A 72,089-nucleotide genomic window follows, 5' to 3' on the forward strand; every position below is an offset into this window, starting at 1 on the left:
GTAAGTAATTTTAGCATTTGAATACAACTCTGGAGAATCAGACACAATTCCCCACTCAGCCATTAAAAACTACTCAGTAACCTACAGAAAACCTATTCAAGCAGAGGAATTTAGACAAGTGATGGTTTACCATTTAGCGGTTGGTTCAAGACATTTAGCGCATATGAAAGTTGCAAATGGAGTTAAGCCACATTGATCAATTGGAAACAAATATATGTAGGATTACAATCTGACCTGGAAATTATAGTCTGCCCTTGTAACCACTACTTCATGGATTTAACCAACCATGTTTTGGATATCATCATCATCACCATCACCATCATCATCATCTTAAAATGCAATAAATGATTTTGCAATTTTATATAAGGAATAATATTATAATTCACTATTCATATAATGAGGCTTGAGCATCCATGGATTTTGGTATCCACGAGGATCCTCAAACTGAACCCGATTGAAATCAGTGGAATCTCATTCCATATGTGGGGTTGCACTGGAATTTTGTGAGAATTTTCTTCCAAGGCTGCATCATATATTGACATTCAAAAACATAGAGCGATTCATCATAAGACCAATTCATTATCTGAAAGACAACAATAGAACTCCTGAAGGAAAAGAAAGATAAATTATCCTTGGTCTCTTCTGAAGTTGTGAAGATCGTTATGACAAAGTTGCCAAAGGGGGAAAAAGAACCTTAATGGATTTGCAAACTGAGCCCCCAGAGTGGACAAAAAGTGCTCTCTTTAGATTGAAAAAAATTGTCGCCTTTTCTAGTTTTGTTTAGTGTCTGATAGTGTGCACAGAAAAGGAGAAAGCAAGAAAGGCTCATGCCTCAGTAAACAGAATTGAAAATGTGCACTTGTGAAAGATTGTAAACTCCCTCTTCCTCTTCCCTGATGAAATCAAAACACCAGTACTCCATTCAAAACCCTACTCCCCCAATTTTTCTTCTTAGGTAAACAACTTTGTCCACATTGAAGCAAAATATTTTTAAAAAATTGGTAAAGAACTGACCTGCATTTGTGCTTTGCAAGAACTTCTTTTCAATCCACCTGAATGAAGGTGGGATGCATGATTTCTCCAGGTGGTGTCAGGCTTTATTTTTACATTTACAAATAGTTCTCCATCAAAGAAAACACCAAGATGTATCCAGATGTACACTTATATTTTAAATGAGGTCCCATTGCTCAGAGATAGTGTGTGTGCTTTACAAGTTCAGTAGGAAGATTGATTCAACTAAGGCCCCTTCCACACCACTGTATAAAATCCCACATTATCTGCTTTGAACTGGGTTATATGGCAGTGTAGACTCAGAAAACCCAGTTCAAAGCAGATATTGTGGATTCTCTGCCTTATCTGTCAGATCACTGATATGTTTAGCGCAAAAAGTCACTTCTGGGGATATAATTCTTCACAATGTTTCTTCTTGAAAGTAGCAATGAGTAATTTCAGGGAGATAGGGCAGTCTATAAATATAGTTATATTATTAATAATATTATTATTTATTTGTTTCAGTAGTTTATTTTCCTGATGCAAAAAAGTCTTTGAATACAGGACAATTCACAATTTGGGATGTTTTTGCACAAAATTTGGACATGGTTGTTTTATGCAAAAACAGCATTGAAAGTGCGTAAAGTTAAAGTGCTGTCAAACTGCAATAATTCTGCAATGTGGATGCAACCTATGATGGATGCAATAGCATTAGGATTTGACCACGACTCTACTTTCATTAGCCCACTTCAGTGTTGAAAATATACTCTTGGTGTGTGTTCCAGCACTCTGGAGCAGATTTTGGAAGAGTCCGTGGAGCTGAGTGCCCTTCCACACAGACCTTATATCTTAGGAACTGATCCCAGGTTTTCTGCTTTAAGATGGATTATATGAGTCCCCACTGCCAGATAATCTGGGATAAACAGAAAACCTGAGATCAGATCCTGGGACATAGGGCCTATCTGGAAAGGCCCTGAGTGAACCAAGAAATGATTTTCTCATCCCACTAACACTGAATTTATTACTTGAAAAAGTAGAATTTCTACTGCAACCCAGGCAAAGATATAGATAAGAGATGTCCATTCATAGGATAGAGATAACGTTCAGATGGAATCTCCTTTCCCATAATTTGAACCCATTGTTCCAAGTTCTAGTCTGCAGTGCACCCGGCAACAAGTCTGCTCCCTCTTCCTTATGACATCCTTGCAAATATTTTTTTTTTAATTCCTCTCAACCTTCTCTTTTGCAGGCTAAACGTACCCAACTCTTTAAGCCTCTCATCAGAGAGATTCATGGTCTCCAGACCTTTGATCATTTCAGCCACTTTCCCCTGGACATGTTCCAGCTTGTCAAAATCCCTTGACAGACATAAGCGAAGACAGCATATTATCTGTGCTATATGTGCTACTAGAGGAAATCCTAATGTAAAAGCTGCTAATTTCCTGATAAACCCAAGCTTAAGAAAACTTAACAGGAAGACTGGCCTTGACCTGATAATTAGACAGAATTGGGTTTTGTGATCTTGGGAACTTAAGTGACCAATGGGGAAACTTCTAGAAAATCAGAACAAATGCAGGGATGAGGCAGGTGTACATCCTTGGGAAGGCAGCAAGGCACTTAAAGGCACAGGGCAGAAAGGCTGCAGGCCACACAAAGGTTCATGGAGATGCAGCACTTCAGCAGCGTGGGGAGGGTTAGGCCCCAGACCCTTGCCACTCAGACCCTTTTCCCTGTGCCCCCTTGCCACACAAACCCTTATTATTACAAAGGCCATCTGTTGGGGGTTCTTTGTGCTTTTCCTGCATGGCAGAAGGGGGTTGGACTGGATGGCCCCTGGAACTGCTATTACTACTACTACTACTACTACTACTACTACTACTACTACTACTACAAAGGCTGGATGGTGCTTTGATTGTGTTTTTCTGTATGACAGAAAGGAGATGGACTGGATACCCCCTAGGGCCTTCTACAGAAATACTGTTACATTTATGTTGGTTAAAACTGTTCTTCATTCTAAATATTGTATTGTTCTCTTTTTTGTACTACAAATGCAGTGATCATAGGAATTTGTTAATTTTTTTTCAATTAGTTCACACAAACACTTTCCATCCATCTGCCACTGGCCCAGCCCACTTGTCATATTTTATAACGCAATGCAGGACATGTGTCCAAAAGTTTGCCCATGCCTTCTGCATTTCCTAAAATAAGAAGAAGAAGAAGAAGAAGAATTTATTTGGCTGGTTAAATCCTGATGAGTGAAAGAGGAGGGAAGCGGGGAGAAGGTGGGGGAAGGACATGGGATTGGCTAGCCATCTCTGAAGACTGACTTTGCTGTGGTAAAAAGATTTCCCACTATTCCAAACACTTTCCCCTGCTTCTTTCCCAACCATGGGATAATGCCTATGGTGATTTATGTTCCTTGCGGTAGGGCTATATTAAAAACTGATATGCTTACATAAAGATGAATAGTTAAGATTTAACAAGAAGAATAACCTTTGAATGCCTGTGTAGTCACATATGTCTCATTAAGAGATGTGTAATTTCTCAGCAGATGGGAATGCATACCTGAATGGCTAAGTTATATTATTAAAATGGCTAAGGATGATGCAAGGAACATAATTCTGTACATGCAACAGTCTTTATAAAATGCCACAGAGTCTTAGCAGGCTTGATGGGAAACTGTAGAAATTGTGGAGAACCTTATGATAAAATGTTATTTTGTTGTGACAAAGTGGATAAAAGGCTATGTTAAATGGTTTAATTAATAATTACCAAGGGAGCTAGAGAGCTGTATAGTGAATGTTCCAATGAAATGTTCTTACAAAATGATCATCTAGAAATCCATGTTGTTGTTGTTATTGTTCTTATTAATCAGCCTGTCTGTCTTACTAAGCAGGAATGTCACGGAAACTGGTACTCCCTCTGTCCGCCATCATGTGCAGGGTGGCTGAATGGGACCCTCCACAGTGGCAACCTCTGGGGCTGTGACCCTCTACAGTGAAGAAGACATCTGCGGTGCCAGGGAAGACTCACAGCAGGGAAGACATTCAGAAGAAGCAAGGATGACACTTGGCAGCCATGAGGACCATCAACTGTGGCCATCCTTGGCAGAGGCAGCCATTCTTCAGCAGTGGTGGCAGCCGGTGAGGCACCAAACCTTCAGCAGCCCTCCTCAGGACTACTAAGAGCTGGATGGAGGAGACTAGGTAGGTGTGTGTGCTCTGGCCACGTGCTTCACCAATGGGCTCCCTGTCACTTGGCTCTCCTGGGGGACTCACCAACTGAGTCCTGAATGGAGCCTTTCCCATGGGCTTCATCAGCAGGCCCCTCCACTAGGGCAAGTAGAGACCAGGTGGTCAAGCTGTCATGTCATTTTTGTCCCTTATCAGGGCTAGGTAGCTGGGAGCCAGAGATTCCAGGCAGGCATGTGTGCTCCTGTTATGTGTGTATCAAACCAGCTCTGTGTCCCCTTAGAATCAGGGGAAGTATTGGAGCCAGTGGTCATCTGGTACAAGCAGAGCTCCATTGCCATGCCCCCCTTCCCAGTGAGGAACCATCACCTGAGGGTGTTAGAGGCAGCTGCCTCAGGTAGCAACCGAAGGAACTGCTGAGCCTTCAGATTTATCCCCCATAGCATAGGAGGAGCCCCCCCTCCCACTTTCTAGGAGATTGGTTTTGGGTTTGGGGCACTCATAGTTCTAATTGTAGGATAGCATGCCACCCCAAGAATGCAACAAGAGGAATGAGGACAGGGAAGCTCCTAAGAAGTCCCCAGCCATGACCAACAGATGGGAATGTACAACAGCAGGGGTGGATCCAATGGTCCTCCAACCCATCATGCAAACTGAGCCAGATGCAACACACCAACTGAGCTTGCAGTTGAGGTGGGATTGAGAGAAGACTCTCTCTTGAAGACCTTAGGGCCCAGCCAGGTTTATACAGGGAGATGTGGTCAGCCAAATTGGCTTGACCAGAGCCATACAGTAAATAAAGATAACCAGCACTTTGAACTGTTCCCAGAAACAAATTGGCAGTCATGGAGCTGCTGCTGCAACAGTGCGGTTGTCTGCTTCCTCTAGACAGCCCCAGTTAGCAGCCTGGCTGCAGCTCTTTGAACCATCTGAAATTTCCAAATACTCTTCAAAAGCAGCCCCACATAAAGTGTGTTACAGGGCCCTTCCACACAACTATATAACCCAGAATATCAAGGCAGGTAATCTACAATATCTGCTTTGAACTGGGTTATCTGAGTCCACACTGCCAGTTTAATGTGGATTTTATACAGCTGTGTGGAAGGGGCCACAGTGATCCAGATGGAGTGAAACTCAGGCATGTACCACCGTGGACAGATCTGGCATCTCAAGAAACGGGTGTAGTTGGCGAACAAGATTTAATTGTACAAAGTGCTTCTTGGCCACTGCAGATACCTGGGCCTCCAGGTTGAATGTTGAATCCAGGAGTACCCCAAACTCTGGGCCTGTGTCTTTAGGAGGAGTATAACCCCATCCCAACCCCATCTTCAGAGGGAGTGTAACCTCGACCCTATTCAATTGAAGGATGACAGTAAGGCAATATGAAAAACATGAAGGAGGTCAAATTCAGGCAAGGAAAAAACTTGGTAATACCAAACTACCCTTCCTTTCAAGGAAAGGAAATAACAGGAAAGAACATAGAAAAATCACACTGAAAGATAATGAGAAAGAAAGGGAGGTGGAAGAAAAAACAAACCAATGAATGTCAGCTCTTGAAAGGAGGTGATAACAGACAATCTGTTTGGGTCTTGCAAGCTAAAGCAGAATAAAGTATTGTGAGGGGGCAGACTGGCCTTAAATAGCCCACAGCTACACTCCCTACATGTGTTGCATCTTAGCACATAGCACTCAATGCCCTTTTCCTGGCCATGATTCAAGGAGCCCACCAAACACTTTGTAATCCACAGTACCATTTGGTGCATAGTATTGATGAAATGTGTGCATTTTCTGCATCTGTTAATTCTGTCAAAATTTGATCCAAAGACTGCACACTCAGTCCTAGAACTGCTATCAAGAAAACATCAATCCCTGCCAGAGATGTATTTCCTTTTTACATTGAAGAAACCCAGAAGTCCTAACACAGGCACCCGAACGGTTAAAGAAAACTGGCTCTTTGAAAAATACACATCCAAAATTGCCAAATACTTTTAAGAGTCAGAACTCTCACCTTGGGTTGAAACCAGGGGGCAATTATAATGACTGTAACATAGGTGGAATTGCATTTCACTTACCGGAACCTATCATAAGTGACCTCCAACATTCTATATTGACTGCAGCATCTGAAGCAGCCACAAGGCCGGGCTATAGCACAGCAGGTTAATCACCAAGCTGCAGTAATCTTGCCAACCAGAAGGTTGAGAGTTTGAAGCTCAGGTAAGGGTGAGCTCTTGACCTTTAGCCAAGCTTCTGCCAACCCAGCAGTTCGAAAACAAATGTGAGTTGATAAATAGGAACCGTGGGGAGGTGTTTATTTAGACTCCATGTTCCAATCAGAAAAAAGGAGAATGTTTACGAACAAAGAAATCTCTTGGCAGGGAAATGACAGCACCCCCCAGTGACTGGAACAGAGCACAGCCTCCAAAGATGCCAAAAGATGGGAAAGCCTATATACCTCTGTCTGTTGTCTGCCTTGTCATTGTTATAATCGCCATTGAATGTTTGACGTATATATGTTCTGTGACTCTGAGTCTCCTTTGAGGTAAGAAGGGTGGATTATAAATGCAATAAATAAATAAATACAAGGATAATTCAATGTATAGCTCCATGTTGCTTTTACCTCTGTTTAATCTTATCATGTGAGTTTTGCATGTCAGGGGATACAGTGGCAGAAACCCCTTTTTTCTCCCATCCTTGGTGGTAAAGCATGTCCTCTGGTCCTCAATGCATGCATGACATATGAAACCAGTGTGCTATATCTTCTTTTCTGGCATAGCAATGGAAACGTTGGCATTTGCTATAAATGGTATTCCCTAAGTAATAGAGAATAGAGCCTTCAGCAACAGCCCACCATCAGGAAGATGGATACTGCAACTCTGAAGGGTCATATATCATGGGCAGTAATTATAAATGATTGTGTAATGCCAACACGTATGACCTATTTATTTGCTGTTGTGGTGCATGCAGTCCCCGCCACTGGATACCATTGTCTGCTGTTCGGAAAAGATTTACTTACATCTCCTCTGGAACCAACCTCTTGTAAAGAAAGCAAGAAAATGAATTATAACAGAGTCTGATAAACTGCAGCTGGGATTATCCATTGGGCCCTGTGAGAGCCAAGATAAATAGGTGTCGGAACATCCCTGGTTATTGTTTGCCATAATGATTGTTGTGCCCTTGGTGATCTTTGTTACCCAAGAGCCAGCAATAAGATTTACCACCTTATTAAATAGACCAGATCGACAGATGATCAAGGGAAACTAATAGCGACAAAAACCCGGAGAGTAAATTGTTGCCTCAATGATGTGCAAACCCAGCCTATTGAATGTTACTCAATGATGAATGGGAAACGGCTACATTGGAAAGCAAATGCTGAGATGCCAATTTGTGGGGAAAACAAGCTTTGTGCTCTTCCTCAAAACTGCAAAAGATTTGTTATCAAAAGCCATTGTGAGCTTTTTCAGCAGTATACAATGATTTGTGAACAAAAGACGGAAAAGGCAAGGAGGGTGTTTAAAAAAACAGAAAAGCATCAGCTATTATCAGGAAACAAGCTGAGGAATGGACAGATGAACACAACTCTTAATAAAATTGATAAGTGATGTTTTGCTCAAGTATTTGAACTTCCATAGGCTCGGTCAGACATATATGCTTCAGATAAAGCCCTCTTTTCTTTGCAGGGAGGTTAATGGGCAAAAATTCTCCCTGTGGATCGTGAAGTGCAGCATTTGCTGGGAGAAGCGAGATGCATTATCAAAGGAAGCTGGTGGCTAGATTGGGTCACTGGGTCATAAGTTGTCAAACTTACAAAGGGAGAGAGAGATATACTTTATAATGTGAGCAGCCAAACTGGCATTGCAGTTGAATTTTCACAGTTGGCGATGGTTCCTATATGCTATGTGCATCACTACCGGTTTGCCTCTTCCTTTTACCCCATAATTCTCCCGTAGCTAGCTATTGATTAGTAAAATTCATCAATAGTTCTCAATCCAATAATGTTCCTATCAACTACCTTGATGTGATGGGTCCCCTGGACTTCTCTCTTATCATGCTGGTAGTGTCATGTTCTGGGCGGGCTCTCACTTGGTAACAAGAGCTAAGTGTTTATCAATCAAACACAGGATGAGCCAAGACCAGATTTACTTAAACAGAAAACTAAAACCTTGAATCTTTCAAAGGTCTGGTTAACAAAACAGAAATACAGCTCACAGCTGGGTTAACACAAATCAAAGTCAAAAGCCCAATTAATACTGGGAGTACTACAAAGCCAGTTCAGGAGCAACAACAAACTGTAGCCATGTTTGCAATCTAAAAGTCAGGTGCCAAGAGTGATGTTCCAGAAGTCAACAGTACAAACCATAATCCAAATTACAAAATCAAACCAGATAGTCAAGGGTCAAACTGAAGTCCAAGTCATTAAGTCAAAGCCAGGAAGGTAGTCCAAAATCCAGATTCAATGGCCGAGGAAACAACAGAGTCCAGGACAAGGTTACAGCAGGAGAGTTCAAAACAGGATTGGATGAACAATGTTAGGGTCCAGAGTTCTAACCCAGGAGTAATAGCCAGAGTCCAAGGTATGTGTACCAAAGTATAATGTTTTCTGCTATCAAAGAGCTATCTCTTCCAGATCCCTTATTTATCCAGCTGCTCGTTTAATCAAGCTTGTGCAGATCATCACAGAAGCCTGTGCTGCATTCCTCAGGAAGGCAGGTTGGATTGACCCCTTCAAACATCTGGGTCAGATAACTCCTTCCAAGCACCCAGCAGCAGCCAAGGCAGGCCAGACAAATTGCTGGCCATGGGGCTAGGATTCTTCTCCTCTACCCCTTCCCCCCTTTTGTTTTCATGGAATAATAGAATTCTAACCTTCCTCTTTTGTTTTATGCATATCTTTGCCTTTTTGTTTTAAATACTGAAATTACACTTTTACACTAAAGCATTTTTTTAAAAATAATAATAAGGAACTACAGTAGTGGAGGAAGGTAGAGCTGTGAGGTAAGATCACAGGACCATGGAATGCTGATTTGATGCAACTGAATGACTGAAAAGAGAGGTGATATTAAATGTCCTCAACCCTGGTATGTATTATTTATTTATTTACAGCACTTTTACCCTGTCTTTCTCACCCGAGGGGACTCAAGGCAGCTTACAATAAATAGGCAAAAATTCAATGCCTGCAAACAATACATTAAACAACAGTTCATATAAAACAACGTAACATTACAGAATAAAAACACATTATACAAAATTTAAAACATATCCAAGTTTAATATATTAAAACAAGATTAATATTTAAAACATCCATACACCCTAAGACTTTCCTAGCTAACTGGAACATAAATGTCAAACCTAATGGGAAGAGTGCTAAATGTAATACACACAATTAAGAAAAAAACACAAAAGCAGGGATTCTGGCCCTAGATATACTTAAGGCATTTGATTGTGTTTCATGGCCGGCACTTTAAAAAATTCTAGAAAAAATTGGATTAGGAAAGAGATTTAGAGAACTGATTGAAAAGCTATACTCAACTAACTTTGCGGAAATACAAGTAAATGATGGCCTTACAGGAAGAATAAAACTAACCTGAAGGATAAGACAGGAATGCCCCCTTTCACCTACCCTATTCACAATAGTTATAGAAATGTTAGCAAATATGATACAAATGTATCCATTTTATATTATAATAGGAGTGTAATAGAATAGCAGGTTAGTGTGATAAAATTCATAGGAAAAAGAGAATCAAGACTGAAAAACTAAAGCAGTGAATCTTGCAGGACAGGGAGACAACAGTACAGTCACCACTAAATTTTGCAAAAAGTATCACTATGATATTTACTTAATAAAGGAAACTGTCTCTGCAAAACTAACAATAATTTCAAAGTGGTTTCATACACAGCACTATGCCTTAGATTGATTATTGGGTGGAATAGTTTCTTGAAAAGATGCATTACATTATTGAAAAACATATCTAAAAACCTCATCACACTAGAGTTTGGATCCACTTTAAATCCACTTTAGGGAGGGGCCTTTAAATAGCTCAGTCAGACAGGTCCTGGGCCTCACCAAACTACAAACTTCAGAATTCTGCAGGAGACAGAAACCAGATTTAAAGTGGATCCATGCTCTGGTGTGATGAAGCAGTAAGCAGCTCCATTTAGAATTGTCTCCCTGTGTGCATTTTTATTTTAGTGCGAGGGATGTCTGAGATGAACAATCCTTTGCATGGGTCAGCCTGCACTATATAGTATAGGCAGAATCAGGGCCCTTCCACACAACCATATAACCCAGAATATCAAGGCAGAAAATCCCACAATGTCTGCTTTGAACTGGGTAATCTGAGTCCACAATTTCATTAATTTGGGGTTTTATCTTCATCCTCTACTTCTGCATTGACATCATTTCTGTAAAGGTAAAGGTTTTCCCCTGACGTTAAGTCCAGTCATGTCTGACTCTGGGGGTTGGTGCTCATCTCCATTTCTAAGCCGAAGAGCTGGCGTTGTCCGTAGACACCTCCAAGGTCATGTGGTCAGCATGACTGCCTGGAGTGCCGTTACCTTCCTGCCGGAGCAGTACCTATTGATCTACTCACATTTGCATGTTTTTGAACTGCTAGGTTGGCAGAAGCTGGAGCTAACAGCGGGTGCTCACTCCGCTCCTGGGATTTGAACCTGCGACCTTTCAGTCTGCAAGTTCAGCAGCTCAGTGCTTTAACACACTTCGCCACCGGGGCTCATTTCTGTAGAGCAATATAAATCACAAGGAGCATCACTAGGGGGATCCAAGGGGTATGATCAGCACTAGGCGGCATAATCCAGTGAGATGACACAAGAAGGAGGTCTATCAAATTGTGCAGTATTTCAGAATAATTTTTTAAAATTAAAATATACCTGACGCTAGATATAGCTAATTACAAAATCATTTTCATATGCCCAGTTTATATGTACTGTACCAATATACCAATAAGGTTACAACATGTGACTTTACTTTTCCAGCCTGCTCCAGCCAGAGGTGTCATCTTTACATAGTTACAAGGACACTTTGAATCACGTGTTTTTGTCTGCACATGCTAAAAAAAACAGGTTTTTTTCACTGATGCTGCTTTTGTATAGTTATCGATTCTAGCTACAATACAGTGTGACCGCTGTATCTATGGTGGATATATAATGGTCGATGACCAGCAACATAAAATGTACAAGCATCAGAATAGCATAGAAACATATGCAATTAGATATTAAGAAACACAGTGAATAACAAGGTTAAAACACAGTATTGAATGTGGTAGTTAAAATGATATAAATCATTTATATGCTAAAATAACAAAGGTAAATGCTGAAGTAAATATTAATACTATATTTAAATACTATGGTGGATATTTTCCAAGACCCTTGTGGATTCCTGAAACCAAGGATAATAATGAACTCTGTATTTTGACTATACTTGGACAAGAAGCACACCACAGAATCATAATGGAGGACCCATAAAGGTCCACAAACATTTTCAGGGATAATATATCTTGCATTGTGGATAAGTGAACCTGTCAATATCAAATCTGTGGGTAAGGGGGTATACTGTATTGTGATATGAGCTGGTATGGGTTGAGGTCCATGGAGGCCACCTTATGAATTATTCCAATGGATGACACCAATCTGATATCAAACAAATCAACCAAGTTCAAGGTGGCACTTAAGCCTCAAGCCAAATACATTGTAATACATCCTTTTGCATTCCCATCATTTATGTAGGCATCTACCCTAAACCACTGTTAAAGTACAAATAAGGCTTGTCTCCACAGACTCAGCTGTGAAGATCACAGATTACCTGTTTTCCAGCAGCATCGTGGTAAAAACATTGATCTAAGAGGCAATAAAGAATGTGTTTGGATATTTTGCAAATGTGTTTTAGCATTTCTCAGCGATGCAAAAAAAAATCTCTACAACTCTGGTGATCAAACACTCTCTGTGATTATTTTTAATGCTATCACTTCTGTTTTTCTCAAGAGGCCTTTTAAAAAAATGTCAGATCTATCCAGAGTCTTTCACATACTCATTTTTATGTTTAAAAGAAGCTATAAATGCAACAGTCTCCACTGAGAGTGCAAAATGAGTCAATGTCATGGAAGAGAAGTGTAAAATGAAAGATAGTTTCTAGCATCTTTCACCTGTATCACTGCCTCATGCTGGTAAGGTACGTGGGTAGATTAATTTATTTTATGGCCTTTTTCCAGTCTGACCAAAATACCATTAATAAATGTAATATTAGTTGCTAGATGTCTTGGGGATAATACATGCTTACTTGAAGGCTGCAAACTGTCACTCTAATGAATAGACTGTTCAACTTGTGTGAATGGCAACAACATCCTGATGCTATCCATCGCAGGGCTGAAGATTTTATAGAGCAGTGGTTCTCAACCTGTGGGTCCCCAGATGTTTTGGCTTTCAACTCCCAGAAATCCTAACAGCTGGTAAACTGGCTGGGATTTCTGGAAGTTGTAGGCTAAAACACCTGGAGAACTACAGGTTGAAAACCACTGTTATAGGGCATTCTCTGTTCAGTTCCACAAATAAGATCTGCTGGGGATGATGGGACTCTACCACTGCAGCATCCTCCTCTTCCTTATCTCTTGTACACATACACATTTTGAGGGGGGGGGGGAAGCTCCTTCCAAAAGTTCTACTACACATTATAGCAAACAAATCATCCTGAGAGAGCACTGAGGGTGGGAATTGACCTTGCCTCCATTGATTCTATTGTTGGACTTTTCTTAAGTACTAGCAAAGGTGGGCATTAGCTTCACCTAGATTAAAACCCACCAAGTCTCATCTGTTAGTTCATCTTCCTTAGATGTTCAGGCAAATTGACTTATGGAAGAGTTGCAACAGGCATCCTAGCTCCAGCCTCCTTCCATTCAATAGATTGGATTGCCTTTAGAACAGGAAGAAGAGCTGGAGAAGAGGTCACCCAGTCACCGAGAAAGGTAGAGACAGAGGGCACATCCACACAGCATGGAAAACCCACACCATCCTGGATTTTTTTACATAGGGCATCCAAACAATTCCCCACGTAAAAACTAATTCCTTCAGGAGAAAGCAGGAAAGCCCCACTTTGTCCCAAAGTAATTTAATAGTGGATCAGATCCTGGTCTTCCTGAAAGACTCACGTCTAACCCACTATGGCTGCTGTCTGGACTGCACCCTCAAAAGTTCTGGGACTTCCAAGGGGGCCGTCCACACAGCCCTCTCATGTTTTCTGGGCTGAATCAGCCTGGAAAACTCAGAGGGCTCTAACCCCCTCTCCAAAGCCCCTCCAAAAGCCTTTAAAAAGGAAAATGACTAACCTAGCTGATATTTCCCTGCTGCTGGAGCTCTCCTGAGGCACCAGGAGAAGGGGAGAGAGAGGAGGAATATTGCTCCTGCCCCCCATTCTCCTAGTGCATCATTTTCTGGGGGGTTTCTTTTGTGTTCGGACTTTCTGGCAGGGCATCTGGACACCCACACCCACCGGAAAGTGTGGACGTTGCGCCAGTGTGTGGACTATAATGCGAAGACCCAAGTCCAGTCGTGATCGACTCTGGGGGTTGGAGCTCATCTCCATTTCTAAGCCGAAGAGCCGGCGTTGTCCATAGACACAGGTGATGTGGCCAGCATGACTGCATGGAGCACCATTACCTTCCCGCCGGAGCTGTACCTATTGATCTACCCACATTGGCATGTTTTCGAACTGCTAGGTTGGCAGGAGCTGGGGCTAACAGCGGGCGCTGATTCTGCTCCCAGGATTTGAACCTGGCACCTTTTGGTCCGCAAGTTCAGCAGCTCAGTGATTTAACACACTGTGGCACCAGGGGCCCCAGCTATAGGGTACTTTCTGTAAATATTGCCTAGAATGAGGATGCTGGCTGATCAGGCTGCCTATATAAGAAAGATAACCAAATTGCTGAATACTGTTTCAGTTCTCCTCTTGATGGCTCAGCTCTTTCAAGTATGCCTAACCTGAATTGTTCATGTTTATTGGTCTACAGCAGCTCCCAGGAACTCTTTCTCTGATTTATGCCTTTCTTTGCTTTGCTCTGTTTGGCCACTTGATATCTCTTCCTTCCACAGCTGACTTTGGCATCTGAATTCTTGTCTGACATTGAGAGTAGGACACCTCCACTCAGTGTAGTCTGTTTCTATTTTCTGCAATCTCAACTTTTCTTGCCGGACTCTCTCTCTTTTTTCCACTTCTCTCCTGGTCCTGGTTTTTGCCTGCAAAAGATTAACCTAAATTACAAACCTCTCTCTCTTCCTTGTACAATTGTTATTACTCTTCTCCCCTTCCTCTCTTTTCCTCTCATTAATAATCTACATACCAGAAATTTTGACAACTCTTTCTTACCTTTATAAGATTCTAGAGCAGTGTTTCCCAAACTCTGGCCTTCCACGCAATCTGGGCTTCAGTTCTCAGGATCCCTGATCATTGGCCAAGGCAGCTGAGGTTTCTGGGAGTTTAAGCCCAAAACATCTAGAGGACTATAGTTTGGGAATTACTGCTCTAGATGTTCCTATTTTTCTCTCAGAGTTGACAAATGTAATGTAGCCTATCCAAACAGATTTATTTTATGTAAGTTATTAAGGAAAAAGATTCCAACTAAACATAAGAACTTTCCAGTGGTTACAACTGGAATAAACTGCCTCGGAAGCTGGTAGGCTGATTTGTATTGTTTTTAATCACATTGAAACTGCGCTGAGTCTCTTGAGGAGATAGGGTGGTATATAAATAAAGTTGTTGTTGTTGTTGTTGTTGTTGTTGTTGTTGTTGTTTTATACAGGGGCTAGATGGTCATCTCTCAGAAGTGCATTAGCTATGTTTTTTTCTGAAGGGAGTAGAACAAGATTACCCTTGCAATCCCTTCCAACTTTGATTCTATGCTTCAAGAAAGGATTGATCACTATATGCCTCTAGGCACAGAGATAGAGTGAAGATCAGGATCAAAGTCCTGTAGGATTTTGAGATAAATTGTCCACATCAATGTCTAGGCTATGAGCATAAATCCCAGATGTGGGTTGCTGTGAGTCTTTTGGGCAGTATGGCCATGTTCCAGAAGCTTTCTCTCCTGATGTTTTGCCCACATCTGTGGCAGGCATCCTCAGAGGTTGTGAGATATCCTCTGGCCATGAAAGCCTCCGAGAATACAATCCCAGATGTGTTGTTATATATTAGTTATGGTTTACAATCTTTGAGCTGAATTGTGGCCACTGCGCTATACATAATCAGCATCTGCATTAGGCAAGCCACACTATTGCGAATTAGCTTATAAGCATTTCCTGCTCATAAGTTGAATAGATATGTTACTTCTTTGGAGTCTGCTGACTGCCAGCAGATGATCCAGTGATTCAGACATCTTGAACCATTTTGGTAATGCAGATGACACACAATGTTTACGTCATTAAAATTAATCTATACTTTTTAAAATAGCAAAATAACCTAGGATGCAGATCCCTGGGCTCCCCTTAGAATGTACTGCAAATTTCAACTCTCTATTTTGCATGGTGTTAGGATTCTAGTGCAGACAGACAGATGCTTTTATTATTATAGATTTATCTGTTTAGTTGCATTGGAATTGCATATGGTTAATGTTCTATTAATTTTCTGAGTTGCTTTGCAAGGTCTCTGTTGCCACGTAAAAAAAACCATAAGCCTCCCTAAAGCAAAACAAACAATTAAATACACAAATCCCTTGACTGTTGATGTAGAGAATAGCAATGAACTATTAATGGTACCAATTCATTCAAAGCCTGAGTGATAACTATTTTTGATTAAGTTGTTCATCATTTCAAGGCACTTGCATTGAGTTTTTGATTTTATGCAGATATGTTTAAGTTTAAATTAATCCATAACTTTCAAGGCAGATTATTAATTGTTTCAATGATTCCCATCTCTTGTTATTAATAGTCTATGGATTGCCATCCCTAGTTGTCTTAGATGGCAATAATTCTTCACATGAATGATCCAGGAACATCACAACAGTTGGGACTTGACAGGTTGTTACACTGCTAGGGTTGTGAAAATCCTTTAGACTCAGTTGGGTTATTAGTATCCCATCCACGTTCCTATTCCTCATTTCCATAATGACTTGCAGACGTATTACATTTTCCCAATGGTGAAATTGTATATAGAATCATAGAATCTCAAAGTTGGAAGGGACCACAAGGGCCATTTATTTCAACCTCCTGCCATGTAGGGGTTACCACATAACCAAATAAAACCCTGAAATATGCTCATCCAAGCTATGTTTAAAGCCCTTCAAAGAAGGAGAATGCACCATGTTATAAGGCAGGCATTTCTACCATTAAACAGCTCTTACAGTACATTTCTCATCTCTGGAACAAGAGAAGTTTGCTTTATCTCCTCCTAGATGGAAACTGTTCAAAACAGCCAGCTAGCATGCTGTTCAGTCTTTTGTCCTCCAAGTTAAACATATGCAGTTTCCTCCGTTATTTCACATAAGGCTTGATTTCCAGGTTTTTTGTCATTTTGGTTACCATTTTCTGAGCACATTTCAGCTTATCTATCCTTTTTAAAATTTTGGTACCCAGAACTGGACACAGCATTCTAGGTAATGTGTGTCCAAAGCAGAAAAGAAAAGGCTGAGAACAGGAGGAAGTTGACCTTTTCCCCCCTGTCTTGTCCTGTTTTATCCTGATTGATTTCCAGAGTTTCCAGAGGCTGACTCAGAAAACCTGATCCTTCATCACCTTCTGAAATGTTATCTGTGAAGATGGAAGATTAATCGAGATGGACATTGGATTCCCAGAGCTGTTCTAGAGAGGACTTGTTTTGAGGTCAGCCCTGGTGTGAGTGAGTTTTTCTGCAGGGCAGAAAGTCTAGAGGTGACTGGTGTCGGGTCAATTATCATCGGTGGAATGAATGTAAAATGAATCTGCCTCTTGTAGTGTGAATTGAACCAGTTAACCCACTCAGGACAAGAGTGATAATAATCCCAAAATCACCCTTCTTCCTTCTGTCACCTTTGCCGTGGGACAATTTTGCACATTACAGCATCTGTCAGAGCCCGAGAGATTTTTATATCTCGTTGACAGAGATGTCTGTTGTGAAATGCTGTTTTGGATAGCTTAGAAGTATTTCAAGGAAATGTGCTGGATATTAGTTTTGGGAAAAACACTTCCCCATTAAAATTAAAAATACAAAAAGTGTATGTCTTTAAGTCATTACTAGAAGTTGACCTTAACATGAAACTTTTATGGGGGGGGGGGGGTTGCCTACATTTTGCTCAAAGAGGCTTTGCCATTTGCCTTCTTCTGAGGCTGAGAGATTTTTACTTTTCCAAGGTTATCCAGTAGATTTACACAACTGAGTGGGGATTAATACACTGGCATCCCAAACGTTAGTCCAAGTCTCAAGCTAATACACCATGTCAGCTTCTCCATTGATATCCCCCACCACCAATATATACATGCACACGTATATAAGGTGTCCCTAAAGTCTCTTTACTATTTACATTTACACATTGTGCCTTTTGTTGAGGAATAGCCATTTTTGGGGGTTCATTTCATTTAATAGTTCCTCTTTCTTCAACAGAGTACCTGAAATGCACAAATGCAATGTGATTGAATACTTTGATAACCACTAAGTACCTAGAACAAATATGATTAAGAAATCTCAGCAGTTGCCTTTGTAACAAGAATTTTAAATGGTAAAGAGATTTTACGGACACCCTGTATACCAGGGGCAAGTTACCCTTGTCTTCCCATATGTCCATGTTCCAAGTGATTCTGGTATACTCGTTTTTAAACAATTATTTGCCTAGAAAGAATGGGGAGACTACCATATTCCCACTTGAATCCACACTACAGAATTATAGCAAGTTGCATTTTAATTTACTTGGATGTAGTCGTGGGATTTATTTCAAACTTCCTTAAATTAAAAGTCCCACAGCAAACAACAAATCCCAGAATTCTATTGACTAGAGAAAATTTAGGAATATCAGCATCAAAGTACAATCATTATATAGTGCGACTATGCTTCAGATTGGTTCTTTATGCTTACTGGCATTTTAGGGTTTCAGCCTATTTGTTATAGAAAATGTAATCTGCTTGAAAAATGAGCAGAACAGCTAGTATATCCAAATTAGCAAATAGTGAACATTGTTCCTTTGTAACATGAGCCTGTGGACCTAAACCAGAGGGGCACCTTGCTTTGTAGGCCTTCCAAATTAATGTCTCCTTTTGGACTCATTTCTCATTCTCTTCCTCTGGGCTTTCTTTTGTAATGAGATAGCAAGTTACATTTGCACATGGCTTATTTTGAAGGCTGATTTTTTTTACCCCTTCAGTTCTTTAAGGTGGCTAATAAAAGGCTTTTCCATCAAATATCTGGAGCATCGCTATTCTCAACAGCCACAGTCAAGGAATAGAAACACATGCCTCTCAGCTCATAGTGACACTGCCTGGATTCCTCTTTGCATGCATTAATGATGATAGAGTTGGAGCTGAACAAAATGTTTCCTTTCTGCATTTTACTCCCATTACTTCAGAAAGAATGGCACTACGGAATGAAGCTACGGTATGGACAAAGAGTTCCTTGTTCTGTTCTGTCAACATCTCAGAGATGGCTTGGTGAGCTACTTTCTCAAAGCACGTCTCTGCAAGGTCAACTACTCTAACATTGAGTTGACATGACAGTTAAAGCTGGGCCAGTTAAGAGCATTTATTTGAGGTAGCTCAACCCCATATCACTGCCACTACTCCTAGCCAAACACAGAGCTTCATCCGAATGCCTGGTTGTCACATTTATGATATTATGTATGACTAGCAAGAAGGAGGAGACACTGACCCCTTCTTCTTGCTATTCACATGGACATCCCATTCTGTCATCACAGATGTGACCACAATGACCAGGCACTTACATGGCATTCTATGTCTCACCTGGAAACCAGGTTGAGAGCATCTGGATAAGAATTAAGGCAACAAAGACTGAAAAAGATGTAGTTGTGGGGGTAAAGTGGATTAAACACTTGTGCCAGCAGAACTGATGACTTGAAGGTTGGGTTGCTGACCTGAAGGTTGCCGGTTCGAATCCAACCCAAGGAGAGCGTGGATGAGCTCCCTCTATCAGCTCCAGCTCCATTTGGTGACATGAGAGAAGCCTCCCACAAGGATGTCTGCCTTGGTCAGGCCACACCTGGAATACTGTGTCCAATTCTGGGCACTGCAGTTGAAGGGAGATGTTGACAAGCTGGAAAGTGTCCAGAGGAAGGCGACTAAAATGATTAAGGGTCTGGAGAACAAGCCCTATGAGGAGTGGCTTAAAGAACTGGGTATGTTTAGCCTGCAGAAGAGAAGGCTGAGAGGAGACATGATAGCCATGTACAAATACGTGAAGGGAAGTCATAGGGAGGAGGGAGCAAGCTTGTTTTCTGCTGCCCTGCAGACTAGGAACGGAACAATGGCTTCACACTACAGGAAAGGAGATTCCACCTGAACATTAGGAAGAACTTCCTCACAGTGAGGGCTGTTCGGCAGTGGAACTCTCTTCCCCGGACTCCTTCGGAGGCTCCTTCTTTGGAGGCTTTTAAGCAGAGGCTGGATGGCCATCTGTCGGGGGTGCTTTGAATGAGATTTTCCTGCTTCTTAGAGGGGGGTTGGACTGGATGGCCCATGAGGTCTCTTCCAATTTTACAATTCTATGATTCTATGATTCTAAGGATGATAAAAACATCAAAACATCAGGGTGTCCCCTGGGCAGCCTCCTTGCAGGCGGCCAATTCTCTCACACCAGAAGCGACTTGCAGATTCTCAAGTTGCTCCTGACATGAAAAATTGTGGGGATCTGCTACTGACCTCCAGGCCAGACTGAAGAAATGGATGAAATCTTTTTTTGAACAGATGACTTTGCACTCTGCCAAGAGTACAAGGTCCAACAAATTCCTTATTTGCCTTGCAGGCAATTTTATTGTCCAGAAAGTAGAAGAATCAACAATGGGATCAGTTATTCTGAATCTGATCTTAACCAGCAGTGAGGTCTATGAAGTGGAAGTGGTGGGATCCTTAAGTGGGAGTGATCATGTGCTCCCAGACTTTGTGATATAAAGGAAGGGTGAAACTAAGAAAAGTTAAACATGTAAGAAAGTTGACTTCAGGAAATTTAAGGAAATACTGAGCATAATTCCATGGACAGGAATACTAAAAGAGAAGGGAGTTAATAATGGATGGGAGTTTCTTAAAAGTGACATACAAACGCACAATTAGAAACGGTGACAGCCAGAAGAAAAAAATAAGGGAAGTGTAAAGAAACCAGAATGAATGTCCAAGGAACTTTTAACTGAGCTATGATTTAAAAGAGATTGTATGAGAAATGGAAAGGGGGAGAAATCACCAAAGAGGAATTCAAACAAATAACCAACACAGGGAAAAGGTCTGTAAGATTAAAGGGGTACTAGAGGTGGTACCTTGATTGTGCTTTTCCTGCATAGTGGAAGTTGGACTAGATGACCCATGTGGTCTCTTCAAACTCATTCTATGATTCTATCAAACTCTTTACTCCCAAACCACCAAAATAACGAGTCAGCAAAACAATTTGGGTAAAACTATGGACAACTTTTATTAATATTGCTAGTCAACCTCTATGTAACCTGTCAACCAATTTAAAGGACATGAACATGGTATGTAATAAGCTGAGGCAGTGGACATCCAAGCTACCTCGGTGAGAACCTGGGTCCCCGAATACAACGAAGTGTTGATTCCAGAGTGACTGCTCAAGGAAATGGATGGAAAGTTCAGTTCCAATTCCAGAGGATATTGAGATCAGAACTGTTCCTACTCAAGGCCATTTCTATTCACCCTCACCTTGGTTGTTTAAACTGCAGGTGAGGGTTCCCATTCATGGCCTAATCCACAAAGGGGATGCCTTAGGTGCACACCAGGATGTAAACGTGTCCCTGTTTTCCTGCATGATTGCCTCTTTAAAGCCCACACACTCAATTAGCTCCTAATGAACAGTAGGCCGAACCCCCCGCCCAGAACATTGAGGGGATTCCTACTCGGCCCCAATTGTGACCCTTAAAGTACACTGTTGATGGGCGGGAGGGTGGGTCAGCCCTGGAAACAAGAATGGAGAGTGGTGCAGAGTTGCGTGGCCATAATTTGCAGTGTTAAAGTTCCAGCCTGGAGTACTTTCTTGCTCTCTCTTCACTGGCAGGGAGCAAAAAGCCCTCCTCCCACTCATGTATGAGGAGTGGGGGAAGCACCTCAGTCCAGGTTTGCAGAAGTATAAAATATCTTGTTGTCTCAGTTTTCCCTTCCTCCCATTTTTGCATTTTGTGAATCTTCTGGTCTGATTCATGAAGAAATTTTAAAACGGAAATTCTTTAATATAACCCTCTATCATCAATCTGTTTTTCTATTTATCTGTCAAACACCTTTATATTGCATATATATACACACACACACACACACACACACACACACACACAGTAGAGTCTCACTTATCCAAGCTAAACGGGCCAGCAGAAGCTTGGATAAGTGAATATCTTGGATAATAAAGAGGGATTAAGGAAAAGCCTATTAAATATCAAATTAGGTTATGATTTTACAAATTAAGCACCAAAACATGTTATACAACAAATTTGACAGAAAAAGTAGTTCAATACGCAGTAATGTTATGTTGTAATTACTGTATTTACGAATTTAGTACAAAAATATCACCATATATTGAAAACATTGACAAAAATGGCTTGGATAATCCAGAGGCTTGGAAAAGCGAGGCTTGAATAAGTGAGACTCTACTGTGTGTGTGTGTGTGTGTGTGTGTATGTATATATATGTGTGTGTGTGTGTGTGTGTGTGTGTGTGTGTATATATATATATATATATATATATATATATATATATATGGTAAAGGTTTCCCCTGACGTTAAGTCCAGTTGTGACCGACTCTGGGGGTTGGTGCTCATCTCCATTTCTAAGCCGAAGAGCCGGCGTTGTCCATAGACATCTCCAGGTCATGTGGCTGGCATGACTGCATGGAGCACCATTACCTTCCCGCTGGAGCGGTACCTATTGATCTACTCACATTGGCATGTTTTCGAACTGCTAGGTTGGCAGGAGCTGGGGCTAACAGCGGGTGCTCATTCCGCTCCTGGGATTTGAACCTGGGACCTTTTGGTCCACAAGTTCAGCAGCTCAGCGCTTTAACACACTGTGCCACCTGGGGCCCCATATATATATATATATATATATATATATATATATATATATATATATATATATATATACACATACATTGCTAACAGTGATGTTTCACACACATCCCTGCAGCCTGAACATTTATGACAAATCCAAATGAAATTTAATTATTACTTTAGAAATCTCAAAGCACTTTCACTTTAATTCACAAGCACTTTTAGACAAAAAAAAAAGGGGGGGAGTGGAAAGGTGAAAAGTGGAAACCATTTCCTGTATAGCAGGAATGTTTCTGGGATCTGTGAGGATCTCCTTAGGGTACTGTAGGATGGTTTATTATCCATTATCTCTAACACAAAGATAATGAAAGTGGTTCTATTGTACTAAATCTGAAACCCATAGGAATACTGGAGTTTGGCAGCCAAGATATATCTCACTTAGTTTCCACTGTGTGAACCCATCACAACTCGTACAGCAGACAGTCTGTTGGTTAAATAACTCTGCAAAGAGAGATGATGGAGTTCTTCATTTATCTTCATTGAAACAGCTCTGGCTGCTGCACGGAGTTGATAAAATGGATGTAATCCTATTCACCATTTTTCCTCGGTCCTTTCCTTCCCCCTTGCCAATTCGCTTCAGTTTGATTAGATCTTCCATGATTAGATTTCCAAGCGGAGCCTGTTGTGAAATTAACAGAAAACAAAAAGAATGGAACAATTGATGGCAAAAGGAGAGAGAGAGAGAGAGAGAGAGAGAGAGAGAGAGAGAGAGAGAGAGAGGGAGAGAGAGAGAGAGAATATATTACATCATACTGAAGCAAGTGCATTGTTGGGCAGAAATTGTTACTCCCACGTATGACTTCAGAATATAACAGTTCAATTAGTAAATCAATCAACTCATGGATCAGCTGATTAATTAATAAGGGACCAACTGGTGTGAATGATTTTAATTGTTCTTTGGAAGGGGAATATCTTGATTCAAATCAATGGCTGAAATAGACAAAAGGAGAGAAAATGTTGCATACAGCTTTTCCCCTGTTACACTGACTGTCCTTTTGCATATTAAATTGTAAACTGCTTCACATGTACTTTCAGGTCCTCAAATGAAAGATTTGATCATCTGCAAGTAGGTTCATTCAGTAAAAGTACATTGTGGAAGCTTTAGACATGTTCTTGAATTAGAAGTTCCAGAAGATACACTCAGCATGGGCAGTGATAATGGATCATACAGTTATTGATGGTTGCTTACCACAAAACACAAAAGAAGATGATAAGTTCATTAAGAACAAACAGTAGACAGATCTCCGATTGGGATAAAGTTTTTGTGGTCACAGGGGGAGGGAAGCACTTGTTAGAAGCCACTCATCTTTTCATAAAAATGTTGTGCTTGGACTCACTCACTCCTTTCTGCCAGTCATGCTCCTACTGCTGCTGTTTTCCTCTTTTTCCCCTAATTTTGTACATGTCTGCATTTCCAATATGCCATATCTGGTTGACCTTTTAAGGTGCACCTACCTAGTAATGTAATTTGATGCCCTTTTAACTGTCATGGCTTAATACTATACAACAGAAGGATTGATAGTTTGAGAAGGAACTAGCACTCTTTAACAGAGATGGTTAAAGATCTTGTAAATCCACAGTTACCATGGTTCCAATTCAAGTGGTCTCAAAATTGCATTATTTTGATAGTGTAGAAGCATATAGTGTAGAGCTATGTGGTTGCCTCAGGACACAGAGTGACCAGCGATGACCAGGAAATTTTGTTGTTGTGTGGCTATCACAAGGTTTCCTTGGGGCAGAAAATATGTGACTCACCTAAGTTCACCATGGGGTTTCCATAGTCAAGCAGGGAATTGAACAGTGTTTTCCAAAATCATAGCTGAATGCTAAAACCACTACATCATTCTGGACATAAATATAACTTTTGCTAGCAAAGCTGCAAGCCCTCTCCTGTTGGAGGATTAGACTGGATGTATTGGACATAGAATCATAGAGTTGGATGAGACCACATGGGCCATCTAGTCCAACCCCTGCCATAAAGGAAAAGCACAATCAAAATAAGCACAATCTTTTCCACACTTGCCCAGGGACACATATCAGTCATGGAATAGATGTGTCCAGGCAAGTAGAAAGGAGGAGGGAAGATTCACCCAGGAGAAGAGTGATGGTGGCAGTGTTCATTTGGACAGGTGGGCAGTCCAAACTAGACCTAAAGCAGCTATCCAAACTGCCCAAAAGCCCTAAAATACTCTGGGGCTTACTCCAGAGCATCCCTTAGCTGTGCCTAAAGCAGGACAAGGTCAGATTAAAGCCAAAAAACTGGGATGCACACCATATGTTACTGTGTGTTGTGAAGACTGTAAAGGTACATTTGAATTGAGTCCAATTTTTTGGCCAGTGTAGATGACAATAATAATGCATAATCATCACAATAATTTTTATTTCTTACCCTCCTCTCCTCAAGGCAGCACACAACAAGTCCTTCTTCTTGTAGGCTTTTCTTTTTCAGCTTGGGTGCAAGTTTATTTTCACAGATTGCCTGGATAACATTAAAATGTATACCGTCTGGGTGGTCTCTGTTAACCATCTGCTACGCCACTTTTTCAGGTACATTTAAAAGGACCCAGTTTTAATCTCCTCCTCCTCCCATTTTTCCTCTCTATCCTTGGCTTATTTTCATTGATGCAAACTGAGTTCAAAGTGCAAATATAATTTCCACTCTGCTATTGTGATGACTCATGGGCCTTGTAGTCCTGCTCATGACATTGTAATGCCTGATGAAGAAGAAAACTTGGGTTTTTTACCTTCCCAGTCAGAACTGGAATCTTCTCAGCCAGATCTTTCCCAGGCAGATCTGGGAACCTTGCACCTGCAAGAAAGTTGTGTCCCAGAAGTATGTCAAACAAACCCTGAGCCTACATCTCCCGTGTTCTCTCGCCATGAGTTTTGTAAACAACAGAGGGGTTTGGAAGCAGCTTCGCGCAGAAGTGCGAGAATAGCAGCTAAGAATGTACCCAATTAAGTCTGTTTTCGTGAGAATCTTTAAGGAGTCAAACATCTGGTCTCAGAGTTTAGCTTTCGTTTCTGGTTCCCAGAGAACTGCTTCGGCGGGAAAGTTAGACTCTATATAGGTGTTTTACCCGCGTAGTAACTTCGCGGAGTCAATTCGCGGAGTCAACCCTCCGGAGCGAGTTGTGTTTGGACAGCGCGCTCCGATTCAAGCCTCGTTCTTGCTCAAGCCTTGCCTTGCTTCCAGCCTTCGCTCCTGTTTCCCAGCCTTTGTTTACCTACGGACCTTGCCTTGTTTCCCAGGACTAAACCTTGCCTTGTTTCACGGATTTTACCAAGTTATTCCACGGACCTTGTTCTTGTTCCTCGTTACCTTGTTCCACGTTTCAAGCCTTGTTTCAAGTATCAAGTTATTTCCTAGCCTTGCTCAAGTTCATGGACTAAAGGACCTTGTCATCTCCCCTCACTTTGCCTGGCAAAGTGAGTGTTTCGGTTATTGGATTACAACTTTGGACCTTAATATTTCATATTGGACATTGTTTCTTTGGACTAAATTTGACCTTTCCTGAAAGGTCTGCTTCTGGACTAACTTTTACATTTGCTTTTACTAACTTTATATATTTCCTTAATAAAGATATTAGATAGAATCTGGCCTCTGCGTATGGTTATTGGTGCTCTGTAGCCTGGGTCGTGACAGTTTGACTCCGCCACCCTAAGCACCAATTAACCTCGGCCAGAATGTCTACCGGAACCGTACCTGGGCCGAGCGGCCAGCCGATTACCTACACCATCGACAAGGATGAGGTGGACCGAATCCGTGATAAGCTCAATGCACAGGATGGGGAAATAAAGGGTTTGAAGGAACGCGGAATCCGTCTTCCGGCCATGGCGTTGCCAACCAAGTTTACTGGAGAAGCTTCTAAGGTTCATGTTTTCCGTCGCCAATGCCAAGCTTATCTAGAGGCCCGTGATGCCGAGTTTCCCCAGGAAGACATCAAGGTGGCGTGGATTTACAGTCTCCTAGACGGGCCAGCGGCTAACTGGGCGACGGCTCTGTTCGACCAAGCCTCTCCACATCTAAGGTCAGCGCAACACTTCTTGGACCACCTTAAGGCGACCTGGGGAATCGAGGACAATTTGGAGGCCGCCGGGCACAAACTCCGCCGCCTCTTCCAAGGAGATAGGCCCATGTCTCAGTACATAGCCGAGTTCCGAGTGCTGGCCCACAACACCGGCTGGAACGATGTTGCCCTCAGAGGACAATTTCGGGAGGGTCTCAACATTGAAATGCTGGAGGAAATCTCCAAGGTGGATCCTCCCCAAACGCTGGAAGCACTCATCGATCAATGTTTACGGGCTGAAGTCATGATTGCCAACAGAAAACAGTGGGTACGAGGCCAGAGCGGTAGAGCTGGGGCAAAACCCCCCGTTCCCGCCAGCGTTCAGCTGCGTCCAGTGTGGAGACCCCCACCACCATCCCCATACCCCAGAGGGAGCGAGGAGGTGCCGATGCAGTTGGGCAATGTGCGTCCCAGATTAGATGCCGCCGAGAAGGCCCGCCGCCAACGCCTAAATCTCTGCTGGTATTGCGGGAATGGGGGCCACTTCGCCAGAGAGTGCCCAGCCAAAGGGAAGCCCGCCGCCCGTCTTGCGGCGGCGTCCTCCACGGAGACGAAGGCGTCTGAGGCGGCTGGCACACAGCCGGCGGGGGAAGCCAACGACCGGGCGTAGAGAGGCTCGCCAACCCGGTCAAGAAACCCGTTCAAGAGCCGCCAACCGGGGTCCTGTTCCTTCTAGTGGTCACCTTATGGTCAGCAAAAAAGGGACCCGTCATGATCCACGCCATGATAGACTCAGGAGCTACCAACAATTTCATTGATAGAGAGTATGCCGACTCTCTGGGATTACAATATCATGACTTCAAGAATGCCCGTGTGGTGCAAGCCATCGATGGCCGCCCTCTCAAGACGGGCCCCGTAAGCCAGTGGTCGGAACCCACCAGGATGTGGATAAGGGAACATATGGAAGAGATTTCCTTCTTTGTTACTGAGGTTCCCCATTTCCCTGTGATTTTGGGGATTCCATGGCTGACGCTTCACGACCCAAGCATCTCCTGGTCCAACAGAGAACTGCAGTTTGCTTCAAAGTACTGCCAAAACCATTGCCTCGTAGCCAAGGTCTGCTATGCCACAGACACCGAGCCCATTATCACCTTGCCAAAGAAGTACTCCGAGTATTGGGATGTATTCAATGAAAAAGAAGCCGAAAAGTTACCCCCACATAGACCTTATGACTGTGCCATTGACTTGGTGGAGGGGGCCCCGATCCCGCGAGGGCATCTCTACTCCCTGACTGAACCAGAGCAAGAAGCTCTCAGGGAATTCATAGAGACAAACCTTCGCAAGGGATTCATCAGACCCTCTCAATCTCCAGCCGCCTCCCCAGTGATGTTTGTGAAGAAGAAATCAGGGGAATTACGCTTGGTGGTGGACTACAGAGCATTGAATAATATCACCAAGCGGAACAGCTATCCCCTGCCCTTAATCTCGGATCTACTAGACCGACTTCGAGGAGCCAAGGTTTACACCAAGCTGGATCTTCGGGGAGCTTACAACTTAGTTCGCATCAGAGAAGGGGACGAGTGGAAGACCGCCTTCCAGACCAAATTCGGATTATTCGAGTCCCGAGTTATGAATTATGGATTATGCGGAGCTCCCGCAACGTTCCAGCATTTTGTCAATGACATTTTCCAGGACTATCTAGATAGGTTCTTGATAATCTACCTGGACGATTTTTTGGTGTTTTCTAGATCACAATCAGAACATGAGAACCACGTCAAAATGGTGTTACAACGATTGCGGGATCATGGACTTTATGCCAAGCTGGAAAAATGCGCTTTTGATCTACAAGAGGTAGATTTCCTTGGATACCGTATCTCGCCTCTAGGGCTCTCCATGGATCCAGCCAAGGTTTCAGCAGTATTGGAATGGCGGGCGCCAACTAACAAGAAGGAGGTGCAGCGATTCTTGGGGTTCGCGAACTATTACCGCAAGTTCATTCCAGATTTTGCCCGCTGGTCTGACCCAATCACTAGCTGCATCCGTGGAAAACAGCCCTTCCGCTGGACTGATCAAGCAGAGAAAGGGTTCCAGCAACTAAAGAAATTATTCACATCCCAGCCAATCCTTCAGCATCCAGATCCTGAAACCCTTTTTGTGGTGCAAGCGGACGCCTCTGATGTGGCAATTGGGGCTGTGCTCCTACAACCGGTGGGAGATCACCTTCATCCTTGTGCCTATTATTCTCGTCAACTAACCGCACCAGAGAGGAACTATACCATTTGGGAAAAAGAACTATTAGCCATAAAGGCAGCTTTTGAAACTTGGAGACATTGGCTAGAAGGGGCCAAATTTCCCATTGAAGTCCACACTGATCATCGGAATCTAGAACATCTAAGAACTGCCCGCAAGCTAAATCAAAGGCAGCAACGTTGGGCTTTATTCTTTGAACGTTTCAACTTCCAGATTCATTATGTGACCCCAGCCCAAACCAAGCAAGCAGACGCCCTGTCACGTAAACCGGAATACGCTGCAGGACGCAAGGAGACCTTTGAATCCCAACTACTACAACCCGAGAACTTTGCCACGCTCACAGTGGGGAACACCAAATCCACTCCCATTGATTCAACTCCCTCTACTCCAGGGCCCATCTGTGCTCAAGAAATCAGGGCTAGTCAGCAAGCAGATGCCTGGGCGCAGGACCAACTTCGTCAAGGTCTGCATTTTCCCTTTTCGCTTAAAGATGGACTGCTTTGCTATAGAAATCATGTTTATATCCCACCCGGACCGGGCAGGGAAAAAGCACTTCGTCTGTGTCATGACTGCAAACCAGCAGGGCATTTCGGACTATTTAAAACCATGCATTTGATCCTAAGAGATTTCTGGTGGCCCAAGATCCGCAAGGATGTGGAAAAATATGTTAACACCTGCCCAGTATGCCAGCGCTCCAAGATAAGAAGGGAGAAGCCCTCAGGGCTTCTACACCCCCTTCCTAACCCATCTCGCCCATGGGAAATAATTTCTGCGGATTTTATCACTGACTTACCACCTTCCTGTGGATTCACCACGATCCTAGTGGTGGTGGACCTTTTCACCAAGTTAGCCCATTTCATTCCCTGTGAAGGTCTTCCCACGGCCCAAGAGACTGCAGATTTATTCCTCCAACATGTTTTCAGACTACATGGATTGCCCAAGAGTTTGGTCACAGACCGTGGTTCCCAATTCACCTCTCGTTTCTGGAAGGCACTACAAAAACTATTGGGCATAGACTCTCGTTTATCTTCAGCTCATCATCCCCAAACAGATGGGCAAACGGAGCGCACCAACGCCACTTTGGAACAGTACCTTCGCTGTTATGTAAACTACCAACAGGACAATTGGGCTTCTCTGTTACCACTGTCGGAATTTGCCTACAACAATGGAGTCCAGGCTTCTACAAAAGAAACGCCGTTCTTTGCAAACTACGGCTTCCATCCACGTTTCTTTCCCCCTGTCATTGAAACTTCAGAAGTTCCCGCAGCAGAAGATTGGCTGCAGGAACTCACAGCGGTGCAACAACTTTTGCTCCAGCAACTGGAACAAGCCAAGGAGGACTATAAACGTCACGCGGGCAAACATCGCCAGCCGGGCCCCGAAATCAAGGTAGGAGATCGGGTTTTTCTGTCCACTCGCTTTTTGCCCTCACATCGCCCTTGCCGGAAGTTAGATGCCCGTTTCATTGGCCCCTATCCAGTGGTGGCGCAATTAAACCCCGTGACTTTCAAACTTCAACTTCCGCGTTCAATGCGCATTCACCCAGTGTTTCACCGCTCCCTGCTCCTTCCGGCGGATGGTGTGCGGCCAGATGTAGACCGGCCGGCCCCTGTCCCTATTTTGGTGGATGGGGAGGACGAGTTCGAGGTTCAAGACATTTTGGATTCTCGCTTTCACCGCCGCCGCCTGCAATATCTCATTGACTGGGTGGGTTTTGGCCCTGAGGAACGCTCTTGGGAAGACGCCTCCACAGTCCATGCTCCTGATCTAACCCGTCGCTTTCATCAGACCTATCCCGCCAAACCACGACCTCGCGCCTCGGGGGGAGAGTCCCAGTTTGGGAGGGGCCTTGAGGAGGGGGATAGTGTGATGACTCATGGGCCTTGTAGTCCTGCTCATGACATTGTAATGCCTGATGAAGAAGAAAACTTGGGTTTTTTACCTTCCCAGTCAGAACTGGAATCTTCTCAGCCAGATCTTTCCCAGGCAGATCTGGGAACCTTGCACCTGCAAGAAAGTTGTGTCCCAGAAGTATGTCAAACAAACCCTGAGCCTACATCTCCCGTGTTCTCTCGCCATGAGTTTTGTAAACAACAGAGGGGTTTGGAAGCAGCTTCGCGCAGAAGTGCGAGAATAGCAGCTAAGAATGTACCCAATTAAGTCTGTTTTCGTGAGAATCTTTAAGGAGTCAAACATCTGGTCTCAGAGTTTAGCTTTCGTTTCTGGTTCCCAGAGAACTGCTTCGGCGGGAAAGTTAGACTCTATATAGGTGTTTTACCCGCGTAGTAACTTCGCGGAGTCAATTCGTCAGCCTCCGGAGCGAGTTGTGTTTGGACAGCGCGCTCCGATTCAAGCCTCGTTCTTGCTCAAGTCTTGCCTTGCTTCCAGCCTTCGCTCCTGTTTCCCAGCCTTTGTTTACCTACGGACCTTGCCTTGTTTCCCAGGACTAAACCTTGCCTTGTTTCACGGATTTTACCAAGTTATTCCACGGACCTTGTTCTTGTTCCTCGTTACCTTGTTCCACGTTTCAAGCCTTGTTTCAAGTATCAAGTTATTTCCTAGCCTTGCTCAAGTTCATGGACTAAAGGACCTTGTCATCTCCCCTCACTTTGCCTGGCAAAGTGAGTGTTTCGGTTATTGGATTACAACTTTGGACCTTAATATTTCATATTGGACATTGTTTCTTTGGACTAAATTTGACCTTTCCTGAAAGGTCTGCTTCTGGACTAACTTTTACATTTGCTTTTACTAACTTTATATATTTCCTTAATAAAGATATTAGATAGAATCTGGCCTCTGCGTATGGTTATTGGTGCTCTGTAGCCTGGGTCGTGACAGCTATGGTGGGGGTGGTAAAAAAAGAGAAAGAGGCTGAAACATGTCCTTCACAGTAAACTGAAGCAAAAGCAAGCTGATGCATCCTGTCCTACTTTGTGACTTCTTCCTCATGAATATTTTTTTCCATCTCAGCAACACTCTGATATTGCATTGCTGCACATGTTCTGTTTTTCATCTTTGCAATATTGGAGAGTATGCAAATGCTTTGTGCTTTATTCAATGTCTTCTCATTTAAAAGTGAAATCATGCTTCAGTGCCCCAGTCATGTTAATCCAGTCCTGATGGCTGCCTTCAAAACCAGATCTTTGAAAAGCTATTATTTTGGACTATAATTCCTAGTCTGTATGAAAAATGATGGGTATTGTAGTCCAAAATACTAACTTTCCCAAACTCTGGTCAAAAGCTGGCCTCTGCTGCTCCCCCCAAAATGTGCTGACTAGACCCCAGATTCAATTATTTAGATTCTTTTAAGCTGTCACTAGAGATTTAGTAGGTACGCTGCTCAGGATTCCTGAATTTATTCTCCTCTTTGCTCTTAGGCAATGCTGGCCCTGCTTTCCTTCATTTCCATTACAAAATTGCATCTTCCTGAGCTGTTCCCAGCCAAGAGCCCTGAGGGTGTCCTCTACCTCCATCAAATTACATTTATTTAAACTTTGAACATTAGAGACACTCAGAGACAAACTCATAAACAAGGGCAGTGGTGTCAGCTGGACTTATTCTGCTGTGGGTAATGAGATGTACCATTTGCTGACCAAACAGGGAAAGATGGAAGGAAGGAAGGAAGGAAGGAAGGAAGGAAGGAAGGAAGGAAGGAAGGAAGGAAGGAGGACATTGTAAATATAGTTAAATCATTACTTGCTCTTAGGGTGACCAATGTCTTTCTTCTGATGTGCTGAAGACATTGTCTAATTCCCAGTGAAAGTATTATGGATTTTTTTGGGGGGTTTTTTTATGAGAGCCAACATGGAGCACTGGTTTCAGTGTTACATAAGACACTAGAGGTCAAGGTCCACATTCACATTCAGCCTTTGAAACCATCTGGCTGACCCTGAGCAAGTCATGCTCTTTCATCCATAAAAGAAGGCAAAAAGCTAATCTCCTCTAAACAAATCTTGCCAAGGAACCTCAGTGATAAGTTCATCTTAGGGTCTCCAGTAGTTGAAAATGACATGGAGTCATCCTTCGGGACAAATTTCTTTCTCTGGAATAACTTGTCTCTCCCGAGAGCCTATGAGAAGAAGAATACACCTTTTAATCCAGGTCACAGGAATAATTTTTGGTTTTGCCCCCTGGACCTCCTAAATTTGCTCACTCTGTTTTATAACCCCTATATCTTCTGAGAGAGTTGGAGGAGGTGCTTTGTCCAAGAACCCATGGACTAGATGGAATGGCCCACATGGACTGGCTTAATCTGTAGCCCAAAGATTCTCCATCCTTGTCATTAATTTGGGCTGCCCTTGAAGAAGTCTCAGAAGCTGCAACATAAAAGATAACATAAAATAATAAAATCACAGAGTTGGAAGAGACCACAAGGGCCATTCAGTCCAACCTCCTGTCATGCAATTAAAATTCAGCTTCACACTGTACAGCATATAATACCAATCCTAAAGGAATTGTGCTGGCTGCCAGTACATTTCTGGTCCAAATTCAAGATACATGTGATGACCTTAAAAGCCCTAAATGGCTTGGGACCTCAATATTTGATGGTGTTTTTCCAAACTATGAGGCTTTCCAAGGATTTAAGTCAGCTGTGAAAAAGACTCTCCTCCAAATTCCATTAAGGAGATAGATCTGTGGTGTTGGGACATGGCAAAAAGCCTTCTTAACACTGGCAGCCCAACTATTGAATGTCCTCTCCTTGAAGGCCTATCTGGTGCTGTCTCATGTCATTGAGATGCCAAGATAAATCTTGGCTGTTCATCAAGTCCTTTGTCCCATATTAATTCAATAGAAATAAACGTATACATATTTTAATAACCTTTACATTTAACTCAGTATGTTGTGTAATATGTTTTAACTTTTAAAAATATTTGACTATCTTTGACATGCACAGGAAAAAGTTCCCAACTGCAGCATTTTCTGTGTACCAAACATCATTTATTTTTCAAGAAAATGCTGTTTCATGCCTGGAAAAGGCTTTTTCTGTGCAGAAATATATACATATTTTGTGCAGAGTAAGGCCCAAATTGCAAAGACTTTTTGAAAACAGTTCAGTTTTCAGGAACTTTCTCACAGAGGGGTGAAAATCCCTAAATGTATAACAAATTGAGTGTTTCCTGTCCAAAAATCTGAAATTGGAAAGGCTCAGAAACTAAAATTTTCCACATAAATGGCTGAGATAATGACACTTTCACTTTCTGATGCTTCTGTATACACAAATTTTATTTGATTCACAAAAATTATTTAAAATGTATGTAAAATTATTTTCAGGTAACATGCATAAGGTGCAGATTAAATATAACTGAAGTTTGGGTTTAGACTCGTCTCGACTTCAAGAGATCTCATTCTATATATGCAAATACGAGTTTCCAAAATCCAGAGGGAAAATCCCCAATTCAAAATACTTCTTGCTCCATTTGTTTTGGATAGGGGATGCCCAGCCTGTGACTACTGCAACATCATGAACAGTTCCTTGCACAAAAATCCAGTTTAAATACATATATTTTAGTAAATAGCCACAGTAAAGAGATGTTAATATTTTAAAAGTCTGGTTGCTTTGACCTCCCATGGCTCCTTACTCCTCGCAAACTCTAGAGCAAATGTTGTGAAACTTGTGTCATTTGAGAATGCTAGGAACTATGAAAGCTTTTCTGGGACTTGCCAAAAGTTGACTTTGGTCCATTCGCTTGCACAGGAAGCACAGACAAATATGTCAGCAGCTCCAATAGACAGTCTGCTCCAGCTAAAAGGCAGGTAGGGAAAAGCTTTCTTTTGTGTGCAGGCAATCCAACATCCATTAGTGGATGGAGTCAGACAAGGTTGTTTATTTTCTTCTCTTCTTGAAAAGCCAAAACAAGGCCACACAGGTCTTTGTTCTCTCTCTTTAAGAAGCTTAGTCAGAGAGAGAATCAAACTGTAGTTCTGCCCAGTGGATGACAATGCCCTTTGTTCCTTTTCTTCAGACAAAAAGGAAGTTTGAATGTATTTCTCCTTTACTTTAATCATCACAAGACATAATAAACTGTATTACATCAACCTGTTTTCCACCATCCAATTAACAGAAGAGTGCATTCATAGATGGAAGGATTACATTTTTGCTCAGAGTGGTCCTTACCAAAGGGCTGGTTGTGTCTTTCAAGAATTTGTTTACCCAGCTGCCAAATTTCTAGCATTTTCACAAGTTAAAACTTCAGCTGAGCATTTTAAAATAGAGTGCAGTGCAATCTCCATATTGGTAGGGATACTTCCAAGACATTTGTGGATACCTGGATTTTGACTATACTTGGGCATGAAGCATACCATACAATCCAATTTCCATATCTACCAAATGCTCATGAAGCTGAAACTCCCAGAATCCCATAGCATTGATCTATGACATTTTAAGTGGTGTCAAACTGCATTAACCACCCTGAGTCCCATTGGGGAGCTAGGGCAGTATATAAATAATAATAATAATAATAATAATAATAATAATAATAATAATAATAATAATAATAATTATTATTATTATTATTATTATTATTATTATTATTATTATTGCTATTTGTTCAATGTGGGTGCATCCTTAGCCGACAAAAGATTGTCCTCCCAACTTCATTACCTCAGTTAGTTTCTAAGGTGCCACAAGATCCTTTTATGTATGCTCTCTGTATCTACAAATGGTAAGGTGTCTGGGATTTCTGGGATTTGAAGTCCAAAACACCACTGCTTTAGATTTATAGGACATTCTTACACAAAAACAACAAAATGGGAAATAAACATTTTAGAATTCATCAGAAAAGCTCTTTTGAACCTCCGGGAGAAAAGAAATAACAATTTCTTTTGATCAAAAATATTTTGGAAAATTACAAAATAAATGTTGGCCTCTCCTCCCCTCTGCAGGCAAACCTTTTATTTTTGCAGACAACACCTTTACTGTTCTATTGTTTTTCTCTGAGTCAAAACCATGGCTTTAGATAAGGAAATAGCAAGGTTGAGCTTCATGGATATACAACTAATCCGACAGAAACAAATTCACTTTTCATAACACTCTCAGCAGACTTGACACCATTTAAATTGAATCCTTGTGATGTTGCTGCTATTCTGATATTGGTTTACATATAGTTAGTTTTACTGCCTGTTATTATAGTGTGAATTACTTTTCTCCTGTTGTATATTATCAGCATTACTGCCACAGACCATTGGGTTATTTTCTTACTTCTCCTGAAATAACATATCTGGGTGACGCTTCTAAGCACTGGGATACAGTCAGCAATCTATGGGCCAGATCAATGGGTCATTTTAGTGGTCCCATATAGGCCAAGAATTATGCTCTTTCATACTACACAGTTATAGTGCTATGTGTGCCTTCAAGTTGCCTGTTGACTTTATGGTAACCCCACAAATGAGAAGTAGTCATGCGAGTTCCTTCTTTTGAAATATAACCTACATCACCTGGTATTTATTGGGATTTCCCATCCAAGTATCAACCATGATTGCTCCTGCTTAGCTTCCAAGATCAGATAGGATCTGGTGCCTTTAAGATACTCAATTTTAAGTTCCACAATTATATACAAATCATTCTGTTTTCACTGCCATGGTGATATTCTATGGAATCCTGGGATTTGTAGTTTATGGCATGTTTAAAATTCTACACCGGGGGACCCAGGGCCTCCCAAACTATTAACCCAGGATTCCATAAAATGCAGTCATGGCAATAAAGTGCAATCATAACACTATAATTATTCAATGTGGTAGCAGCCCAGGAACTAAATAGCTATTTAACCTCAATGGATTAAACATGTATTTATGTGAGTTATGGAGTCCTCTACAAATTTGCATGGTAGAATGAAAAAGCCCATTAAGAATCCTGTTGTTTAATTCCAACTAGAGTAGACCCCCTAAATCAACTGATGAACAGTGAGTCATTGCACACATAAAATCTATTTATTTAATGATCTATTCTAATTGAGACAAAGAATAGAATTTAGGCCCAATCCTTCTAACATGATGAAAACAAAGCATGGCAATAGCATACAAGTGGAACTCCAAGAAACACAACAAAATCAAGAAGGAAAGCTTTGTTACACACCCTTTGACCCTTGAGAATCACTTCTTAATGGTCACAAAAGGGCAATGAATTGTTTTCTCATTGGTGAGAGGCCAGCATTTTTATCAAAGGGAAAGAGTTCACCACAGGAATTGCTTATGGTCACGTGAAAAAGCAGATTTAATTTTATATAGAGATGATACATATTTTAAACAACTTTGTTCCCTAACTTGAGATCCATTTGCTGCAAAGAGCCAATAAAAATGAGTCATCTGTCACAGAGACCCAAAAAGATAGGTGCACCACTCAACGTAACTCAACACAAATTACCCCAGATTACACAATAGTTGGAATTTCTTGTTCAGTCACAAGAGAACAGTGGCCATTGCTCTCTACTATTTTCTCTTCTAGGATATGTTAATTCACCCTCTCTAAGGTTTCCAAGAACCACATGCTTATCATATCTAACTAAATTGTAGCCCATAGCTTATATTTGATCTTCTTGCCCCACTCCCAGATTATAACCATACCCTCAAAATAGTTTTTCTGCTCCTGAGGTCATTTCAGAAGCAGTACTTTTGAAAAAGAATAAAAAATGCATGCTCCCAAATTACTAGTTGTATTTGCTTGGCATTTTTAAATTTGGAACTACTTGAGATAGTAGTGTATTTCAAAAGCAAAGTAACCAGTATCCACAAATAGAAAATGAGCAACAACCAGCCTCACATGACTATCTCCACCTCCAAATAAAAAAAAGCAGGCTTAGTCATAGAATCATAGAATCGTAGAGTTGGAAGAGACCTCACAGGCCATCCAGTCCAACCCCCTGCATGAAGCAGGAAAAACTCATTCAAAGCACCCCCGACAGATGGGCATCTGTCTTAAAAGCCTCTGCTTAAAAGCTTCCAAAGAAGGAACCTCCATCACACTCCGGGGCAGAAAGTTCCACTACCAAACAGCCCTCACAGTGAGAAAGTTCTTCTTGATGTTTAGGTGGAATCTCCTTTCCTGTAGTTTGAAGCCATTGTTTCGCGTCCTAGTCTCCCGGGCAGCAGAAAACAAGCTTGCTCCCTCCTCCCTATGACTTCCCCTCACATATTTGTATATTTGTCTTCTTTAGTCACTCGTTGGGTTTTTTTTTACATGTGAAAAGCTGGATCAGGTTGGATGCAGGATGATCCAGTATCCACACATCAAAAAGACTCACTGCTGTTTTGATGGCCAGAAGCTGCTCCTTGGTAGATTCTTGTTGGTGACATTACTTCTAATGATCACATGGCTGGGCACCATGTTTGAGCTCAATGTAAATGACATTGCCAACAAGACTCTGTTGAGGAGGTGCTTCTGGATGATGAAACCGTGGTAGCAGTGGCTTCTAGGACAGTGGTTCTCAACCTGTGGGTCCCCAGATGTTTTGGCCTTCAACTCCCAGAAATTCTAACAGCTGGTAAACTGGCTGGGATTTCTGGGAGTTGTAGGCCAAAACACCTGGGGGTCCACAGGTTGAGAACCACTGTTCTAGGAGGACAGGGTACTGGTACTGATGCTTTGGCTGAACATCTGGACAGACTTTAGGGTGTTCCCATGATGTGTTTGGAGCAACTCAGGAATATTTCATTGATGTAGATACAACCTCTGATAGACTCCTCTCCCATCAACTGCCAACAATCATCCATCTTTTCAGATCTCATCAGAAATTCTACCAATCAGCATAATAATAACACTTTATTTATATTCTGCCCTATCTCCCCAAGGGGACTCAGGGCGGATAACAGTACACAACCACAGCAAATATTCAATGCCGTTTGGACAGACAGAAGAGAAGAGACAGAAAGGAGGTTTGTTGTGTTTGAAGTCCAGCTTCGGTGCCTTGGAGGTTGTGCTTGGATTCAGCTTCAGGGGGGTGCTGTTGCTCCATTCTTTATGATGAAGAGCCATCAGGACTTCTTCCTTCCATTTGGTCACCAGCGTGTTCTGGTGTTGTAAAATACCTCCCCCGCTAAATTAGCGGTACCTAATTTCTCTACTTGCAGCTCAGCTGTTTTCGAACTGCTTAGGTAAACAGTAAGCAGGGCTTGACAACCAGGCCTCGAATTGGCCACTTTTCAGTTGGCAGATCTTACTACTGCTGGTGATTTACCAGCTATGCTAAAGCCCAGCCCTCCCAACATTCCATGCTCTTACCGACTCCTAATAGTTTCTTACCTTATAATATCTGACTGTTACTACAGTGCATACATTATAATAATTTACCTGAGTGACAAAACATTTCAAAGACCTGAAAAACAAACTTCAGAATTTTAAGGATTTCACAAAGCACATTTGAAGGCAAATTCTTAGCACAATCTGCTTTAGAGAGAATTTAAGCTTTGAAGAGCTCATGGCACCTAATTTGCATCCTTACACTATCTGCCGTTATGCCTTGAACTTTGGTTAACTTGAAAGACATCTTTAAACATCATTTTTAAAACAATATGGTGTTCCAAAATTTTCCCAAGGTGCAAAACAGGCTAAATCTCCAGTTTCTGTTTATTTTTTGTTCTTTTGATCATTACTGTTCCCGAGTTAGTTTTGCAATTAACTACTTTGAACTCAATTTCCCAAATATTTCTTTCATCTTTTTCATTGCAAAGTTGTAAACAAGATTGTTTCCGGTTAGGTTTGTGTTAGCTAATGAGCATCAACCTAAACACTTCTAATCCAATTCAGTTTTTCCCCCTATTGGGCAGAGCAATCCTAACATCACCCTATGAAGATTTTCATTACCTCACAATGTATGTATCTTCTGCTTGGCATACAATTGGGGGTGGAGCATATGCTAGAAGTTACACAACATCATGTCATGTTCAGAATGGGCCTCCATCCTCCAAATGGGGGGAAAGCATTCTAGGACACTGATTTCACCCCGTATGATAAGGTCACAGGTCAGTCCCTATGCCTGTACTATTCAGCACAGGGACAAGGGACTGAGCTCAATAGAACCTGATCCAACTGTCCAGACTGACATGAAATCCCAGAATTCTCTATATTCTGTAGTTTGAAACCACTTTAACTGCTAAGGCTCAATGCTATAGAATTGTGGTATTTGGATTCTGGTGAGGCACCAGCACTTCTTGGCAGAAACGGCTATAGACCTTGTAAAATTACACACACACAAAAACACCTGATTCCAAGCATGGAGGCATGGTACTTAAAGTAGTATCAAACTGCATTAATTTTACAGTGTAAATACACTCTTGATCTATATTACCTTCACAAAAGACCTCAATAGGGCAGAGCATGGCAGGGGATTACACCAGATAGCCCTTGTGGGCTATTCCAACTCTAGGACTACATAGGTGTTAACTGGCTTGTTGATATAGGCCTCTTGCAAGTCCCAACTAAATAAGAGCTATTTGATGAATCTGATTTACCTACATGTCAATCTCCATTTGGGACTATCTTTGGGATCGTGGCCATGGAGGTTATGAAGATGGGTATCTCTACTTCAACATTTACCATTTAGGGGTGAGCAGTAGTAGAGTATTTGATAGTCTGGGTGCAGCCAATGATTGTGGCCCTGCCATTCTCCTTATATGATAGTAACATTGTGAGGGGAATACATCATATTGTACCATGGAGCATTTCAAAATAATCTTGTGTAAACATCACCTTGATCTTTTGCTAGGTAGCATACTGAAGAGATAACTCATACGCTCCTCTGTGCCGATTCTTCATCATCCTATATCCTAGAGCTTGTGCATATGAGGCATTTCTGGGTAAATAGAGCTCTGGGAGAGTTCACTTGACTTTTATCGTTTAATTTATTCAAATGTGATCCCAGCATAATTTGGACAAGAGAGGTCATTTCTCCACCTTGTATCCATTAGCGAAGTACTACAGAACTCGAGAGGCACATAATTATGCAGTTCTGTGAGAGCTTTATGAAATTTCATTAGGGAGGTATTTTACCAACCTTGACGGCTTTGGCTGTTAAAAAAAGTATTTATTTAAAAATGTGCTGATCACCTCTTTAAGATACCAAAGGAGGTGTTGTGGGGAGAGGGGAAGCTTGAGTTAAAAAGTAACCCTTGGTCTGGATGCAACCTTAATGACAAATTGAAAATGACAGGCACATTTTAGAAATAACTTATCAAGTAGGCTGGGTGAGATGAAATATGCAAATGTTTTAAGAACTGCAAAATGTATAATGCAAACGAGAATCAGACTCACCCAAAAGCCCAGGCAAGCAGAGCATGCAAATGATTTATTATGTTTTCTGCACTGTTGATTTTTTGAAGGAAAGGAGGTATGGACATTGGGAATATGGTGATTGAATCTGAGAACTTGCTTCTGCACCCACACACTCTCCTAACAGAATGGAAGAAGATGCTATGCCCCAAAATATGACACCATATCCTACCATCTAATGAATGGGACCAATGTCTATTTTCTACCAACAATATGGTGACCTTCTTCTTTTCCCCCCATGTACTGGTATCACATTAGAAATTTATGTAGCACAAGATGAGGTGCAAATTGAGATTGCAAGCCATTTTCTTCCCACTCTCATAATACGTAAACTGGAGTTCATCCAAGGAAACCAAATGATTCAGGCGGGAGGAAAGAAAACACTCACCCATTTCATTGTTAAGGTAGGGGATCAGCAGGCTCAGAATGGAGTGATGCTAACCAGCTTGGATAGCTTTAAAAAAAGAATGAGACAAATGTATAGGGAATAAGGACATCATTATGGCTACTAGTCTTGAGGTATGAGTCACCTCTAGTGTCAGAAGCAGTGTGACTTTCCACATCGGTTGCAGCAGAACATGAATGAGAGAATCTCCTAGATTAATGCTTTCCGCAACTACTTGATAGTCACAGGTAGGAAAAAGATAGCTTTTGTGAATTGTAGAGAGCCTGGATGATGGTTTGCATTCTGCACTACAGCTTTGGAGACCTAAGTTTGAAACCCCAATTAGCCATGAAAACACTTGGGCAAGTCACTTTCAGTTTCAGGAAAAGGTAAAAGCAAACCCCCTTTGAAAAAATCTTGGCAGAAAAATGCCATTATTGGTTTGCCTTAGGGTCAGAAATGACTTAAGGGCACACATCAACAACAAGTTGACAAAGTCCACTGCCCATGTTGGAAATTCTCTGTGTTGTAGTTTTAAAAGTCAAATTTTCAATACTTCACAAGGAAAGGCTAGCTTTTGGATGTTAGTCCAGCTTATGATTAAGTCACTGAGATACTGGATAGTATGAGAAATGTGATCAGATATTAGTACAAAATGTAGGATAGTATCACAGGATTGTACAAGAAAATCTGTACAATTCTATAGCTCAGAGAAAATAGTTTGTCCTATCAGATTTTACAAAGTAAAAATTCCAGCCTGTAGAAGTTCTTTCATTGTCGATATTTAGATAAAATAGGAGAATTTCAGTGAGACTCATTCTGATTCTAGTATAAATATTCGTACTATTCAACCTTAATTAAAAAAAAATCCACCTGTGTCTTACAAGGTTTTTTTTTTAATTTTCTGAAGTTTACAGTAAAACAGAGGTATCTTCCCAAATCTGAGACATGATTGCGGGGAAGGTGTCCCTAATTTAAATCATCCTCTCTCCCCCCACCTCACACACAACAGGATTTCCTTTGAAGTACAAGCTTCAGCAATCAGTATTAAACATTAAATTATCTGCATTTACCTTTAGATGACTAATGATAAAATGAAGTACAGTGGGTCTGCTTTATCTGTGGGATTTCAGTTCCATGACCCACCACAGATGTGGAAAAACATGGATGGTCATGTCCAATATTTTTACATGGCAATAAAATGAATGTGTGTGCTTCCATGCATCCTCATTCACATTGCCTCCATATACTAATGAGAGGTGAGGCAAACTGTGATCACGGGGCCTCCCTGTGAGGGCAACTCTTTCCCCATGTAATGGGAAAGCTTTGCAGAGTGGGAGCTGCTCGCAGGGCGACAGATATGCCCCACTGATCCCTTTTTCCTCACGGAAGCACGGCAAAGAAGGATGCTTCACTTGGGCTTTCTGATGAGATCAATGGTCTTAGCCTGTCTGTCTGAATTCCAATATGGTCCCACAGTATGTCCCACTAGGAAAATCTGGCCTTGACTATAGTGACTACTAGTGTAGCCTTGTCATAAGACTTCTGCTTTAATTTGAAAACATACATCACACTTAACTCCTGGAATGATTCCATCAGCGTTGCCTCCAAAAAATCCTGCAAATCTCTTGGGAAAACAGGCAGGCAACTGTCAGCATGTTGAAGCAAAGATCACCAGCATTGAAACGATGCTCCTATGCCATCAACTCCGCTGGACTGGCCATGTTGTCCGAATGTCAGTTCACTGTCTCCTAATGCAGTTACTCTACTCCCAACTCAGGAACAGAAAATGGAATGCTGGTGGACAGGAAAAGAGATTTAAAGATGGACTCAAAGTTAACCTTAGAAATTGTGGCATAGACACCAAGAACTGGAAAGCCCTGGTCCTTGAGTGCTCTAGCTGGAGGTTAGCTGTGACCACCAGTGCTGTGGAATTTGAAAAGGCACAAATGGAGGGTGAAAGGGAGAATTGTGCCAAAAGGAAGGCACAAGCCAACCCTGACTGTGTGATGACCCATGGGCAATGTAGTCCCATTCCTGGCACTGTGGTGCCAGATGAAGAGGAAAACTTGGGTTTTTCACCGTTCCAGCCAGAATTGGAACTTTCCCAGCCAGATTTGGAAACCTTGCACCTGCAAGAGATTTGTCTTCCAGAAGTCTGTCAAACAAGCCCCGAGCCACAATCTCCTACGTTTTCTCGCCATGCTTTTTGTAAACAACAGAGGGGAGTTCAACAGGCGTCCCGCAGGAGTGCTAGGATAGCTGCTAAGCATTCAGCTGATTAAGCCTGCTTTCCATGGGAAACTTTAAGGAGTCATGCATCTGGGCTCAGAGAATAGCTTTCGTTTCTGGTTCTCCAGGGAACTGCTCTTTGGTGGGAAAACTAGATCCTATTTAGGTGCTTTGCCCACAAAGGGATCTTGCGGAGTCAATTCGTCAGCAACTGGAGTAGGTTGTGTGTGGACAGCGCTACTCCGCTTCTAAGCCTTCGTCCCTGTTTCCAAGCCTACGTTCCCGTTCCAGCCTTGTTTACCTCCGCGGACCTTGCCTTGCTTCCTAGGACTCAGCCTTGTTTTTCAGGACTCTGCCTTGCCTTGTTTTCCGGATTTTGCCAAGTATTCCACGGATCTTGTTCTTGCTCCTCGTTCCTTGTTGCCTTGTATCAAGCCCTGTTTCAAGTTACTCCCTAGCCTCGCTCAAGTTCCATGGACTAAAGGACCTTGTCATCTCCCCTCACTTTGCCTGGCAAAGTGAGTGTTTCGGTTATTGGATTACAACTTTGGACCTTAATATTTCATATTGGACATTGTTTCTTTGGACTAATTTTGACCTTTCCTGAAAGGTCTATTTCTGGACTATTTCATACACTTGCTTTTATTAACTTTATATATTCCTTCAATAAAGATATTAGATAGAATCTGGCCTCGGTGTATGGTTATTGGTGCTCTGCAGCCTGGGTCGTGACAGACTGGGACCATCTTCCACCTAGAAACTGATGTCCTCACTGTGGAAGAACATGCGGGTCAAGAGTAAAGCTCTACAGTCACCTACATATTCACTGCCAAGACACCACACTTGGAAGGCCATCATACTCAGACAACAGGGGATACCTTAAGTAAATAAATAATATTTTATGACATCTCCAGGATCCATTCTTAGTGCTCAGGCTCTGACCAAGAAACCTCAGGACCTGGGATAATATTAAACTTGTAATCTTATCAGCAATATTTTTAATCTATAGAATATTCCTCATGGAAATTGTTGGAAAGCAGTTGGAAAGCCAAAGGTCCCTCACCTCAGATTAAGGGACTTTTGACTTGCCCTTTAATGCTCCACATAAAAATGCCCATTTCTTTCACCATCCTGCCTTGGATTATTTTAAAGTCAAGCATAAATCAAATACACCCTCTTAATCCCAAGATGATCAAGAGGAAATCTTAAAAGGGCAATGAGAATTGTAAGGGGGAAAGGAAAATGTTAAGACTTGTAACATAAGGGTGCTGATGTGTGTATTTATATCATATGAAATGCAGAGTGCAAAGAGTAAAAGCAAATAAATGAACACATGAATAAAAGGGCAAAGGAAGAAAGACAAATAAACACACAAGCAAACTCAGCGCTAGAGGCTATGGTTTAATAAATGGTTTCACTGAACACAAACATCTTTGTTCATTTGAAAATATTCATGTATGCCTCCAGTTATTTTTCTGCTCATTTCTATTTCATTGCTGCTCAGGACAAGTGTCCTTTACATTAAAAAAAAAGTAACTGTTGCATTGCATGAAATTCTTTGGTTCTGGAAGAAAATCAACTGACTTAGATGTTTTGGTTACAACTTGGATGTGATGTGTTTTGAAACTGACTCTTCTGGTTTGGTAACTAGCTAGGTATTATTTACATACTCTCCAACATATCACAGATTAAAACCAAGACATAGATGAAAACTAGGGCACACATCAGAGTGTGGTTAAGATAACAAAAGATATTAATGAGAAAGAACATACAAGTTGGGAGAGGCTACAACCGTTTGCTTTTTCCTGAATCTACTGAGAAGGACAAGATTTAGTTGCTTCCTCTTCTCTTTCCAATCTGAGGCAATTGAGTATAAGTCACTTCTGCTGTTTGAGCTCAGATTGCCACAGCTGAAGTAAGGCGATATGAAGGGTAAGTGGAAGGAGGAAAGGAATCGCTGGAAATTTTTAAAAGCAATTGAAAATGAGGCTGACAGAAGATTAATCCGTTGACCTCCCCAAAATAAAAAATAAAAAAATCAGAAACAAAGCATGGAGCTAAAGAGTCATTTCTTGACCTACCAGCAAAGCAAGTTAACCTGCCAGGGAAAAAAACTTTCAATCAGTAAATATTTTGTTGCTAGCCATCTGTTGGGAAATGTCCCTTGGTCAAATGTCACTTCCATTGACCACACCTGAGGACCATCGTCGTATTAGCACCAAGATCCCAAGGGCTACTCCAAATCTTTTGATGTGGTCTCAGCCAATCTAAAGTGGAAAGCTATCTTGATGGCACCCCCCAAAGTCCAGTTTTTAAAGCGTGAGACACCTTCATTCCAGCCCAAAGGGGAATTTACAACCATTTTTTATTTATTTATTTATTTATTTATTTATTATTTCTGGTATTTCTACCCCGCCCTTCTCCCCTGGGGGACTCAGGGTGGCTTACAAATTGGCAACACATTCAACCATTTCCATTTACAAACCCTGAATCACAGAACGTAGAAAGACTGCTATGGGAGTCCACCCTTCAACCATAAAGGTGTGTGCCGTGGTGCTTACCAGGATATCTGAAACCATTTTTCTTCCATAACCAGCTATTTAAATGACCCATCCTAAACCAATTACCACACTGCTCTGAAACAGTGTGGGGTAAGTGAACCCCCTACCCAAGAAAGTTTGAGGGGGGAAAATTCCTACCCAGCCCAAATGCAGCCAATCTGTACTCACAGTATCCATAGGGTGGGAGGTAGGCCATGAGTCAGCATCAGAAGGAGGGGCAAATCATCTTTAAGTAAGTTCAACTCCACCCCTGAAGACAACTGACCCCTACTACTGCAGGTGTCTTTCAAGGGGGCATTCATCTTCCCTCCCCCTTAAGCCTCATGGATTTGCCCTTTCAGCTGTGGGTGGGGTAACTGTTGCTATCAAATCAAGACAGTTGGAGGGTATGGGGTAGAGTTTGTCTTTTGCTTTTGGAAGGAACACAGAAGTATGAAGAAAGGTGGCTTCATGCAATGGATTGACAAGAGCTGTTTCAAGTGCAGAGAATTTTGTGCCAAATTACAAATATTAATTTAAAAAGATTTTTTGTAGTGGGGAAAACTTGCTGAAGTTATATTTGGAATAGTGTGACATCATGACCAGCAATAGTTTCTGAATGGTCAGAAATGGTTTGTCTTCCCATTCAGCAAGTGACCCAGGGCTCAAGTAGTTGGAGTACAAAAGCTGTGAAATAGTTAATCTCATCCCAATCAGTCACAGGTCATCCAGAAAAATGGATCTGAGAAATAAAGGAGTGGTCATGAGTTAGTTCAGAGGTCATTGCATCAAGTCAGTTCATCAAATAAAGGAAGCCAGCAAGGAGCAAAACAAAGTCATAAACAGTAGCCACTCCAGTCCAAGGTCAAGAAAACACTAATTCCAAAGAGTACATCCCATCAGTAACATAAAATGGATGAAAGTAACAAAAATGCAAGGAAAGTAACAAAGAAGTGAGATTTATAAGCAGCTGTCCCAATATAAATCAGGTTCCTCATGAGTCATTGTCTCCTATTTAGAAACCACTAGGATTAGTATAATTTGTCCACATCTCTTTGATTGTCTTCAAAGGATGGTAGCACATTCTTAGTATATGCCAGCTCCTGCTAGAGCGTATCCCAGCTCTGTAGAATGAGAGAGACTACTGCCCTGGATATATTCCTGGATATTTGACACATCTATGTTTGAATTTTCTAACTCCAGAGGTCAATTTACAAAAGATGGTGAGGTTAAACAAATACTGGAAGTCTATGATTCTTTACCACATTTTAGGCATTCTACAAATGTTTATAGGTGGAGGTGAGGCTGGAGAGGTCTCTCATATGTGCTTTTTTATATGGCATATTATTTGGATTGTGCTGATGGTTCAGGCCACAAGTCCTGCATCAGGAAATAGACACCATAGATTCATCACAAGACCTTGGATTTCATCCCCAAAATCCCTTAAAGGGTGACTTGACTAAACACCATAATATCCAAGCCTTGTTCTTTATTCCGTGGAACTGGTTGCTTCAGGATACCATTGCACCCTGAAGGAACAAATACCTTTGTCATAATTTGGAGAAAATATAGTGTTCATCATGATTCTTCAAATTTATGTGTGTATAAAGGAAAAATATCTAATTTTCTGTCCATTTCACATTACTCTTATCACCATGCCATGTGAGCACATTGGCAGTAGTCATATAAATGCTCCTTTGATTTCAACCTTACTGGCATTAATTTAATTATTGGTTTAATCTTCTTAAGCTCTCTGAACATAAGAACGTTTGGCACTCTAAGCCAAAGAGAATGCTTTGTGTCCCTTACAGGAAGGGAAAGGGAAGGAGACGCTAGGATGAGATTCTCATTACAGGTACAGCTCAGTTAATTACTTTACAAAAGCTCCTTAAGAAGTTTGAAGCCTTTTGATGAAAAGATCTTAGGTGTTTGTGTGGAAGAGGCATTATGACTCTGTAGGTTGTGTGCTTAATGAGGATTCTTCCCATGCCAGAGATGGAATTCTGAGTAAATTGTTCTCAGAATAACTCTGTAAGTATAGAGTGGTGAATCACCAAAATTATACAAGAAGAAACCAAAAATCCATTGGCACACTTCTCTATGTATCTGAGCATTATCAACAATCCATAGTTTCAGACAGGTCTATCCTCTTACTCCTATTAGCAGATCCCTGACAGTTATTAGGACAGTTATTCTGTCCAGATACTAACAAGATATGTTCCTCTTAGCTTCTGAAATCACTTAAGATGGGTGCTTTCATGCTGCCATTTAAATATAATAGGGGTAGAACTGAGGGGCAGGGAACATCAGGGATCTTTAGAGCTCAAACCTCAGGAGGACCTGGACCTGAGAACCTTGACAATGAAAAAAAGAATGTGTTTTGTGACTTGTCTTCAACTCATCTTTTATTTACGGTGACCCTATGAATGAGAGACCTTTATAAATTGTAGTCACAGCAGCTATGCAATAGTCTCAATGTAATACAGTAGAGTCTCACTTATCCAACATAAACGGGCTGGCAGAACGTTGGATAAGCGAATATATTGGATAATAAGGAGGGATTAAGGAAAAGCCTATTAAACATCAAATTAGGTAATGATTTTACAAATTAAGCACCAAAACATCATGTTATATAACGAATTTGACAGAAAAAGTAGTTCAATACGCAGTAATGCTATGTAGTAATTACTGTATTTACAAATTTAGCACCAAAATATCAGGATGTATTGAAATCATTGACTACAAAAATGTGTTGGATAATCCAGAATGTTGGATAAGTGAGTGTTGGATAAGTGAGACTCTACTGTATAACAATTTGTTATGTTCCTTCAAGTCATTTGTGACTGAAGGACACTCTAAGATGGACCTACACAGAGTTTCCTAGGCAAGATTTTCTCAGAGAAGGTAGGTCTTGTTTGGTAGAAGCTGATTTTATGTCCTGATTTATAGTGCTTGCACCTATTTGTGTAACTAACATTTGGACTTTTGACACTGTAGATCAGTGTCCAAATCCTTGTTCGGCCATGGAAACCCACAGGATGACTTTATGCAAGTCACACTTTCTTGGTCACACAGGAAGGCAAAGGCATAGTCCCTCAGAACAAGGATCTCAGCGGGGTAATCTTGGCATCTTGTGTCCTGTCTTGCTGACAGGGACAATTCCCCATCACATGTGGGAACGCATTGCCAAAGGTCTTCTCCCTGAGCTGGCCCTGTGGTTCCTTATGAAACACGGGAGGCATCTCATATTCTGAACCAAGCATCGTAGGAGCCCAGCCAGAAGTTAGCCTATGTCATGTGATGGGCGGTGTGGGACTCTGTCTATCATATAGGTTTGCCTTCTGATTGGCATGAAACAGAAATTACTTGAAGGCATACAACAACAACAACAACAACAACAACAACAACAACAAGTGTACCTCCCTGGCTCAGAAAGTGACTGGTAGGTTATGCCCCCAGTTTCACACAGTTTAAAATAGGATGATTTGATAGTTTTTAGGGGCTTTTGTTTGTCCAGCAGCTTGAGCAATAATTGTAGGCAGGACTCCCTGTATATGCTATTTAGCCACAATAAGTACCTTGCTTTAGAATGTAGCATGTGTCTTTTAAAATGCTTTGTGCTCATAAGCCTGCACACTCAAGAAAGCAAAGATTACACGGAACAGCCAGGCGTGCTCTATAAATAGAACATTTGATGCCGTCCTTTGTACTTTCCCACAGGGCTGCCACTAAACAGGATGCTGCCGAAGCTGCTCAGCACCGAGGTTGCTTTGAACACAGTGGGATGCAAATATCAGAAGTTCAAGCAGTGGCTAAGAGATGCTTTATTCAATCTGATTGAAGCGGCAGGGAAATGCCAGACTTAATGGGGACATGGTCTTAAGCATCCAAGGCCATATGCCTGGAAGCTAGACAGGCAGGAATACCTGAGCATGAAGGCTGCATGATGCAATGAAGTTGCTAGGGACGGCAGCGGCAAATTCAATGCCATTTCCTTGAGAAAGAAAAAGAGGAATGCGTAGGGACTTGTAAAGCTTGTCCTTAGAAATAAAACATCATTTCCTTAACAAAAAGTCTCTTAGTGTTGTATATAGCATGCATGCTGTTTTCCAGAATGTCGGGTAGTTGTAGCTGTAGAGGCCAACAAGATTAACACATACATTATTTTGCCATTATGCAATACATTATGCTGTACTTTCTTCCACTTTTATCACTATTGTTAGAGGCTGACAATAGTTGGCTGAAATATCTGATGTGTCCAAATCTCCAGAATAAACAGCTGAAGGCCATGGCCTGAATGTCATTGTTAGTCTACAGTACTAACAATGTTACTACAATTGCAGTAGACTCATTAGGTCAATAAGATTTTCCTATTTTTGGAAAATCCCATTGACTTACCATTGTTAGTTCAAACTACAGGAGACCTAGTAAATCAATTGGACTAAAAGTTTCTTCCAGTACTGTTATCAGGGACTTTCTGAGAAATCCAGTGTTATCTCCCTAGGAATTGAAGCGGTTAGCTTCACATAGGACAGTAGCATCCCAGGTCTCTGGGAAATTACTTTTCTGTTGGTAGTTGAGTTGAAATTTTATTACCTATCATTTATTGTACTTGGTGGTTGATTGATATTATTACTGTTGTATTAACTCTTGTTTTATTGCCATATTGTGTTTTATCTTTTGTATATTGTGTAATGTATTTATGCTGTTGTTTTGGAAACTATGCTGATCGGGCTTTGCCCCATATGAGTCACCCTGAGTCCCCGTGGGGAGATGGTGGCGGGGTATAAATAAAGTATTATTATTGTTGTTATTATTATTATTATTATTGCCCTTTGTCTCTAAAATGTAATACTTCTGAACGTGAAAATGTTCCAGTCTGAAAATGACTAAGCTGTCATCTGAATTCATATTCTAATCTTATGTTCACAGAAACTATCCTATGTAGTGATGGGGGTGCGATACACTCTAAGCTAGCCATAGTGTGCAAACAAATGAAACCATATGAAGAGTGCTGAGACAAACCATCATAAAATAAGTAGTCAGCTCTGGGGTTAAGGAGGGACACCTGAAAATGAAAATCCTCAAATAGAGAATACCCCTCTAGAAATTTCTAGGTCATAGGACACAGAATCATACTGCAGAATCTAAATCTTTAAATCCTCCAGCATGACCAGATCTTAGAGTCACACTGGAGAATCTATTGAGAACAAATCTGTGAATACTCGAATCTACAAAGTCCAATACTGCAAATATGGAAGGATGCCTGTATACCTTACTTAACCTTAATAGTTTATGCAGAGATATTGGTAACACTAACTAATGCAATACTTACCAGGCTTGTACACAGATCTGTTTTTTTAAAAAGGCTTCAGCTGGTCCAGTTGGCTCAGTTGGATCGCCCATAATGGCATGGGCTCTGCCATCAATTTTTTGTCAGCCGCAACAGAACAGCAGCTATCGAAACCCAGCTGCTTTTGGTTTCTTTGGAGTGCGGGGTGGAAGGTAAAGAGGAAAAGGTTCCCAGAAAGAATTGCAGGAAGAGGGAGATTCTTAAGCACTTGCCTTAAACCTGGGTCTCCTCTAAAGGGAAAAGGGAAAGCATAGCAGAAAGGGGGATTTATTAGGCCCTTGCCTTAAACCTGGGATCCGCCCCTCATTGCCGCCAATGGGATGGATTGAATGCAAACCTTTTGGTTTCCTGGATGAAAAAGGGATTTTAGTCCTCTCAATTTTAGGAGGTTCCTGAAAAATGGATTGGGGCCTTCACCGAAATGTGGGACACCGAAATGGATCAAAGTTTACCCAGATTGCACAAGCTTAATACTTACTTGATTTTTTTATTTACAGTTAAAATATCTATTTGGGAGTTCTTTGGCCCCTTGGCACAACAAAAGGAAATGAGTGATGGCTGATGGCTGAGTTTCCATCTTCACCTGAGAGAAAGAGAAATCTTCACCCAGTCATAGGACAGTCTGGAATCTCTTTTTAAAGCACACTCACAAAAAAAGCTTCCCCTTTGAAGTTTGGAGAGGTAATGTCCTATTGATTAATCCCATCGAAGGTGATGCTGAAACCCTCTGAGGAAGTCACAACACAAGTACAGCTTGGATGAGGACGGATGTCTAGATGAAGAAATATCTCATCATCTTCCTGGCACTTGAAGGAACTAAATAAACAAAACACTGCCAAGACTGATTAAGTCACCCTTTCCTTCGAGATGAGTAAAGCATTTGTGACAAAGCTGGAGGAACAGCACATTGGATCCTGAAAACACCCTAAGCAGGTTGGCTCTGTCCCCGGAACCAGTGCTGCTGAGCAGACTTTCCATGTCAGATAAATAAGACAGATGATGTAAGGGTTTAGGAACCAGTCATCCCCAATGCAGACTTCAACACTTCAGTCTGCAGTAGGAAAATAATTTTTCACTAATTTATTCTTGAAGGTAACAACAAGACTTTTCCTCATGCTGCAAGAAAGTCTTCTAAAACCATGGACTTTCCAAAGTTGGTTTGCAATCCTGGATGTATTCTCTCCAAAACTTCATGATGTTGTTTTGCACTGTACGGAAACATTTTCTTAGCAGAAAATGATGATGCAAGCTGTTAGCTGGACAGAAAAATCCTCATTCCTATGCAGAAAATATTCAGCAGTAAAATACAATAGTCAGATACAGGAGATTTAACAGCATCCTTTACAATGAACGGATTTGTATCTGCGGAGCACCTGAAATTGAGGATATAGCACACATATCATTTGATTGTTAATTGTACCAGAAGGTGAGAGACTTGTCAAAAGTATCCTGTGGTCAATAGTACTGAAAACTGTTTAGAGGTCCAGCAAAACCAATATTTTCCTCTATTTCACCATGTATGCCATCCAGGCCTGTAGCGAGGGGGGGGGGGTGTTAGGGGTTCAAACCCCTCCCCCGAAATTTTTCAAGTTATAAAAAAAAAGCTCGTTTATTCATGAATTTTAACTGGTTAACCAAATGCCCATGCTAAGTCTATGAGATGCAAAACATTAAGAGTCCCTCCAGGCACTATCTCAAGCAGATATTGACAGGCTTGTAGTGGGGAGGGGTATTTGCTAGGGGTTCAATCCCCCCCCGAAATTTTCAAAACCCCTCCCAAAAAATTTTTCTGGCTACGGCCCTGATGCCATCTATAATGGCAACCAAAATTGTCTGCATTCAATAGACAAACCAGGCTGATAAAATAAACCATTTTATCCAGAAACCTCAGAAGCTGGGAAATTATTACATTCTTTAGATCTTGCCCAAGGAACAGATATTGGAAAGTGGCCATTGCCATTCTTCAGTATGGTGAGGTTCAAATAGGAGTTTGGCTTTAGGAGACACATTGTCATCAAGGAGGGTATGAAATCCAGAGTTGAGTTACTCTTGAAAGAGTACTCTCTGCATGGATGTTGAAGTCCCCCAGTACATTCAAGTTAAAGGACTCCAACACAACTGTTGAGATCAACTAAATCAGATCAGGAAGGGAGATTGTTGAGCAGCAAAATGGCCAGCATATCAAAAGAATCAGAATGATGTCCCTATCACCCAGCAAATAAACACTGTCAAAACCAGTAGACTTTCCACCCGATAAAGGAGATACTCTGAAATTTGGAAGAAACTCAGAGTCCAGAACATTTCCCAACTTCTGCAAATGTGGGGCAAAACCAGTCTTGTTTTAGTTTGCTTTCCAGTCCCTGGATGTCATCCAAATATATAGGAGTGAAATCTGGTTTGATTTGGGGTTTCTGGTCAATGTAGACTGGCCCAGAGTTGTGTGAGGTATTTGATCTACTTTCTGCCCCCACAGTTGCCCTAGATGTTTTCACCACAATGAAGGACACTATAATTACTTGTGATAAATAAAGATACCACTAGCACTCCAGCTTCTATTTTCTTCCTCAAAATGTGAAAAAAAGAGAAAGAGAATAACATGTTCTCTAATACTCATATTTTCCCCATGCACTCTTCCGTAAAATGTGAATGTTGGTATGCAGTTCCCTCTAATGGAGGACAGGGCAGAGCTTGAAAACCAATCCCACCAGAAAGCTTGCACCTTAGACTTCATTTAGTTCTTTGAGTTTTATAGCAATTACCACATGCACTATCAGAGGTTACCCCTGGAGAAAAGCTAATCCAGAACCCAGGATGTATACATAGGATTGCAAGGAAAGGTGTTGCCTAGCAACTAAATGGGGCCTCAAAGGTTATCTCCAACTTTTGGCATCCCCTAGCAAATAAATAACTAGGCAGCCATGTACTATTCTGTCAAGTAAAAATAAAAATCAGAGGTTGGTAATACCGTTTTATTAGCATTACAAAATGGTGCCTAAGTGGACACTTATGCATCACTTTGACAACACTTTAGTGGTCGTAACAAAAGATATTATACCTCTCTGAGTTTTGTTTCTGTTCCCCGATATAAGAGCTAAAAGACCTGTTTAGTTAAGTACTGTTAGCTATAAAATAACAGACAAAAATATAGCTAAGTAATCTCTCTTTCTCACTTGCTCCAGTTTGGATTCAGCCATACATAAACCATTGAAAATTCAGAAATTTTGGAGAGAGAGAAAATCACAGCGTTTTTAGACTTACATTAGACTAAGATTAATTGTGGGGGTTTTTTTGGTCAGGGATGTAGATGCATTGTGTATGCACCTAGATAATCAATAATGGGGTAAATTAAGGACCACATTTCTTAAACTTCCTACTCAACTTCTGCATGGTCTACACTTCACAATTCATGCTACATAATTGTAATACTTTGAGTCCACTTTAAGTGCCATCATATCAACTCATGGAATCCAGGGATTGGCAATTCATGGAGGGAAAAATCCACACTCACCTTGAAATTGCTGTGATTATTCTAGATAACACATATCCATTCTTGCAGCAGAAGCCCTTCTTCCCACCTTTAAACCACCAAACCAACACAAGAAAAGCCACAGGTTCCAGAAAACCCTGGAGAGACTCCCTGTGTTTTTGACATATGGGCAGCTAGATTGAGTTGAAGCCATGTCCTCACATCAGAAAGATCTAACATTGTTTCACTGTCCAAGCAAAGCTCCCCAAAAAAGCCTTGCTGGTGTCATCACTTCCTGTGATGTTACAAAAGGGTGCTCAGCTATGGGATCACTCAGCGCCAACCTCATTTATCACATGTCTGGGCACCTTGTTGTAACCTCACCAAAAATGATGTCTCTAGCAAGGCTCTGATGAGTTGCTTTTGAATGGTGAGATAGTGACAGTGACAGTGAATCCACCCCAGGAGGACAAAATGGCTTGGAGGTGCTTCCCCATCAGTATGTCTGGCGCTCCCATTGTATATCCAGAGCAGCTCCAAAGCAGACTACTTTGGCCTACACCTGGATTATTTTACCTGATTGTCAGGATCTTCAGCCTTTCTTCCAAAGCATGGTCAGAAGCAGACCAAGATTCAAGCTGAAGTCTGTCCAAGGCAAAGGGAGAAAGCAAAGCAAATTCCAATGCTCATTCCAGAAGGTCAAATGCAGAGTCTCACCAATATGTCCAAGTTTGAAATCCAAAAATGTGGTCCGAGGTTCAATACAGAATGGTAACCAAAGATTACAAGCTCTAGCACGAACACAACAATTGCTTCCAGGAATAAACTGTTACAAACACCAGCTCTTTATGCTGCTCCTGAAAGTCTTTACAGCTGCAAGATTCCCTTTTGAGCCAGCTGATTGGACATCTGCAGTTGGATGGCATCAACCCTAAGCTGAAGCCGGACAGGGAGAGTTAACTCTTTCTCCTGAAGAGTCTCAGGCTCAGTGCTTCCATTCCTGGAGGGTCCTGGTCGTGCTCAAAAGTAGCAATCTCTACAGTGTCTGGCTGCTCATACACCTGGGCTTCTGCTGCTGGGAGGAAACCCTCCTCCTCCTCCTCCTCTTCTTGCCCCAAGGTACACTGATGTAGAAACAGCCATAATTACAGTTTGTCTGACTTGATCAAGGAAGCCATGGCTTTGGGTCTGCCAGGTTTGAGCAGGGATGTTGGTATCCAAAGCTTTGAAGTTCTTTCACTTCCAGATTTGTAACGGGTCAAAATGGCAGAACATGGCAAAAAAAATAATAATAATAACAGCAGCAAGATTTAAAATACATAGTCCAGTTAGGATCAACAAGGATAAGCTGACTAATCCTGAAGCCACACAGCTTAAAGCAAGGAAGGGATACCCTTTTCAAATAATGGAAGTACCTCAAAATGATTAAAGGCACTATGTCTCCCATTGGTCAAACATCACTGTCAATTGGCTTTGATTGAAGAGACAATGAATGACTCAATGGGAATTCCATTTAAGATAATCTTGCTTAGAGTACTAAAGGTGCCAGCAGAAGAATCCTGGAAGCATTCCAGAAAGAGCTTGTCAGAAGCATTAAAACACACAAACCACACTATTAGCTTTAGCTTGTCAGCAGTCAGTGAGTAAAGCATGGTGGAAAACAGATTAGCACTCTTTCTTCAGAATGTTTGTTCCAACTTTGAAGGTCATTGTGAGATTACCACTCTTTTCTCCTCAACACATTTTGATTATATGTAATAGCTATCATGCCTGAGTTTCCACTGACACACACAGGCAAAATATGTATTTTATGTATGCTAAAGTTAATACTTTCTGCTTAATTTGGTTATGGGGTAGCTTGGTATTCAAACATCCGATGCCTCAATAAAACAAATACTAACATAAAATCCCAGGAAAACCCCACAATGAAAACAGCAGTTAAAATCTAACATCAAATTAAATCTAAGATCAATGACTTAAACCTAACACCAATAAATTAAACCAACATAGTCAGACAAAAACTATATAATGACATAAAAACTGAACAAACATCCATATTAATTTAGAGAAGCCAACTGGAGCTCACAAAGTTGTGTGGATTAGTTGTGTGGCCTATGGTGGTAAATTAAACTGACATAGACTTGCAGAGCCCAGATGCAAAATAGTTTTCAACCAGGGCCCTGTAGTGGTCACTCATTGTCTAATCCTCCTCCTTTATGCTAGTGAGCAGAAGTAAGTTTTCAGTTGTTTTTTGAAGGAGAGGAGGGAGGAGGCCAGAGGTGGAGAGCAACCACGGAGAAGGCCGTCTCTTTCGTTCCCACCAGCCTTACTTGGGATGTGAGTGGGATGAAAAGCAGGGCTTCCTCCGCTGATGCAGTACCTGGGCTGGTTTTGTAAGAGGAGATAGGATCGGTCAAATAGCCTGGACCCAAGACATTTAGGGATTTAAAAGTAATGACCAGCACTTTGTATTTAGCCCAGAAGCAGACGGGTAGCCTGTGGAGCTGCCATAACATGGGAGTGGATCTCTCCCTGTATGGAGCTCTTGTTAGCAGTCTGCCCCTATCTCTAAACCAGTTGAAGTGGTTGTGCAATACTGCTTTCTTTGTTAGTGAATTGTAATATTGTGACACCAAATGCCAAAAAGATTCATAAATTATTCTTTAATCCAAATGAATTTCTATATGGAGAAATTATGATACTACAATTAAGCAAGAAACATGAAATGCACATGTTTAAGATGGGCAATGCTTGGCTTGACAACAATACATGTGAAAGGGATCTAGGAGTCTTAACAGACTACATGCCCAACATAAATCAACAATGTGATTTGGCAATGGAATTCTAGTCTACATTGATAGAAATATAGCATCTAGTTTGAGGAACATAATAGTACCATTCTGTTCTACTTTCTTGAAACTCAATCTGGAGAAGGGCAATCAAAATGATTAAAAGTTTGGAAGCCACGTCCTGTCAGAAATGGTTTAGGGAGCTGGATATGTTTGGAAATGACATCATAGCCATATTTAAATATTTGAATAGATGTCATATTAGAGACGAAACAAGCTTGTTTTGTTCTGCTCCAGAGATCAGAACACAGAGCAATGGATTCAAACTACAGGAAAATAAATTTGATCTAAACATTAGGAAGAACATTATAATGGTAAGTGCTGTCTGACAATGGAAGACACTGCCTTGGAGTGTGGGGTTTTTAAGCACAAGTTGGATGGCCATCTGTTGGGAGTGCTTTGATTGTGTGTCCCTGTATGGAAGGAGGTTGGACTGGGATACACAATACTAATACTATATCTCATACAATAAACTCTGTATTGACCTAATAGTAACATTTAAATACACTAATTAAAAGCAGAATAAGACAAATGGAAACAAATGTAATTCAGTGTAACACAGTTTTACTATATTATAAAAACACTTTATGAATGCAATATTATTTATTAGATTTTTTTTGCTTGAACATTTGTGTTGCTTGTGTTCCAGTTAACTGGGAGTCTACTGTATTATATTTGCTCTGGTTCATTTTTTCTCCAGAAGAAGATTATAAAAGATCACTTCTAGTTCAGGTCTTGAGAGAGGCTGGGGAAAGGAAGTACAACTGTCATGTTTCAGAATAGTATTGAGTGGTTTGGAAGCCAGAAAATAACCCCTGCTCCCATTTGGAGAATATTGGGGTTGTCCTGGGAGCTTTGATACCCACAAAAATGAAATCCAGGCTGTGGCAATATCCTCTCCCTTGATTTTAAAGTCACACTCAGAGAGAGGGGGGGTAGAGAGAGAATGAATGAACCAGAAAACTTTTGAGATTCCCAATAGGCTTGTCTCCTCAAGAGTAGAAACCATTTTAACGAATCATTAAACCAAGGTCTCTTCTACAGACAGAAGGGAAATTATTGCATAAAAAGTGATATCTTAACTCTGATGCTTTCAATCCAGGTCTTAATCTTTCTGTCTGCCAATGGGCTGGATAGAAAACAAATCTTCCAGCTTCCCAGATCAAAAATAGATTTCTATTCTCCTGAATTCAGGAGGATCCTGAAAAATGGATCCAGGACACTGAAACAGATAGAGATTTACCCAGATTGCACAAGCCTAATTCCCAATGCTTCATTGAAACATGTAGCAAGTTGGAAGAAAATTGATAACAGATTTCTTTTATGTTTTAGCATGCTGAGTCAGCTTTATAGTCCCCTGAGGGCCTATCCTTTCTCTGTCTAGTTTAATAATGTTTAGCTTAATCCAGAGCAAGGCATAGATTTAAAAACCGTGGGCGAGGGATGGGAGATATTGATGGGCAGACAGCTTGGACGCAAACATGTGCATCTACAAAAATGTGGCAGTAAAGGCAAAGCATTGAGCGGCTTTTTTTTTTGTCAAACTCCCCATCTATTCAGGATTGAAAGTAAGACACCACAGCTCTCATCTGCAAGTGGATGTTGGAATTTAATGTGATTTACAACAAAATAATTTACTGTATTCAGAGCAACACCCGATGCCCATTAGTACATCAGAAAGAGACCTAAAGCTTGCAATATGGGGGTCAGCTTTGCATGCAATCAGGCAAGAGGTAGGGCTCTGAAAATTTTCATATGCAAGCTAATAATACTTCACTGGGTCAGAATGATATCATTACAGAGAAGAAGAAGAAAATATGGCTTCAATTTGAGGCTATATTCCATTCAAGGTGGTCCTGCCATTCAGGGCCACATTTGGTTTGTATAATGTTGCAATTTATTAACAAGACAGTATTTGTAGAACTGCTACATAGCTTTGTGAGGATAAAATTACATTTTAGCCCATTGAGTTAGAATCATGGCCAACACTGATTTTACACAGCATAATATCAAGCCTTCTTGGAGGCTTTTAAACAGAGGCTGGATGGCCATCTATCGGGGGTGCTTTGAATGCAATTTTCCTGCTTCTTGGCAGGGGGTTGGACTGGATGGTCCATGAGGTTTCTTCCAACTCTATATATTCTATATATAAACATGAGTGCAGATGATCAACATGAAGAATATGAAGTCACACAAATCTTAGGCTGTTTCTTACTCCTAATTTAAAAGATCTTCCCAATTCCTGGATATATACTTCCAACAGTTGAAAATATTTATGCCTAGTCTGGAGCTGGTTCAATGGATATCAATGATTGAAAAATAGACAAATGAATGTAACTCACCCGAACTCTCAATCGGAGCCAAAATAACTAAACTGAGACTGTTGTGCTTTGAACATGTCACAAGAGAATGGGATTCATTAGAAAAGGTGATGATGCTCCATGAGGGGCAATAGAAAAAGGAGTTGGATGCACTATTGATTCAGGCAAGAAAGTAACAATTTCAGAGGAAGAAAGCAGATCACATGGTTTTTGGTTAAGCTAGTCTAGATATAGCCCTCACGGATTGCCTCCATCTTGTGGCATGGTAGTGTGTTGAGGAGAGGACCTTTAGCTCTGTTCACTTCTCTTCTCTTACTTCTGTTCTGTGCAGTGCTGAGGCCTGTGACTTAGAGTGCTAGTGCTAGCTTTTTGAAAATTAAATAAATTATTTCTTTCAATATCTTTCTCATCCTGTCGTCTTCTTCCTAATTTTATTTTCCAAATTCTTCTACAGAGGTGTGGGTATGAGTGCATTTGGCTGGGTGGGGGTAAGTTGAAAGGACATTTTCAGTGTTTTTAATTTATTTACTCTGCTAAAAGTACTAAGATTTTATTTTTTAACTTTTTTTGCTTTTGAAACTTGAAGCGCCAGCCCTAACTCCTTTCCTACAAATACCTACCTACCTACCTTCCTTCCTTCCTTGTGGTTTGTGTGTGTGTATACTCCAGCACCAGCAGCCTATTCCACCCCCAATATGATGGAAAGATGAGCCTCACCAGTTTACCCATTGACGCGAATGGACTGAGTCTTCCTGAAATGGAAACGGAACTTCCGGATCCTGAATTATGAATCCAAACAGTCCCCCTCCCAATCTCCCAAAATCTTCCCAAAAATGCAATGCGGGGGGGCACACAAAATTCAAAATGAAAAAGGAACGGATTTCTGCCATTATGCACACTCCTAATAATTTATCTAATGGGAAGTCCGACCATATATTTTAACAGTGACAGCTGGTGATGTCTATGCCTCCACCTATAGTACCATATAATTCAGTTTGAAACTGCATTATATGGCAATGTAGATGTGGCCAATGTCTTTAGAATGGGTGTTTGTGCCGTCCGCCGGACAATAAAAAACTATAAAACTGAAACGTGCTGTCCTTTATCCGGGCGAACTGCAAATCCCTATAAGCTGTCCTATAGATATTGAACGACTGAGTCTGGATAACTTCAAAAAAGGATGTTTATTCATACAAGGTTGTAAACCTGGCACAGATCTTAAAGTTGCAGAAAATGAAACAAATTTCTATAGGTTTTAGTTGCAGAATTATCCCTGGTTCCAGAAGGCAAAAGTGATTATAAAACCACTATACCCTAATCACGCTGCCTATATTAGAAGGAGAAACTCTTTCCTTCCCTATCTTTACAGCAAAGATTAGTTCTAGAAGCGATGGAATAACCCTGCTCCTATAACTAGATTTCCTATTCCAGATCAATATAATTCAATACTTATCTAATTTGGATAGGCTTAGATTGGCCTGGTTTTGAGGATGATTTGTCCCAGTTAGCCTTGCACAGCTCCAGCACGTTGGAAGACTATAGCCAGAATGAAGCTCCAAAATGGAGACTAGACCCTGGTAAAAAGGGCGGTCCTAAGATGTTGCATTCTTTGACCAATCACTGCAAAGAAAACTGCAGCCAGCACTTGCAGATTCCAAGCCATTTTTCCTAGGCTTTTGCAGCCAGAGGCTCAAACAAAATGTAAAGGAAGGAAAACAAACAAACGACCAATAGGTAAGGCAAACCATCGTCCTGGGGGACGGAACACTCCCCGCTAAATTCCCAGGATGTGGGAATTTACCAATCAAAAACATACAAACACCTTTGTATACACAACAATACAAACACTAGAACTTTAAACATCTCCAATAAGCAACACGAGGTCACTAATTGGTCTGGCCAAAATGGACACTTTGCCTCTGTTGCAAGTCTTTAATTGAACTTTCCTGACCTTACCGTCCGGGCAAGGAAAGGTCTTTAATACAATGCCCATGGGCCACGCATGGCGGGGCAAGTCTTTGTCCTTTAACAACACAACGTTGTTAACCTCAATGTTGTCCTGTGGGCTTTGCCAGATTCTTCTAGCTTGAAGCTGGCTTAAGTACTCAGCTTTCCACCTTTTCCAAAAGTGGTTGGCCAAGGACTGCACCTGTTTCCACAGGGCACGGTGAGTTCCGTCCGGAACTGGCAACATGACGTCCTTCCATCCTGGCACCTTTTGTGTCAAAATAAGTGCAGGAGTCAGTGGTTGTAAGTTCTCAGGGTCACTGGTAAGGGGAACCAGCGGCCGGTTGTTGATAATTGCGGTAACTTCCGCCATAAGTGTCACCAAAACATCATGCGTCAATGACCTATGACTCAAAAACATGGCATTAAGGATTTTGCGACTAATACCAATCATCCTCTCCCAAACACCACCCATGTGGGAGGCGTGAGGAACATTGAAAGTCCACATAATTTGTTCAGTATTCGTAAAGTTCTGAACCTTTGGGTCTCTCCCAAACCTAGACACACAATTGAGTTCTTTGGTCGCACCTACAAAATTGGTGCCACAGTCCGACCGAATTGACTTAATTGGCCCTCTGAGGGCTATGAACCTTTTTAATGCGTTTAAAAATGATGAAGTGTCCATCCCTTCTATGACTTCTATATGGACAGCTCGTATTACTAAACAAGTAAACAAAACTGCCCACCTCTTGTTATTTACAACACCACCCCTGGTTTTCCTAGTGACAACCTCCCAAGGACCAAACACATCGATTCCCACATGGGAAAAGGGTGGGTCTGTCAAAGTCCTATCCTGAGGTAGTTCTGCCATCAACTGACTTTGACAGTTTCGCCTAAGGCGCCTGCATTTAACACATTTGAAAATACAACTGTTGACCAACCTTTTGGCATTAACTACCCACAGACCTTCATTTCTAAGGGCTGCCTCAGTTAGAGTTCTACCCTGATGATGGATCCTTTCATGGTGATGCCGAACGAGCAGCAATGCAGTGTGACTATTAGGGGGTATGATGATGGGGTTTTTTATGCACGCCTTGAGTTTAGCTTTGGCTAACCTTCCTCCAACTCTCAAAATACCCTCCTTGTCTAGAAATGGGTTTAACTCATTTAGAAGACTTTGATTAGGGATGTTGAGCCCTTGCTCTAGCCTAGCTATTTCCTGCTTGAAAGCAGATCTCTGTACTGACTTGAATATGACGCTCTTAGCCTTTATCATATCCTGGACCTGTAAAGGCTCACTATCTTTGCAAGCTAAACGATGTATAAGCCTAGCAACTGCTCTAAGAAGACTGTGCCACTCCGAAAAACATTCAAAACGGTGTGGTTCCAGGCAAGATCTTTGGCCCATCTTGATTTCTGTGGTCATCTTGCAAACTTTCACCTCTGGAACGGACTCGGGCAATTCTGTATTATCGGTGGGAGAAAAGGCTGATGGAAAATTGACTTCGGTCAAGCATCTGGGGCCTGTCAGCCAACTTGAACTTAACACTCGTTGAGTTGAAGCTCCTCTGGAAGCGATGTCAGCTGGGTTGTTGCTGGTGGCGACGTGGTGCCACTGGCTAGGCGTAGAACTGGATAGAATGTTGTTGATTCTATTAGCCACATACACCTTGAATCTTTTGGTTGTGTTGTTGATGTAACCAAGCACAACTGTACTGTCCGTGTGGAAATGGACATCTTGAAACAAGTCTCCTATCTCTTGCTGGATGATGCGCCAGAGCTGGACAGCAAGAACTGCTGCACACAATTCCAGCCGGGGTATTGAAGTTCCCATAGGAGCTATTTTAGCCTTTGCCATGATGAATCCTGCGTGACAAAAATCTCTGTCCTTTTGTCGCATGTATGCCACAGCTGCTATAGCTCGCTCAGATGCGTCACAGAAGATGTGAAGTTCTGTGGTGGGTTCTATCATTACCTTGCAGGGCACAAATTGTCTGGGAACTGCGATGGTTTCCAGGCCTTCAGCTTGGGCAGTCCAGTTTGACCAAGCTGTTTTCATTGATTGAGACAGCTCTTGATCCCATCCTATTTTTTCTTGGATCACCTGTCTGAACAGAAGCTTAGCAGTGATCAGGACAGGAGCAGCTATGCCTAAGGGATCAAATATCCCATTGATGGCGGAAAGCATCTGTCTCTTAGTGTTCACAAACTGAAATTTAGATGCTCTTAACGAAAGATGGTCCGATTTTACATCCCAGAGAAGTCCTAAACTAGACTGGGAGCTTAACCCTTTGAATAGCTCATGAACATTGCTTTCCGCTAAGTCTTCAGAAGGAAAGGCTTGCAAGATTTGTCTGCTGTTGGATAATAGTTTGTGCAGGCGAATGTTGGCACCTTTTAACAAAGCCTGCAGCTCATGCACTATTTGGATGGCTTGATGAACGGAGTCGAACGAAACCAGAAGATCATCCACGTAGAAGTTGTGGTTAACTATGCTGGCGACTTCTGGACTGAACTGGTGCCCAAACTCATCTGCGGTTCTTTTGAGGCAGTAGTTTGCAACGGCTGGAGACGGGGTATTTCCAAAGACATGTACGCGCATCTGAAAAACCCGAACGTCACACAAATTTTGAGTGTCCGCGTACCACAAAAACTTGAGGTACCTGCGATGATCAGGACGAACTAAAAAGGCGTAAAACATCTTGTGGATGTCTGCAATAACAGCAAACTCTTTCTCTCTAAATCTCAAGATGACTCCGAGCAAACTGTTTAAAAGATCTGGTCCCTTTAGCAAAACATTATTAAGAGAAATGCCTTGGCATGCGGCACTGGCATCGAATACAATTCGGACCTTGTTAGGCTTTTGGGGATGCGTGACCTTATGGAAAGGCAGGAACCAGTTTTCTTCATTGACCTCACTTTGATCAGAGACCTCGGCGTAGTTACTTTGGAACATGTCTTCCATAAAGCCAACGATTTGCTCCTTTACCTTGGGGTCTTTCTGCATCTTCTTCTTCAGTGACCAGAGTCTATTTTCTGCCACATGCCTGTTGTTTGGCAAAGTGGGTTTTTCTGCTTTAAAAGGCAGAGGGGCTATCCAATTTCCCTCGGGACTCCGGGAAACTTGAGAGTTCATGATCTCTAAAAACCTCTGTTCATCTTTGGAAAGCGCTGTAGTTTCATCCCTTTCGGAGACTTCAAAGATGGAAGAATACTCTGGTGTTATCCCCTGACAATAGACCGAGATATGACTCAAACAGCTATGCATTAGTGTGGGGCGACTACCTTGAAGCACATGCGCTTGACGAGTGCCCACCGACGATGGAGGGTGCATCCTATTTATGCACACTGGGCCTGTAACTGTCCAGCCTAGTGGTAGCAGCTGAGCAATGGGCGCCCCTGGAGGTCCCTTAACTTGGTCGTTCACATAGAACAAGTTCGGACAGTCCGCACCAAGCAGAAGGGCAATGTCCACATCTGGACGGAAAGCAGGTAAGGCGTTCTTCAGCCTTCGCAAGTGTGGATGAGCCTCCACAACTTCTCTAGTTACAATCTGCCTTTTGTTCCGGGGAATAGAGGAACACTCAATGAGGTCTGGTAACTCGAACAGTCTCTTCTGGTCACAAGAGGAGACAACAAAGCCGGATGCTATGCGACCCTGCAACTTCTTCTTCCCTACACAGGTGGACATGGTGTAGTCGACCGTCTGGGTTTTTATGTCAAACAGTTGGAAAAACTCTGGAGTCGCCAGGGAGGCGTCGCTTTGTGAATCCAAAGCCACGTAAAGTCTCTTTTTAAGCCAAGGTCTTCTGGCTGGATATACATCTGCTAGGCAGATGGGATGGCAGACTCTGAACTGGTGCACGTCAGAGCATAGTTCAGTACAGGCGACCGATGGGGCATCCTCCTGCATCCGTGACGCGGTCTGCATGTTGGTGGCTTCAGTAGATGACCCTTCTTTGAAAGACGTGTCCCCTTTGGCGCGGGAGACAGCGTCAGAGTTGTGCATCGCGGTGCAATGCTTAAGGCTGTTACACCTTGCGCATTTGACGTCCTCTTTGCAGTTGGATGCAAAGTGAGGAGTTGCTCCACAGCACCTAAAACATATGCCCAGCTTCTGTACAATCTGTTGTCTTTCTTTATAAGGCTTCTTGCCAAATTCCCGGCAGTTGGCCAAACTGTGAGGCTTTTGGTGAATGGGGCAGAGCACCTCCTTCACCTCTGACTTGGATTCGTTGGCCCTGTGCTGAGTTTCAACAGCCTTAACACTAACCGGTCTTTTGGCCTCTCTGGATGGTTTTTTCTCCACTTTAGGTGCCTTCTCTGGCTGGGTCCCTTGGTATAAGGTGGGGAGGCCCGTCTGCGGATCATTCCTTTCTCTGGCCGCCCTGGTGATGAACTGGACCAAATGAGAAAATGGAGGGTATGCCTGGGAGTGGGCCTCCTTGTAGTTGAAGACCTCCTGTCCCCAGCGTTCTTGCAAAGTGAAGGGCAGCTTGGTCAAGATCTGCCTCTGGGACAGGTGCTGATCGAGGCACTTCAAACCGGGCAGTTCTGGATTCTCCTTGGCCGACTCTAATTCCATAAGGAGATCGCTAAGGTCCCACAAGAGTTTGAAGTCTTTGAGTTTTAAAGCTGGGAACCTTTGGAGCTTGTCCATAAGAGATGCTTCAATCTCTGTGCTGGCCCCATACCTCTGCTGCAACCTGGCCCAGGCCTTTTCCAGGGCTTTGTCGGGATCGGCTACGTGGGCTGCGTAGATCTTCTTAACTTGTGAGGATGAGGCTGGGCCCAACCATGCAGCCAGAAGAGTCAGTTCTTCCTCAGGCAATAACTTTAAGTCTCTGATTGCTCTCTGGAAGGTGGCCTTCCAGAGAAGAAATTCCTCAGGCTTGTCCGAAAACCTTTCGACACCCTTGTCCTTAAGATCTCTTCTGGGGCTTCTGATGATGGAGACAAGCTGGGACTCTGGCGTCGAAGGGAACAATTGAGGAGTTTGCTGTTGTGGAGTGGACTCCCACCGTGTACCTTGCGTCAACCTTTGGCCTCTTGGAGGGATGACATCGACCACTGACGAATCGATGGTTCCCTGTGCAGCTGTCTGTAGGGGCCAACTAGCGCTCGGCCTTGAGGCCCTGATTGACTGACCTAGGGTTTTAGCAGGAGGCACAGGTAGCTCGAGCAAGGGTGAGCTCCCCGCTATGACGCTCTGCTCTGCAGGAAACTCAAAAGTGACTTTGGGACCCTGCTCTGGGTAAGGAGAGAAGTCTCCCTGTTCCTCATCCGAAAACTGGCTGTTCATGCTGCCAAGGTGCGCAAACACTTTGGCAGAAGGATCCTGTATTGGTAACTGGCTTACATTTTCTTCTGTGAGTGGCTCAATTAGGGCCTTGGCCAAAGTCTCAGCCCTTACCTTTTTGGCAGTAGCATCCATCCTTATTCTAAGCATTTCTATTTCACCTTGCCTTTGGGCCTGTTCCATTTGCATTTCGCTTTGTCTACGGGCCTGTTCTATTTGCATTTCGCTTTGTCTACGGGCCTGTTCTATTTGCAGTCGTTGCTCTTCTTCTTTAAAGGGAAGGGTGAGATCAGCTGCCTTAGCATCAGCCTCCGCCCCCGCTACCTTGCTCTTTAGCTTCAGACGTGCAGCCTCCTTAATGTGCAAGGCAGCTAGGGAAGAGATGGCACTCCCAGCAGCAGAAGACTTGCTAGAGTGGCTATGTTTAGATGATGCACACTCCCTTAGCTTAGATACCTGGCTAGAGCGGTTGGACTTAAGACTAAGTGCCACAGCAGGTGATTTTAAAAGATTGGTCTCATGGCTGCATAAGGAAGACTGATTTCCTTTTGGCTCAGACCTTAGATTAACAGGTGGAGAACTAAATTCCAAGGCATCTAGAATTGCCCTCACCTTATTTTCTTTCTCATTAGTGTCAGCTAAGACACTCACTATTTCTAACTCTGAATCCTTGGCGTTAATGCGCTCGAGGACCTGGACTATCTTAGACACCAAACCCCTCCAAATACCGAAGGTCTCTTCAAGGTCGGTCTGTAATATGGATGGCACCCTTGTAATACCCAAGCTCTCAATTCTGTCCATCAATGTTACAATTCGCTCCCATGCCGAACCTAACCTCACATGGAGGAGCTCCTTTTCACCTATTAGATGGGCTAGCATCTTGGCTGAAGGGTGCTTTATCCTTTGGGGCCTTTCATTCCTACTTTCAGCCTCAGAAGGAGGTATACCATCTGTATCATCTTGAAATTGCATAGACATTATGTATTCTTAATAGCAAGTAAATTTACAACAAAAGCAAATACAATATACCTGCAAGTAAATTTACAATAAAAGCAAATTCAATATATAATACAATGCACAACACTTAACCATAGCAATATATATCACTAAGTAACTATACTTTACAAAGATTGTGACCTTTGGCGCCAGATTTTAGTGGGCAAGCTGCAAAATGCCAACTGACAGCAACTTGCCACTTGATACCTCCCTTGCCCGAGTGACGTAAACTGCCAAAATGGCGACTTCGCCAAATTTTCAAGCACCTCGTGCTCTGCGGCTCGAGGCCTGCCGCCGAAGGAGCACCGAGGCTGGCTTTGGAAAGGAGGAGAGAAAAGACGCCTCCTCCCCGCTGTGAAGGGAGGTCACCACCGCAGGACGATGAAGCAGGTCACCACCGCAGGACGATGAGGCAGGTCACCACCGCAGGACGATGAGGCAGGTCGAAGCCGGCCGAGTGCTCCGGCCGAACTCGCAGCAGCGTTGCCAGGCCTGTCCAGGTTCTAGCCTGGTTCTGGTGGGCTTCACGCCTCAGAGCCAGCCAAAGAACTGTCGCTGGTGCTCCGCGGCTCGAGGTCTACCGCCGAGGGAGCCCTGGACGTTGCTGGGAACTGCACAGCCTGTGCAAACCCAGAAAGCCACTGGGCCACGTGCGCACACGCGAGCCAAATAGCAAGGAAATAGAGCCCCACTATTTGACTCCTTCAGGTCTGAGAGCGGGCTCCACTGCCTCAGACGCTGGTAGAGTCTTTAGGTATGCAGACTGAGCTCAGGCGGAAAAGCCGCGGCCTAAACTAAACTTCCTAAACTATAAAAAACTATAAGCCGTGCAAGCTAGCTCAAGCGGAAAAACCGCTGATCATCCTCAAAACTGTGCCGTCCGCCGGACAATAAAAAACTATAAAACTGAAACGTGCTGTCCTTTATCCGGGCGAACTGCAAATCCCTATAAGCTGTCCTATAGATATTGAACGACTGAGTCTGGATAACTTCAAAAAAGGATGTTTATTCATACAAGGTTGTAAACCTGGCACAGATCTTAAAGTTGCAGAAAATGAAACAAATTTCTATAGGTTTTAGTTGCAGAATTATCCCTGGTTCCAGAAGGCAAAAGTGATTATAAAACCACTATACCCTAATCACGCTGCCTATATTAGAAGGAGAAACTCTTTCCTTCCCTATCTTTACAGCAAAGATTAGTTCTAGAAGCGATGGAATAACCCTGCTCCTATAACTAGATTTCCTATTCCAGATCAATATAATTCAATACTTATCTAATTTGGATAGGCTTAGATTGGCCTGGTTTTGAGGATGATTTGTCCCAGTTAGCCTTGCACAGCTCCAGCACGTTGGAAGACTATAGCCAGAATGAAGCTCCAAAATGGAGACTAGACCCTGGTAAAAAGGGCGGTCCTAAGATGTTGCATTCTTTGACCAATCACTGCAAAGAAAACTGCAGCCAGCACTTGCAGATTCCAAGCCATTTTTCCTAGGCTTTTGCAGCCAGAGGCTCAAACAAAATGTAAAGGAAGGAAAACAAACAAACGACCAATAGGTAAGGCAAACCATCGTCCTGGGGGACGGAACAGTGTTCCATGTTATAGTCAGCAAATGACCCAGAATCCAAGTGTTTATTGTGAAAGGGCTGTTGAGTAGTTACTTCATTCAAACTGCATTAATTCAATTTTGCCTGGTAACAAACCCGTAGCCAGTACATGAACCTGATGTAGCTATTCCGGATTAGACCAAAATGTCCAACCTCTTTTATGTGTGAATGTGTGTAAACGGCTCCAACAGAATCACAACTAATATTTTTAACCATAATTTGACTGAAATTTTGTGCAGCCACTGGCAAAAATGATATGTAACACACAGAGATACTGGAAACTACCCCTAGGCCTGTGTATGTATAGTTTTCTGACCTTATGCTACAATAGTAGAGTCTTTTTGTGTATATCTTTGCTCTGGTGCTTGATTGAGTCAAAGAGCCTAATGTCGTGGTGGGTAGGATTACTTCAGTCACACCTAGGTTGGTTTTTCTGCAACATTTGAAGTTGACAACAAAGTTCAAGGAGAGCCAATATCACGCCCATCTTGCTCTATGCTACTAATCTCCAGAAATAACAGGAGTACTCACCTTCTACCTTTCCCAGCTCAATATTGCTGCCAACTGACATGGACGTTTGGCCAAACTATGAATGGATCCACTTGGCTAAGCTCTGTCCCAAATGATTTCATTAAGCTGTGAAAAGAAAGAAATATAGTTGACATAAAAACATACTGCATAGTGCTAAAGGTGCCAGAAAGTAAGTTATTTTTCCCAAAGAAATATGATTGCTATCAAATATGTTTCTTATGAGCTGTCACCTCTGCGGTAAGGTGAATGTCCTGCCAACTGAGCCATGCACCATCTGAGACTGGGAAAACATGTTAGATTTCTAAATGTGTAGTTTCTTCATTGTTGTAAGGCATTCATGGAAGGGGACAATAGCTGGATAATGAAGAAATCTGATAGGGAGAGTACTGACTCAATTGGAATGTGGTGCTGGAAACAAATCCTAATGATACCTTAAATGATCAAAATGACAAATGAATGGATCTAAGAGCAAATCAAGCCTGATCTCTTTTAGAAGGCAACATGAAGCTATCATATTTTGGTCATACCATGAGATCACATGACTCATCACTCAGCTTGATAAGGTAGAAGGCAATAGGACTATAAATGGGTCAATTCAGTCAAGAATATTACAACAAAGTTGTAGAGTGCTAAATACCTGAGCAGCTGGAAGACCTCTCATTTATAGTGTAGCCATAGTCAAAGCTGAACTGATGGGAATGACAAACAACAAGAAACACTTGTAAAAGTTGCTATTTTGGATTGCAGCTCCCCAAACTTTTCAATTGCTATAGTAGCTGTGGAGTTTGTGGAATAAGTATTTTTTTTAAAAAAAAAGCAATATGGCATCCCAGAATGGACATCCCAGGGTTCCTTAATTTACATGACCAGGCCCTCTGCCCCCTACCTTAACCTTTAACCCTTTCTTACGCTTTCCTATGACACACATTTAACAGAGAAATTGATCATCAACTGAGCAAGAGGTCTGGGGCGAATTCACCATGATTTACAAGAGTTGTATTTCACCTACATCCAGAGAACATTGTTCACCCAACCAACGGCGGATCTGGACCAAACTTGCCACAGTCTTGCAGTACCTTCACTGGAATTGTGACCTCCACCGACAATGGACTGGGACCAAACTTGGCACAGAGAAGCCCCATGACCAACTTAACATTCTGCAGCAGTTAGTGGGAATGGACCTTGATTTTAGGAGTTATATTTCACCTACATCCAGAAAGCACTGAACCCAGCTGACATCAGATCTGGACCAAACTTGGCACACAGACCCAATGTGGTCAACTCTGCTTATGGGCCTGGTTTGGAAGTGATTCACCTTGGATCTGGGAGCTGTAGTTCATCCTTATCCAGAGAGCCCTGAACCCAGTCAATGACTAACCTGGACTAAATTTGGCACACAGACCCAACATGGCCAACTGCGAATACTGGCAGGGTTTGGTGGTGATTGCCCCAGGAATTTGGGAGTTGTAGTTCACCCTTATCCAGACAGCACTGAACCCAGCCAATGACAGATTTGGACCAAAGTTCAGTGATATAGCCTAATCTCCCAAAACACACAATGTGTTCTTCTGATAACTCGGGCACCACCAGGTCCCAAAAACAGTTAGTATATTAATAGGAGATCACCTTCT

This window comes from Anolis carolinensis, chromosome 4 (genome assembly GCF_035594765.1).
Source record: "Anolis carolinensis isolate JA03-04 chromosome 4, rAnoCar3.1.pri, whole genome shotgun sequence".
In the NCBI taxonomy this organism is placed as follows: domain Eukaryota; kingdom Metazoa; phylum Chordata; class Lepidosauria; order Squamata; family Dactyloidae; genus Anolis; species Anolis carolinensis.